Here is a 72089-nt window from a genome sequence, read left to right as displayed (position 1 = left end):
CTAGTTCTTAAGATGGGAGCTGAGATCATGGATTTGAGACCACTTTCACTTTCTGATGTATTTAGTGCTCTCAGTTTCTCTCTCCAAGTAGTCTTCTAGTGGCATTCCACAAATTCTGATATGTTGTGCTTTTATTTTCACCTACTTTAAGTAGTTTCTAATTTCTATTTTGATTGCTTCTCTTTTTGACCATGAAGAGTGGGTATTCAACTGGTGTAAAGTTTCAGTTATGCAAAATAAATAAGTTCTAGAGATCTGTTATACAGGGTTGTGCTTATAGTTAATAATACTGTATTGTGCACTTAAAAATTTGTTTAGAGGTGGGGCGCCTGGGTGGCTCCGTTGGTTAAGCATCTGACATCAATTCAGGTCATGATCTCACGATTCTTGAGTTCAAACCCCGCGTGGGATTCTGTGCTGACAACTCAGAGCCTGGAGCCTACTTCAGATCCTGTGTCTCGCTCTCTCTCTGCTCCTCCCCAGCTTGCTCTCTGTCTCTGTCTCTCTGTCTCTCTCTCTCTCTCTCAAAAATAAAGACAAACATTTTAAAAAATGGTTAAGAGGGTAGAGCTCATGTTAGTGTTCTTACCATGACATAATTAATTTAAAAGGAATATCTTCATAAGCTCTAAAAACTAAAATACAGCACTAAAATTAGATATAAAAATTGCAACACAAAAATGCATAGAAAAATAACTGAAAGGAAAAAAATGTCATAACATTCTTTTACCAGTGTTAACATGTTAACATTCTTGCTATATCAATCATGAAATAATGGGTGACATTCCTTTTGCTTTTTTATATTTTGAATTTTCTTTGAAATTTATAAACTTTATAAAATGAAAATTATATAGTATATCATATAATACATTTGAAAATAATTATAATTTGTCTCTTGTTTCTAATTAAAATACTGATTTTCTTTAGGACAAAACAATAATCTTTTAAAGAAATTTAAAACTTTTTATTCCTTTGTGTCAATTCACATTTCCATCTGTTGTCTTTTATTCCTTCTGCATGAAGCAGTTCCTCAACATTTCTTATAGTGTGAGTCTATCAGCAAAGAATTCGTGAGCCTACTGACAAAGACTTCTCTCAGGTTATTATTTGTTTCTTTATTTCTTTACCATCTTAAGTTCAGTAATGTTCAGTGTATTTACATTTTTGTGCAACAGATCTCCAGAACTATTTCATCTTGCAAAACTGAAACTTTGTTACTGATTGAATAGCAACTCCCCATTTCCTCGCCCTTGGCAATCACCATTTTATCTGCTTCTATGAGTTTGACTAGATACCTCATATAAGTGAAATCCTAATATATTTCTTTTTGTGACAGGCTTATTTCACTTAACATAATGTCCCCAAGGTTCAGTCATGCGATAAGATATGATGGATTGTTTTTGTTTTTAAAGATGAATAATATTCCATTGTATTTATCTGCCACATTTTAAAAACTCATTTATCCATAATAAGCATTCAGTTGTTTCTACCTCTTAGCTATTGTAAATAATGCTACAAAGAACATGGGTGTGTAATCTGAGTTCCTGATTTCAATTATTTAGACATATACCCAGAAATGGAATTGTTAGATCCTATAGTAGCTTTACTTTTAATTTTTTGAGAAACTTTCATATTGGTTACCATAGTAGTTGCACCATTTTGCATTCTACCAACAATATGAAAAGGTGCTAACTTCTCCAAATCTTCCCCAACACTTGTTATTTTCTCATCTTTAAAAAATACTTGTTCATTTTGAGAGAGAGAGAGAGAGTGTGCAGGGAAGGGGCAAAGAGAGAGGGAGAAAGAGAATCCCAAGCAGGCTCCATGTGTCAGCTCAGAGCCCCACGTGGGGCTAGATCTCACAGAATCAGATGCTTAACCAGCTGAGCTACCCAAGTGCCCCTTTCTCATTTTTATAATGACCATCCTAATGGACAGGACGTTATATCTCATTGTGGTTTTTGATTTGCGTTTCTGTAATGATTAGTAATATTGAATATCGTTTCATTCACTTGTCATTCATTTGTATATCTTCTTTGGACAGTGAGTTGGGAAGGGGCAACAGAGAGGGGATCAGAGGATCTGAAGCAGGCTCCACACTGATAGCAGAGAGCTCAATGCAGGGCTCAAACCCGTGAACTGAGAGATCATGACCTGAGCCGAAGTCGGAAGTTTAACCAACTGAGCCACCCAGGCGCCCCATCCTTTGCCCATTTTAAAATCAAGTTAGTTGATTTTTGTTATTGTTGTTGAGTTCTAGGAATTCTTTATATATTCTGGATACTAACTTCTTATCAGACATATGGTTTGCAAATATTTTCTTCCATTCCATAGGTTGCCTTTTTACTCTACTGATTATTTTCTTTGATGCACAAAAGTTTTTAAGTTTGATGTGTCTCATTTGTCCATTTTTGCCTTTAGTGTCTGTACTTCAGGTGTCATATCCAAGAAATTATTGCCAAATCCAAATCATGAAGCTTTTCCTCTATGTTTTCCTCTGGGAGGTTTGTAGTTTTAGGCATTACATTTAGGTTGTTAGTTAATTTTGACTTAGTTTTCATAAATGGTTTAAAGTAAGTGTTATACACTGACTTCATCCTCCTCAAATTCATATATTGAACTCATGGCCCCCAATGTGACTGTATTTGGAGATATGGGGCCTGCAAGGTGGTAATTGAAGTTACATGAGGTCATAAGGTGGGGCCCTAATCCAGTAGGACTGGTGTCTTTATGAAAAGAGATACCAGAGTGCACAAGCAGAGTACAGGGCATGGAAGGACACAGAGCAAAGACTGCCACTTACAAACCAATGAGAGAGGACTCAGGAGAAACCAAACCTGCCCACACCTTCATCTTGGACTTCTAGCCACCAGAACTATGAGAAAAACATTTCTATCATTTGAGCCACCCAGTCTGTGATATTTTCTTATGATAGCACTAGCAAACTAATACAGGAAAGGTTGAACTTCATTCTTACGTAGTGGATATCTAGCTTTCCCAATGCCATTTGTTGAAGAGACTTTTTAGTTGTTGTATATATGAAAACAATCTTTATTTTACTTTATTTGGTAAAAAGATATTTGCACTGGATGGATTAACTTAAATTCATAGATTTTTTTTCTTTCAGTGTTCTTTATTTTTATTTTTTTGTTTATTTATTTATTTTGAGAGACGGAGACAGAGACAGAGCATGAGTGAGGGAGGGGCAGAGAGAGAGGGAGACACAGAATCTGAAGCAGGCGCCAGGCTCTGAGCTGTCAGCACAGAGCCCTACACGGGGCTTGAACCCACGAACCAGGAGATTATGACCTGAGCTGAGGTTGGATGCTTACCTGACTGAGCCACCCAGGCGCCCCACTTTCAACATTCCTTAAATGTTGCTCCACTGCCTTCTTACTGCATTGTTCCACTGAGAAATCTGCTGTCATCTTTATCTTTGTTCCTCTGTTTTTAATATGCCTCCTCACAGCTGCTCTACGCGTCTGTTTTATCTTTTGCTTTGAGCAATTTGATCATGATGTTTCCTTGTGTAGCTTTCTTCATGTTTCTTTTACTTGGGGTTTAAGAAGCTTCTTTGATCTTTGGCTTTACAATTTTCATTAAATGTGGAAATTTTCACCCATTATTTCTTCAAACATTTTCATTCTGTCTCCCTCTTTCCTCATGTCTTTTAAGCACTTCAATTGTATATACACTGTGTCATTTGAAGTTGTCCCATAGCTCATTGATGCTCTTTTCATTTTTTAAAAAATTATTTCTTTCTGTGTATTTCGTTTTGGATAGTTTCTGTTGCTATGCTTTCAATTTCATTCATCTTTCCATTGGCAATATTAAATCCATGCATTTTCAATGGAGGGACTGTCTCTCCAAGAAGGCAAAATTTAGTTCTTGGGAGGTAAAAATGTCTTTTACAGCATATGTGTGATTATAAATGTCATGAGAGATGGAGGTTTTAGGGTGGGGGGATATCCAAAAAGTTGCTTGGGGGTGTTAATAAGAAAAGTTGAGAAAGTTGATATAATCTGCTAATAATACACAGGATATTTTTCATCTCGACATCAGACATTGTAGTTTTTTTTCCCTCTTAACATTACATTTATTTTTGTAATGTTTATTTATTTTTGAGAAAGAGAGAGACAGAGAGACAGAGCAGGGTTGGGGCAGAGAGACAAGGAGACACAGAATCTGAAGCAGGATCCAGGCTCTGAGCTGTCAGCACAGAGCCCGATGAGGGGCTCCAACTCATGAACTGTGAGATCATGACCTGAGCTGAATGGTGGCTTAACCGACTGAGTCACCCAGGCACCCCTCTCTTGAGATTACATTTAGATCCATTTCATATCTTCTATGTTTCTATTTAACTTTTTGAACAAATGGGATGCAATTATAATAGCTGTTTTAATATCCTCATTCATAATTCTAACACCTGTGTCGGTTTTGGGTGAGTTTTGGCTGATTGAGTTTTGTCCTCATTAAAGGTCATACTTTTCTGTTTCTTTCATATTTGATAATCTTTTATTAATGTTAGAAATTGTAATTTTACCTTGTTTTTGTATTTCTATAAATATTCTTAAGCCTTGTTCTAAATGCAGTTAATTTACTTGAAAGAGTTTAATACTTTTAGGTCTTGCTTTTAAGATTTCTTAAGTGATACCAGAGTAGCATTTAATTGAGGGCTAATTATTCCCAAATACTGAGGCAAGACTTTTGGGTTCTACCCACTGCCCCATGAATTATGATGTTTTTCAGGTTGGCTGCCCCTAGCCTTTTGTGAATCCTGGATACTGTTATCTCTGATCCCTTTGGAAGATTCTTTCCCCAGCCCCTCAGGTAGTTTCTTCACATGCATGCATACTTGTACTAATCAATATTCTGATGAGTAATCAAGAGGAACCCTCTGCAATTCTCCAGATCTCTCTCTCTCTCTCTCTCTCTCTTTTTCTCCCTCTTCCTCTCCTTCTCATTCTCTCTTCTGCATTATTCTGTCCTGCAAACTCTAACCACCTTGATCTCCCCAGACTTCGAGCTCCATTTCAGCTAAATAAGTTTTCTGGGATTATCCTGGGTTCTCCCTCCCTGTACCACAACCTGAAAAGTAAGGTACTAACCGTGGACAAGTATTGGGCTCACTTCGTGTCTTCCTTCCCTCACAGATCATCTTTCATTGCCTGGTATACCCAGGGTCTTGAAAACTGTTGTTTCATATATTTTTTTTCCTTTGGTTGTTTCACGTGAGAATATAAATCTAGTCTGTTATTCCATGTTATTCAGAAGTGGAAGTCCATAAGCCAGAATTAGCATAAACTTTTTTTCTTTTGCTTCCATATCCAATCCATCAGAAATTATTATTGGATGTACCATTAAAATGTATCCAGAATCTTACCATTGTTTACCATCTCTATAACTACCAAATAATGATGGGTACAAACCACCATGATCTCTCAAAGATTCTTTCAATAGTCTTATAATTGACCTCCCTTCTCCCACTTGCAATCTATTTATCTACTATCCTAAAATAACAAGTAAAAAATGTCCTATTACAATTTTAAGCCATATTATGTAACTCTTGTATTCAAATTCCTCCAGTGTCTTTTTATTTTTAAAAAAATTTAAGCTCTTTAAAATCCCCTATAATGTTCTAAGTGATATACTTCAATTAAAGCTCACCTCCTACTATTCTCAATTTTCTCCATCCACCCTGACACTACTATTTCTAGAATATGAGAAGTGTACAGGTACCATTGATCTTTGAATTTGATGTTCTCTTTACCCAGAAGAGTCTTTCCTCATATAGGCATAAAAATGTTTGCAGTGTGACAAACTTTGTGCTTAATACTCAAGATAAAATACCCTTATTTATCTATGCAGTCATTAAACAAACATTATGTAGTATAATTGTGAATAAAATGCACCTAGTAACTGTCTTCACAGAGTCTATAGACCATGTAGTAAGAGAGACAGTTAAACATTGATTCATCAGTTAATTCACCAAATATTTATTGAGCACCTACGCCTAACATTGTGTACTGAATTATGGGAAAATAACAGTGAAGAGAACATTTAAATAATCTGCCTTATAGAGCATACATTCTAGTGGAGGAAGAAAGAATAAATGAACAAGTACATGTATACCATACAGATATTCATGTTTTGGAGAAAAGATAAAACATGGTAGGAGAGTGGATAGTGCCAAAGTAAGGATCAGGGTAGGCTTAGCTCTTTTTTTATAAATCCAGTGAAGAACAATTTCCTAGTACAATAATATTTAGCAAAGATCTTGAAGAAAATATGGGAGTAAGCCATGTGTCTAAGTGAGCAAAAATGTATTCCAGGCAGAGGTAATAGCACATGCAAATGTCGTAGGAGTAGGCTTTGTGTATTTGAGGAAGAGTGAAGAGGACAGTAGGACCAATTCTACCTGTGAAAGATGACAACAACAAAATTCATAGGTGAGGTGTTTCTCCACTTAAATCCACATGAGCCTGGGTGGCTCAGTCAGTTGAGCATCAACTTCGGCCCAGGTCATGATCCCACGGTTCGTGGGTTCAAGCCCCACATCAGGCTCTGTGCTGATGGGTCAGAGCCTGGAGCCTGCTTCAGATTCTGTGTGTCTCTCTCTGTCTCTCTGTCTCCCAAAAATAAATAACCATTAAAAATTAGAGGAAAAAAATCCTTCAGCGGCACCTGGGTGGCTCAGTCATTTAAGAGTCCAACTCTGGATTTCAGCTCAGGTCCTGATCTCACTGTTTGTGAGATCGAGCCCTGTGTAGGACTCTGTGATGATAGCATGGAGCCTGCTTGGGATTCTCTCTCTCTCCCTTTCTCTCTGCCCCTCCCTCATGTGATCTCTCTCTCACACACAAAATAAATAAACATTTAAATCCCTTAGAAGGATGAGAAGTGAGGTTATTACACATGGAAGGAACTGAACAAAGGCTAAGAAATATGAAAGGCGATATTTGCAGAATGGAATGAATCCAGTATGACTGGAGCTTAAATTGGGAGTCCTGCTAGAGATAAATTTGGCAAGGTTAGCAGTGTCAAGAGATTGCAATGTCAAGATTGCTATAAAAAGTTTGTACCAGCGTGCCTGGGTGGCTCAGTCGGTTAAGCGGCCGACTTAGGCTCAGGTCATGATCTCACGGTCCGTGAGTTCTAGCCCCACATCGGGCTCTGTGCTAACCGCTCAGAGCCTGGAGCCTGTTTCAGATTCTGTGTCTCCCTCTCTCTCTGGCCCTCCCCTGTTCATGCTCTGTCTCTCCCTGTCTCAAAAATAAATACATGTTAAAAAAAAAATTAAAAAGTTTGTACCACAGCAGTGCTTGGGTGGCTTGGTCAGTTAAGCATCCAACTCTTGATTTTGGCTCAGGTCATGATCTCAAAATTGGTAAGATCAAGCCCCTTGTCGGGTGCTGTGCTGACAGCACAGAGCCTGCTTGGGATCTTCTCTCTCTCTGCCCCTCTCTCACTCTCTCTGTCTCTCAAAATAAATAAATAAACATTTTTTTAAGTTTATACTATATACTCTGGGCAATAGACAAGTTTTAATCAGGGAACTATACTTTATATGTATGAATGAAGAAATATTGGACAATAATGGCATGATTAATACCAGAATCTGACCAAGGGGATTTGATCTAGGTATTGTCATGGCTCCAAATTATCTTAAGAAGTTGCTGGGGACCATAAAATAAGAGAGAGAGAGACAAGAGAGTGTATGGAAAGCCCTAGAGTGAAGTCTTGGAAAGAAAAGATAGTTAAGCAGTACTTTTTTTTTTTTTTTAATGCTTGTTTATTTATTTTTTTTTTAATTTTTTTTCAACGTTTTTTATTTATTTTTGGGACAGAGAGAGACAGAGCATGAACGGGGGAGGGGCAGAGAGAGAGGGAGACACAGAATCGGAAACAGGCTCCAGGCTCCGAGCCATCAGCCCAGAGCCTGACGCGGGGCTCGAACTCACGGACCGCGAGATCGTGACCTGGCTGAAGTCGGACGCTTAACCGACTGCGCCACCCAGGCGCCCCAGTGCTTGTTTATTTTTGAGAGAGAGAGAGAGACAGAGAGAGAGCGTGAGCCGGGGAGGAGCAGAAAGAGAGGGAGACACAGAATCCAAAGCAGGCTCCAGGCTCTGAGCTGTCAGCACAGACACTGATGTGGGGCTCGAACTCATGGTCCATGAAATCATGACCTGAGCTGAAGTCAGATGCTTAACTGACTGAGACACCAGGCGCCCCAGTTAAGCAGTACTTTTTTAGGAAGGTTTTTTTTTTTCAATATAAAATGTTATATTCTTCAGTGTTTCTAAGAAATCTTCAGTGAAATATCTAGATTAGTCTTTAATGCACCTGGAGTTGGATTTGTGGTTTGTCCTGAGATATCATAATTTGCTGAGATAGGAGCTAAGATGACAAGACTCAAGAATCCAATTATATACTGGAAAATGTAATATTGTTAAAAGCTCTGGTATTGCTTGATCCTAGTATGTATTGGGCAGGTGGGTGCTTGTTATTGGAGAATTGCTCTGTTGGGCTATTATTACATACCCACATACCTTGTATTTTTGTATCCCTCTTTAGACTAGACCTTGAGAACACTTTACAGGTATGATACTGTGTTTTATACTAAGAAATATACATTTAATCTTCAACCCTGTTTCTGGCACAGAGTTCCTAAAACTTGGAATTTTCTTAAGTGATAAGAGAGATAAAAGTGTCTTTTGTTGTATTAATGAGGTGACTTTTGGAAAATACCTAAGGATGGGGGCTGGTTGCCAAGAAACCACCCACATGATTAAAGGGTTGGAACTTTCAATTTCACCCACCTGACCTCCAGGGAGTGGAGAGGATCTGGAGTTTGAATCAATCACCGAGGGCCAATGATTTAATCAACCAGGCCTATGTAATGAAGCCCCCAGTAGAAACGCAAAAGGAGGGGGTTTAGAGAGCTTCCAGGTTGGTGAACACATGGAGATTCAAGAAGACTGGCATGCCTGGAAAAGGCATGGAAGGCTCCATAACCTTTCCCCATGTTTTCCACTCTTTCATCTGGTGTGGACGTGGATGGTTGGGGGGGGTTGGAGCAGTCTTGAGAGACTGAGTCCTTAACCTGCAGAATCTCATGCTATCTTCCGGTAGATAGTGTCAGAATTTAGTTGAATTTCAGGACACCCAACTGTTGTTGGCAATTGGTGTGGTCACCCCCCCCTACACACACATTGGAATTGTGTTGGTGATCAGAAGTGGGCTTGGAGTCAGAATCTTTAGCAGGATTGCAAAGAGTAAAAATATAGTGTCTTACTCACCCATTCAAAAATATTTCTGAATGCCTACTATGAACCCCACAATGTTGGAAGCACGCCCTCATAGAACTTATCTTCTCACTGGGAAAGGCAGACTATAAACAAAAGTTTGTTTGTATTGAGTAGCAATCTTAAGAAAAATTTAAATCAGGCAAAGGAAATAAAAGCAGCCAAGGGGAGGGTTGCAATTTTTAATCGAATAGTAACAAAAGACCACACTAAGAAAGTGACATTTAAGTAGAGTTGAAAGACATGAGAAAGAAGGGGCGGGGGGAGAGAGGGAGAGAGCACCTTGGAAAGAGTGTTTCTGAAAGGACATAACTAAGGCTGAGATTTTCCTGACACATTTGATGACTAGCAAGGAGACCAGAGGAGCTGCACGGAACCCAGTATGAGATGGAAGAGAACAGGGTAGGCTAGGAAGCAGATCATGTAGGACCTTGAAAGCCAGAATAAAACTTTGGCTTTTACTCTGAGTGGTGTGGGAAGCTCTTGGAAGGCTTTGAACAAAAGGGTAATCTTCTATTTTGGTAAAACGGATCTGAGTTGAGAAGAGACTAAAGGGAATCAGAGTTGGAACCAGGGAGTCCAGCCAGGAAGTGATTATAAGAGGTTACAGTGGTTCAGACCAGAATGATAGCAGCACGGTGGTGAGAAGCAGTTTAATTCTAGATTGATTAGACGGTTGAACTAACAATATTTGCTGATGGACCCGATACTACTGATTCACATGTTCAATGTAGAGTTTTACCTGGAGAGACGTTAAAAGCCATCCTTAATATGAACTGCATGGCTGTGCTTAACATGAAGAGCTATGAGTGAATTCTAAGCTTAGAAACACATCTTTCCAGAAAAATGTAAAATTGAAATCACTCCTTCAAAAACGTGTTATGTATTCTTTTCTAATAGCTGAATAGATAGGGAGCCTGAGGTTTAACGCTATCAATCCTCATAGGCTTCCTTTAAAAGGCTTCAAATTTATCTCAGTAGTAAGGTATCACTTTACCTAAAGCATAATATGATAATTGAAATGCTGAATAAAATGTTTTTACTTTGGAGGTAAGGGTGATTTAAAAAGAGAAAAAGATTGCTCACGTGCTACTCACTTATTCCCTCTTTCTCTTAACACACCACACAAACCTTCAATTTTAAAGAATGCTTGCTCCTTCTGGTGAAAGTGTCCCTTGGTTTCTCATACCAGCCTTGACATAAAATCAGCTCCATATCTGGGAGGTCCACATTCCATGCAGCAGCCCTCCCTACGTCCTGGAGATGAAGGAGGGAATGAAGGGGCAGTGAAACCCTTTGACTTAAGCTACAGTTTGTTCTGAATTTCTTTCAACTGCTCCATTTTGGAAACTAAATATGCCTCAGCTAGGAGTGGGGACTGAGATTCCTGCCTATTTCCTTCCCGAACATGCACCTTATCTTTGTCTCCGTTTTGAGAAAATCAAATATCATTACGTTTCCAAAAATATTTATCTTGGAGCTTAGGGAGAATTCCTAGTTGGTGAGAAAGTGCTATTTCAAAGGAGGCAGGAAATAAATCTCTTGATGATACAGACATCCCGAGCAATTGCATTACTCCAGTTGCTAGAGGCAGAGTCGAACCTTCCGTGGCCTCCTTGTTTAGTTGAGGCCCTTCAGGAAAAGATCTTACTTGGCAGTATTCCAAGAGGAAGCTGATTAAAGTCCAATGGGAATTGCAATGCCCTAATTTCAATTACCGATCAAATCAACACTCAGTGACCATGACAGAAGACCTGGAAAAGAGCCGAATTAATATTTATTCCCATGAAATATATAAAGATGTCCTCACTCTGGAAAGAACATTTGAAACCTGGTGATCAATAAGTAAATATGAGAGTCAGCTTTTAGCTCAACTCCCTTTCCCCTACCCCATGGTTGCGGCTACCAGAGAACAAGTAATTCTCAGGTAACTGGGATTGAAAAGATTCAAACTCCACCCTCCAACTCCTGGTCTGAGGACGCCAAATGGGATTTCTTAGACTTAGAAATGTGTTGGGGTATTTATCTCTTTTCTTCTCCTTTGTCTACTCATATTGCAGTGAATTCCCCTAAATTTGCTATTGTGAGCAAGTCAGTGGCCTTCCCACCAACTAGAGATTTTGGAAGCAAAACCCACAGGCCATGGTTATCTCTAACTCTAGTAGCTACAACTTAAACCTGAGCGATATGAAGTGTAAGTATTAGAGCTCCAAGTGTTTAGTTATGGTTAATTTATAACTAAACACACTAGTATTTAGTGGAACAAAAAAGGTCATTAGTGTCTTACTAGGAAGCAATTAAATTAACAGCTCAAAGCCATTCATCAATCCCAAAACAGATGCTGAACTTTTCTGTAGGAAATCAGATTCTGTAATGCAGGAAAAGAACTAAACTCAAACACAGAAAAACACACCCACCCCTCTCAGCTTCTTTCACAACAAAAATCCACCTCTCTTTCATCTGCAGCCGGAGTCCCAGAGCTCTTTACATTTCAGAGCCAAACCCAGGAAAAAAACTGAGGAATTCAACCAGAAAACTCCCCAGGCTTACTGTGAAGTCATCCTCCTCTTTCCCCTACCACCCACCAGCAACATTCCCTCATCAACTGTGTGCTATTTTTCAGCAGTCAATGAGTAATAAGATTATTATCGTATAATAAAACAATATGTTCAAACTATATGAACTGTAATATTGATTAAGTAGCATACATCTCCCCCCCAAAATAACCTTTAAATTATATTTGATAGACATTCTTAAAGTATATAGTGAGTATAAACTATGTACTTGGAAGGAAGTGGGAATTCATACTAAGATTATTAGGAGCACCTGGGTGGCTTAGTCAGTTAAGCCTCTGACTCTTGATTTCGGCTCAAGTCATGATCTCACAGTTCATTAGGCTCTGCCCTGACCATGAGGGGCCTGCTTGGGATTCTCTCTCACTCTCTCCCTGCCCATCATACCCCCCACTCTCTTTCAAAAGTAAATAAACTTTAAAAAAAGTAAGAAACCCTGGTCCTGCCCTTGAGGAATATAATCTAGGGAATGCAATAGATGCATATCAACATGGCACATTGGAATGACCATGAACTTTGGAGCCAGAAAAACTAGATTCTGGTCTTGACATTGTCATTTAATAGTCAATTGACATTGGGAAATTAGTTTAACTTGCCTGAGCCTTAGTACCTTCCTATGTTAAATGAAAATAATGCTCAACTGATGGAGTTGTTGTAAAGATCAAATGGGGAGATGATGAATCAGCAAAAATTAAAGGGCATATTCACATTCAGATAATTTGAGAAATATTGAACAAAGGGATTCTTTATTAAAGCCAGAGCAATGTATTAGGAGGCCACAAGAGACAATGCGGTACCCGTGGCTGGTATTAGTAGGTGATGAGTGAGGAGGTGAGAACAGTTGCCAGAACACCCGCAGTACAGAAGGTAATATGGAGAGGGCAGTCTGATGGAAGTTAAGGTTCTCAGTGACTTCACAGTGAGACACAGTGGGAACTTACTTTCTCCAATCCCTGCCAGGGCTCCCCATCGACTTGAACCCAAGGTTTTTATTGAGGTGGCCCATATGGCTGTTTCTCCAAGTGCACAAAGCAGAGTGGAGAAGGCTGGCAAAAGAATCTAAAGGAGCAACAGATAATTCCCATTCCAAATGATTTATAAAATCCAGGGTACAAAATATGTAAGTTATCCTAATACTACTGACTGCTTGCTATATTTGTACTATGCTAAACAGTATGTATGCCTTTATCATTTAATCATCTAAGAAAGTTATTATGTTCAGACTGTATATGAAGGATCTGAGGCAAAGCGGTGTTAAATAACTTTAAAGAGGTAAATAAAATAGGAATTCACACCCACATCCGACTCGAGTTTACATCTGCTATGATGTAGTGTCTCCTACTCAGTAGATAAGTACTGATTAATTGATGCTGTTAAGATTTTTCATAGCATTTAATCTGTACTCTTAATGCAGCCACTGGCTTCTTTTGCAATATATCCCAAGTTCATCACCTTCAGAACTGGGCAGCCCCTCACTATCCTGAATAAGTACTTAAAGAGGCAATTAACTCAGACCATTCATACTGTGAATGCCCTTTTAAAAAGCAGTATGAGAAGATAAGACTCAAGTTATTGTTACAGGCATGCTATTACACCAAGACTCTTACATTCCCCACTCTGCTATTAACTCAATATGTCTGTGGACAAGCTATCCAGACCTTCAACTTGTTTCCTCACTAGAAAATGGGCAAATCTGGGGAAAGGGCAAGTTGGGGGAGGTGATCTTTAAGGTCCCCACTCTAAGATCCCACGTATTTATTATGTTTACAAGGTATGAAACATTCAGGATGTATCTAAATTTGTTTAATGATTGCTTATAGTGGGCTTCTTGTATCGAGGTGTTCAGAATAGAGTTCAATGTTGCTGAGATTATGGCTGATTCTTTTTTTTAAGTGTATCTTTTTACACAGTCAAGCCGATCCCAATATCTATGATACACATAATCAGAAATAAAGCAGAAATTAATATATAACCCAAAGATGAAAAGGCAGTTTGGGAAATGAGAAAAGTGCTCTTTTATTGAGTATTTACTATGCCAGACAATGTACTAAGTGCCATACAGATTGTGTGTAATTTAATAAAGAAATGATTAAATTAAGAGTTGGGGCGCCTGGGTGGCTCAGTTGCTTGGGCGTCCAACTTCAGCTCAGGTAATGATCTCACGGTTTGTGGGTTAGAGCCCCACATCAGGCTCTGTGATGACAGTTCAGAGCCTGGCACTTGCTTCAGATTCCATGTCTCCCTCTCTCTGCCCCTCCCCTGATTGTTCTCTGTTCTCAAAAATAAATAAATGTTAAAAAAAAATTTTTTTTAAAGAGAACATGACTCCCCATTGCTCTTACTAACTAGCTTTATGTTGGGAGACAATTCCCCATGGATCTCTAGCATTTCTTCATGTCTTATGAACAGGAGTATGAACTCCCTGTATCTTCTCACGTATGTTATACAGCATTGAATGATAGAGATAGTGACTCTTCTGAAACAAGGGTCAGCTTTGCTTACTGCTTATTATAAAAGATATAAATCTTTAAGCTCAGGGCTCCTCAGCTGTGACACAAACCCACTGTGTGTACATGTAACATCCACTTGGGCACCTTCCACTTCACTCCCGTGAGGCTGGTGGGCAGGTAGAGAGAACAAGGAGAAATGATGCAAATGTAATGTCCATGAAGTTTGCTAGGCCAAGAGAATAAAGTCCTTTGGTTCCAACCCAGGAATGCCATGCCTCTACCGGCATCCATGACAGTATGGAAGGCTAATTTGCTAGCTTGTCAGTAGGATAAAACCTCAAAACTTCCCAATTCTTTACCTGTGACCTTGAACTATTCATTTTTCCTCTTGGAGCTTCATTTTCATTATCTATAAAATGACCTCTCACATCTTATGCCCCCTGGTTCATTGCTTTTGAATTTGGGGGCATATTTCAAATGAATTTTTCTGAATTCCAATGTGTGCATAAGCACTCCATTAAAAGCAAACAAGTAGATAGAGTGTGTCTATAACTGAAGTGTATGTAGGATGACCGTTCAACAGGAATCAGGAACAGCAGATAGGTCCTGGGCACCCACTCTGTGCCAGGCACTATTCCAGGTGTGTGTGTGGCATGGGCTGGAGACAGAAAATAAACAAGCTAACCACCAACTTGTTAGCTTCATATGCACAAGCTTTATAGTAAAGTGAAATAGTAATAAAGTGAAGTAGTAATAAATATCAAGAAGAAAAAATAAACAGAGACAAGGGTGAAGTGGCAGGAGTTGCTACTTTTCATAGGATTGTCCATACCTCAAAGAACTCTTTGAGTGGAGATCTGATTGAAGTAGGGTTAGAGCCATGTGACTACCTGACTTGAGATCCTTCCAGTAAGGGAGGAGAGTGAGTGCTCACATCTGACATGGGAACGAGCTTCATGTTGATGTATCACCATCATCTTGAGGGTTCATGTTTCTTCTGAAATTCCTATACATTACCATCCACTGCACACAAACATCCCAAACCTCCTAGTATTTTAGATGTTTTTCCTCTGTGCCTACAGTAATATTCAGGGAAGAGGTTGATATAAAACCCCCTCTGCTTCCCTGATTCGTGCACCTTGTTTAATTTTTGGCACTTCCATTTATGGCAGATATTCAATTATTAGCCTTGATCTTCTGTCTTCTCTTTAGGATTGATCCAAATGATAGCTCTCTACAAATGATAGAAACTGAAAAATTGAAGGAAAAGTCTTGCTCTGAGTTTACTGTTTATAATAAACCTTAGAAACTGAGTTTTGTCTCAACTTCCAGAAGCCTAAGTGAGAATTGTTTTTTACCATTCAGCCATTTTGGCGACTTAAGGATGTAGTTTTGATAAGTTTGGAATCTATTTAAAGCTCATGGATCTAAATGTGTTTACTCTTGGAGAAAATAATAGTGGCTTTTAATGTGTAGTAGAACAATCTTTAGCATACCTAAAGAGCCAAGAGAGCCATTTGGAAATAAATATCTTACCTACATATAAAACATTTTTGATTGATTGAGGACAAATTATTAAACGATGTGCCAATTAATGACCTTCAAAAACATGTCGGTTAAAGAGTGAAGGGAGGAAAGTCCTTGTAAAGCATAAACAGTAGAGAAATCCCTACTTGGCTCACACCACATCTGGTCAGATTCACCTTTTCTTATGAAATGTTAGGGTTCTTTGTAATATAATAAATTAGATTTTGTGAATATTTAAACCAAGATAGGAAACACACTGGTATATGAAACTCATGTATCCCTTGTGGAGGGTAGATCAGAAGCTAAGCTACGAAAACTCAGCATTTCCATCCCGAAAAATGCCTGTGTGTTTAAGAAGCACATCATTCTGTTGAATGACTGGTTCAAAATAACTGAACCATCATCCCCCCTCAATTTTGTTTCCTATGAAATTGTGCATATTAAGCCTTGTTGGATTCAGCATTCTGAAGGAAGCAAGAACACAAACTCTGACAGACATTCATCACAATCTCAGTAATCTCGAAGAGAAGAAACAAAAGCATTTACAAAGCAGAAATGTTCTAAACTGAGGAGCTCTGCTAAGCACTTGGCCACTGGAATATCACCTAGGAATTCGGTTACTGCTCCCAGTCCAATAGTTCTGGAACAACTGCTGACAGCATCCACGGCATTCTTTTTGTCACTCCCTGAACTCCTAAGAAGCTCATTCCATATTTCCCACTATGAGAAACCAAAACACTTAATGATATTGAAAGCTCAGCGCTAAAAGTCCCAGTGTTAGGGGCTACAGTTCCCATCTGTATTTCTGTGGATTTACAAGCAAAGTTGAAAAGCAGTAGAGTGTAATGCTTAAGGGAGACTCTGGAGCCAGAGGGCTCCAATCCTGGTTCTTCTACTAGGGCAAGTTGTTGTTTTTCTTCTCTTTGCCTTCTTTTTCTCATCTAGAAAGTGGGGATAATAACTAAAACAACATCAAAGGTCGTTTTGAGAATTAAGTGAGTTAACATATGTAAAAGCTTAGATTAGTATCTTATATGTGGTGAGCTTTCTATGGATGCTATTCCTATCCATGATACGCTGAAAAATATCCTGCAAAGATATCAGGCCTTAGATCCTGCACACTTGAATATTACTTTATATGCAAATGATATGATTAAGTTAAGGATCTTGAGATGGAGAGAAGTCTCCTAAATTATCCAAATAGGCCCTAAATGCAATCACATGTATCCTTAAAGAGAGAGGCAGAGGGAGACTTCACATACACAGAAGAGGAAGAGGCAATGTGATCATGGAGGCAGAGATTGGAGCAAAGCAGCCGTAAGTCACAGAATGCCAGCAGCCACCAAAAGCTGGAAGAGACAGCAAATGGATTCTCCCCTAGAGCCCCCAAGGGGAGCACATTCTTAGGACATCTTACTCTCACCCCAGACCTAATTTCAGACCTCTGGCCTGAAGAGTTGTGACAGAACATACTTCTGTTGTTTTAAGCCACTGCTTGTGGTAATTTGTCAAAGAAACCATAGAAAACTAAGACCCTATCACAAATTTAATAGATGAAATTAATGGCCCAACTTTTCACCTCTCCCTGGATCCATGATCTTCACCATGTAACTTTGCAGTTTTTCCCACTAGAGACAGAATGCACTTCCTCAGCCCAGTGGTGTGACTTTTTTTGTCAATAAAATGTGGGTGGGGGTGACAGTATGTAGGCTCCAAGCCCAGGCATTCAGAGGCATCCCCGTTTCCACCTTCCTGCATTGCTATTCTGCTGGAACTGTGAAATGGATGTGTCTCAGATGGCCCAGTAGTAACAGACTACATGTGAAGTGAACCCAGAACCTACAGCCAAACTCAGGCAGGTTCAGACACACACCAGTGAAAATAAGTGATTTTGCAATTGTTTGATATGCAGCGACAACCGACTGCTGCAGCTATTATTGTGATGTTTGTGTGATATATTACAGGCGCAAAATTAACGGGTTTTTGTTAGTATCTGCTATTTCTCCGGACAGCGTAGTGGGTTAGAGTGGGATTACATCACTCAACCAGAAATTGTATGCGTAATCTAAGCCATCCATCCCACAAAGACAAAATAAAATGAATAAGAGCACATCTATTGCTACTTCTTGGAAAGAGGCGCAAATAGCTTAGCAACTGCTAACTCCATTTACCAAAGCCAACACTAGACACAACTGTGAAGGAGGCTCTGTGTGTTTTCTTGGTATTCCATTCACCACATTCCACCTCCACTAAAAACTAATTTTTCTCATGTTCCTTCCTAAGATAAAAGCACAATGAAATATCATGGCAAAGAACGATCACTTTAAATTTTTTGGCCTTGAAGATAGTAGCATAGTGGTTGTGATGCTTAACTTTATGTGTCAGCTTAGCTTGGCTGCAGCACCCGAGTTATTTCATCAAACACTAATCCCAGTGTTGCTGTGACAGTATTTTGTAAGTGTGTTTAACATCTACAATCAGTTGACTTTAAATTAAGGAGATTAGCCTCAATGAAATGTGTGGGCCTCATCTGAGCAGTTGAAGAGCACGACAAAAACTGAGGTTTCCCGGAGGAGAAGAAATTCTGCCTCAAGACTACAGCATCAATGCCTTCCAAGTTTCCAACCTGCCCGCTTGACCTACACATTTTATGCTTGCCAATTCCCAAAATCACATGAGCCAATTATGTAAGAGATACTTACTATATGTAAGAGATGTATTTCAAGGATATATATACATACATAAACACTTATAATATATATGTGTATATATGTGCATATACATATATATACATGTGTATACATATGTGTATGCACATATATAAACATAAATATACATATCTTTTTTTATTCTGTTTCTTTGGAGAACCCTGACATTACACCGTACAAATTATGCAGTGGTACAATTTGTGGAAATGGAAAGGGAGCTGCCCTGAGGAAGGAAGATGATTTCAGTTTTGAGCCAATGCAAAAAAAAAAAAAAAAAAAAAAGTCATACCCCCTCCAGGTCTCCACCACCACCACCCCCACTCCCTAACACTTCCAGGTCTCACAACTTCCTTTCTGTTCTTTCCCACTAGCAGACCTGAAGTTCCACTCACTGAAACAAAATGAGGGGTGGGCGTAAATGCTTTTAAGCTGAACCCTCTCTTGCTGTGGTCAGAATGTGTTTGGGATTGTAGAAACTTTGAAAATCTGGTAAAGCCAGGGGATAATATCCCAGAAAAAAAATGCATGTAATGACAGTTTCACAACCTGTTACTTCTAGAGTAACAGAGATGCTTCACTCAAGTCTATTAAAACCATGTCTTAGTTCTGCATTAACTGTAAAATATACTATCTAATTGCTAGGAAGTCCCATGATCTCTGCTTTGTAAGCAGTGCATAGACTCTCAGAGTCACAGTGGATCTTAAAGTTCCCCCTGTCCAGCTTCCTATCTCATTCCTGAACCCCTTCCATAACAGCATCAATCAGTGCCTATCCAGCATCGACTTACTGACTTTAGTAATAGGAAACTCATTCTCTTTCAACACGAGCCATTCTGCTCTCAGGTCAGTTCTGACTTAAATTTCCAAGATAACTTGCTCCAACTCCCACTCCTTTTCCAGTCCCACCCTGTGGTATAACAACAGAACATCTTGAATCATTCAGTTCACGCGGCCACTATTGCAGCATTTATTCTGCCAAGTCTTTCAGTCTTTCCATCATCAGCTTAGGATTGCCAATGTATTTAAGTTATATTCCACCTCTTTCATGCATTCTCAGTAACATTATTTTCTCCTTGAAGAATGTCGATATTTTGTACCTTTATGTACTTTATAACAAATACTTAGCCTGGGTGACAGAATAAACTTTTATTATTTACACACTACTTGATTAAGTTACTATAAGAAGCCAGAAAAAGTTTGCTGAGAGGCAAATGTGGGCATTAAGGAGAGACAGTGGGGGCAAGCAAGAGCTTGGTGTCACTTTAAACCTTATGCATATATGTTGGTGTTTTCTCAGTCGACATAAAGGCAAGCCATGGAATAGCTAGATGTACAGCTATTTGACCATACTAAAAATCACCCTAAAACTACACTTATTATTCAGATGAATCAAACTAAAGTCATATTCCTCTGGAAAGTAAGCTGCCATCTTCCTTCTCTCTTCAAGCTTCCAGAGATTTATTCATATTTGAATTGACTTATGAAATGTCGATAAGGCAAAAATATCTTGAAAACTATCCTTCTGTAATCTTCAACCAAGGCAGAGCCAAACATTCCCATAATTATGTAAAGTATGAAGCCCTTCTTGCATAGAGCACACAATAATCCCCCAAGCTCGTAAAGATGGTGTTCTATTTTATTTCTGACAGATTATTTCAGAATATTGAAGCAGATCTCTTTTAAAGGAACACAGAAATACTGGTGAATATACTCTTGCTAGAAATTCCTTTTTCAAATCAAACTCTAAATATCTTCAGACTCATGTGAACATTAGTATATAATGAAGCCTACCCTCACTGCAGTCTAACTAACCTGGGCTGCTTCACTAGAATGCTTCTGAACTCATTTTTTATTAGAATATACCAATAGGAGAATGGTTAAATAAATTGATATTCCCATATGATAGAATTGTGCAGCCATTAAAGGTGAAGCTTATAGATTCTGGTTTGAAAGGTACCAAGCTTTCTTTGTCTTATCTAAAATATCTTAAAATATTCACAAAAAGAGGGGGAGTCTAAAACCCAAAACACTCTAAATTAGAGCTTGATGGTACTATATTGACCAAATCTGGAATGAATTTACTAACTGTGAAGAAAACAGAACTAGCTTAAAAAGAATAATCATGGACTACTTATGCCCTGCTGCTCATTCACTTGCCTACCTGAAAGTAAGTAAAAAGACCCTTCATCTCCATTTCCACAGCGTATGTACAGACACGCAGACACACACACACACACACACACAAACACACACACACACACACACACACACTTACTTTGGGCTGAATAAGTAATTGAATGAAGCACATTTGCTGGGAATGATGACATAATCAGTTTGGTTTTTTTAAGTTTATTTATTTATTTTGAGAGAGAGAGAGACAGAGTGGGGAAGGGGTAGAGAGAGGGAGAGAGACAGAGATCCCAAGCAGGCCCTGCACTAACAGGGCACTGACTTGGGGCTCAGACCCACAAACCATGAGATCATGACCTGAGCCGAAAACAAGAGTTGGGTGCTTAACTGACTAAGCAGCTCAGGTGCCCCAGGTATATTCAGTTTTAAGTAAGTTGAGTTTCGCATGCCGAATTGAGATATCCAATAGCCAATTGCATGTATTAAATCCTTTCAGTCTAGCGATAGACTTGAGATTTTTCTGCATGTGAGAGGTAATTGAAATACCAGGAAAGAATGGATTTTCCCAGAGAGAGCAGAAAGGGATGAGAACCCAGAGCAAAAACACAAAGCAGAGATTGAGATTGAGAAAGGGTGGCCAGGAAGGCAGAAGAGTAGTCAAGTACTAGAAGCCAGAGGGAGAGGATGTTTAAAAGGGAGAAAACCATCCACAGACCAAGTGTTCTGAGAAGTCAAGTAAGATACAAACTATAAATATCCATTGGGTTTCTTGATGAGAAGAGGGTCGTTACTGGCATCAGACAGACTTTTTCAGTGGGTTTATGGGGACCGAAGCCATACAATAGTGGTTTAAGAAGTGAGTGGGAGGTGTTGAAGTATAAACACAGAGTAAGGACAACGCTTTCCAGAGGCTGCAATGAATAATGGAATGAATAATCTTTATACATCAATCTCTTTCACAGCCTAAAATGTCATTAGAATACCTTCTTAGAATTTCTAGGTCAAAGGATAGACATATTTTAAAAACTTATGATAGAGAATGCCAAATTGTCCCCCCTACTATTAACCTTCAAAACAGTTCCCAAGTTTATCCTTCAATCATTGATTTAAGCCAGTCCCTTCCCCTTGTTGCCTTTAATATCAAAACATCACCTGTGTACAACATTCAGAAAGGATGACTTTCAGGCACTGCAGGAGTATAAATCATTGAAATGTGAGGTACTTCATTCGTGCCTTCAGTATATGTGTATGGAGAGCCCAGTAGGCAGCAGAGGGTGAGAGGATATTAGGTAAACACAAAGAACGAGTGCTTTTAGTGGATAAGAGGAACATTTAATCCATAGTTACACCTATAACCATAATATTGCAATTGTGTTAAGTGTCAATAAGAAAAATACTATGACAGGGGAGCATAATCTTGTTTAGGGGGTCAGGAAATAGTCTGGGAAAATGAAGGATGGGTAGAAGTTGGCCAGGGTGTTGGATTATCTGTAGTCAATTCAACCTAGCCACCGCCTCTTCTATTGCAATTTCACTGCTTAGCAGAATGAGGAACTACATTTCCCAGAATCTTCTTCCTTTGGGGGACCCAGTTTAGAGTTAGACAATAAATGGAAGGCACAGAAGAACAGAAAGAGGAGAAAGTGGTGTTCTCCAGTGGCAGGTGCAAAGATTCATGGCCAGACTGCAGAGAGGAGGTTTGCAGAGGATTTGAGGTGAGCTCCTGCAAGTCATTTGCTTCCGTGCAATCTAGGCAGCTGTAAAGGTTAGTGGCAACCTGCTAGAAGTTAGTGCTACAGGCTGAACTCAGTGAGATTGAGCCTAAGCCCTCTCCGGGGCATGTAAACCCCTCATACCTTGTAGGAGAAGAAATGTTTCAGGTGGAAAGAATAACGTATTAAGAAGATCCTGAAGGGGGCGCCTGGGTGGCTCAGTCGGTTGGGCGTCCGACTTCAGCTCAGGTCACGATCTCGTGGTCCGTGAGTTCGAGCCCCGCGTCGGGCTCTGGGCTGATGGCTCAGAGCCTGGAGCCTGTTTCCGATTCTGTGTCTCCCTCTCTCTCTGCCCCTCCCCCGTTCATGCTCTGTCTCTCTCTGTCCCAAAAATAAATAAACGTTAAAAAAAAAAATTAAAAAAAAAAAAAAAAAGATCCTGAAGTGAGAAGACACTTGGCATCTTCTGCAAGAGCCACTGTGGCTGGAGTCCAATGAGTGAGATTGACGGGTGGGAGCAGTGGAGTCTGATTATTCAGGAAACGATGGGAAGAACCCTTAGCCCCCTATCTAGCAGGTATGGTAGTAACTTGAACAAATACAACTTTAAAAGATTTAGGATAGCTTTTCTTTAACCAGAAAATCCCATCAAGCAGAAAACCCCATTATCCAAACATTGGATTTGTAGCAGATACTTTACTCTTGAATTTTCATATTTGTCTTTTCATCATTTAGTAATTTTAATATTTTTAGTCACATTAAAGGATCCTAAAGACATTTAATAACTCCTTAAAGATATTTTGCTTCCTTCCTTCAGTTCATGCTTAGCCTTTCTCTTCCTGATCAATCCATTAACAAATATTTATTGAGCAGCTTCTTTGCACAAAGCATGAGATAGACACTGTGGGATTACAGCTCATAGAAGACGAGGGGAAAAAATCATTAAACAGTTGAAAACCAACATAAGAGAGTGTTCAGCTCATAGCTCTAGTCTAAAGAATGCCTCTTTCAATAATTCATATGCTCGTTTAATCTGTATGAATAAACGTAAGCAAGTGTAGGGTGATGGCCGCATGCTACGTCCTCAACCTGCAGTGTTCTGCTCCCCCTTTGTTTGTAGAACTCCTAAGCATTCTTCAAGATGCAATTCAACTGTCACCCCTGGGATCTTTCCTGACTTGCCCAGGCTGTCGCATCTCCTTCCTCTCTAGTCACAAAGCCACTTGTATTTACCTCTACTACAGTCCTCAGCACATGTTCTTACAACTTCATGTTTGCCCTATACACTTCTATCCAATGGCAGCAGAATAATATTCCTCATTATGACATCCCCACCTATAATGTTGCCTAAAACATGTTTGCATTAATGCATTCATTTGGTGGACAGATTCAGACTCACTTGGCAAGAATATTTTCCCCTTCGAAAACAATGTGCCTTTGGGGGTACTATGGACTTTCGTTTCCACAAAGGCTTATCTGATTTCTTTTCTCTTGAGGATTTTGGCATTTTCTGCTTCAATCAGATGTTTTGAATTATTTTGCTCTCTTCATGGGAGCTCAGTCCTTTTGCTTATTGACTGCCATCTTGTATTTCTGGCCCATGATTGACAGAGCAACTGGAATCTACGAGCAGAAAATCAATAATGCAAGGCCTTCAGACAGTCCACTGATGCTCTTGAAGAAACTGGTTTCCTGGTCTCAGTGGCAGTCACTGATCAGAAAATGTAAAACTAGCGAGCCATGAGTAGAAACAATGTAAAGTCAGCCGCACTGTTTCTTTGCATGAGAGGGTTTTTATATTGGTTTCCTGTGTTTAAATTCTGTGATGTTTCTCAGACCCTAGAGGGGGATGAAAAAACGGGTGGATGGAAAAGAAAGGGAGAGGGAAGAGAGCACTGAGGGAAAATTGTGAAGTGTGCAGATTTGTATTCATTTGTTTTCTCATTGCCACACTAACCTTCACCAGTCCTTAAGCTTTAGGGATCCTAAATGTAAATTTGTTCTTTAACATAACATTTTCCTTGTTCAAGTATAAGTGACACTCGAGTAGACATGAAAGATTCGAGACTTATTACTTGCAAGTTAGCATTTTACTGCTAATGTAGTCTGCCACCCTTTACCTCCTAGTTTTATGGTTGTCTAATTATAGCCTGCAGGCCTATGGTGGTCCTTTGCTACTTCAACTGGAATGTAGCTTCCAGTGAATTCTCCCCATTAGGACCTCCCACTGAGTTATTGATTATTAAGGTAATGCACTTTTAGTGTCCTGTCTTTAACATGGAAATGTAAAAATGAATGGCTTGCAATTGGAGGACTAAAAAATGAAGAAGAAAGAAACTTCCCTATGGAGAGTCCTGTATGCTTTTTAGGTTACTGTTAATTCAAAACATTGTCAGACAAAGCAGTTTACCTGTCAAGTGATTATACATAAAAGGCACTTTATTATTATGTATTTTAATCTCTAAAGGAAGACACTTTGACACAGAAAAATCTGGCTATTGATATTTAAGAAAGAAGAAAGAGGGAGGAAGTGAAGGGGGAGGGAGGGAGGAAGGAAGGAAAGAAGGAAGGATGCTTGTCAAATTCAATTTTTTTAAGGAAAGAAAGTACAAATATGGCCCCTTTCTAGGCAAAAAAAAAAAAAAAAAAAGGACAACCTTCATATTAACCATTCTGGTTATGGACATCTTGTCTAAGCTGTAGGAAACAAAAGAGAAAGGGAACTGAAGCCTCTTCATTATTTAGATGGAAAAACATGACTCTAGGTTATATCAAGACCATCCTTTATGAGGATCCTCCATGGGAGCCCACACACAGGATAAATACTGGCAAATGGCATGCAGGAAGTAGAATCTGTTAGATAAATTGTCTGTAGGTGAGGCTTCAGTGATAGAGGTTCCTCTTTCCTCCGTGCAGGGAAGACACCTGCATTTGTAGAGCAGCTCTTCGGTGCTGCTGCCCTCCATTAAAGCTACCAGAGCAGCAACGGCGGTGAGAAAGAACTGGTAGGTGAGTAATAAGGAAAAGAGGATGAATGGGTGGGTTCCCCCCGAAACTAAGCTTGAACGCCCAGACCAGCACCTTATTTTAGGTGAAAGCAGGAATCAGAAGCTGATAAATTCACTTGACTCTTGGAGAGGAAATGGAATCATCGATCACTTTTTTAACTGCAAAATCTATTGAAAATAGACCCAACAGTCGGTCTCAGAGGTGCTCATGATTAGTTTTTGAGAATTCAGGAATCCTGCTGTCTTCGCATGCCTGAAAAAGATAAAATGCTGTTTGCTTGTGAGTTACATAATGTATTATCTGAAAGCATGCTGAAAATACAAAATGCTATCCAAATGTTAGCTAGTATCTTTTCGTTGTTGTATTTTCTTTCTTGATGAAAGCAGTACCAGTTTGCAAATTTAAGTGAAAAAGCTAAATCTAACCCTCAGAGGCTGGCTGCTGTTCACGGAATGATTGGGTGGAGGCATTTGAATCCTAAATGGTCCAAAGAGGGCCAATTATCATTCGATGAGTATCCTAAGCATTAGTATTATTCATCAGACAGGTTCATCTGTAGATCTTAAAAAACTCTGCCAAATAAGTACCATTAACCTGGCCTCTCTGGATGGGATCTCAGGAGGAGATCTCAAGACATAAAGAGTTTAAGAGACTCAACTTCAGACGTAGAATAAGTTGGGGGTCAGGCATGTGAATCAAACTAAGCCACTGACCTACCAACTAGACTCTGCTTTGCCTCAGAAGCTGGGTACCCGAGAGACCCTTGAAAGCAAATAAGGTGCTAACAGCCATTAATTAACTTAAGGGTGGGTCCTAGTTTAAAGGGAAGGTGCTGGCTTTTTTATTAGCAGAAGGAATGTTTTTAATTAGATTTGATAATAACGCCCTCTGAGCCATATAAACCCGGAACCGTTCTTTCGCTATAAATTTAAAATTCCAGACTTGAGTTGCCAAGGAGAAAGGACAATAATACTACTCTCTTCCCTAAAGGGAAAGCCGAGGCTAAAGTAAAAGAGAATCCTGGAGAGGCTAATTTTGGAGTAGGAGTTGGGTAAGGACCTGGGGTTGGATGTAATTTGCTTAGAGGCTAGGGGGAGTCACAGCCCAAACCCTCCCCTCCCCCAACACTAAGGACCAGACCCACACTTCTGATGAGTTGCAAATGTTTTATAAAGCTTTCTTCTTTTTTTCTTTTAGGATAAGCTTCCTGTCTCATAAAAAAAAAAAAAAATCCCCACAAACTTTTAGTTCTCTTTTAAGCAAACTGTCTGTATGCTGTAATTAAGTTTCATTTTTTCACATTGACTCCACCGGATGGAGGGTGCCATAAATCATATGAACAAATGTTCAGCTAAAATCCTCTCTGTAAGCATCATAATTTAAGTGAATTCATTCTCAGTTCATCTCTTGGAGACATGATCTCATAGCATCTGTTCTGGACAAAGATAGCCATCTTTATTACCTGGGAAAACAGCAGTGAGTTTATCCCAGCTTACTTTGGATAGGCCCTTTCCTCATTCATTCATTCATTCATTCATTCAGTGTGTGTGCGTGTATGTGTGTGTGTGTGCGTGTGTGTGTCTGATTAAACAACAACAACAACAACAACAACAGTGTGGATCGGTTATTGCTTTCCTGAGAAATCACCCCTCTGTTCATGTGTCTGGACACTCACCTAATCAGTGATACATAATCAAATTGCTCTGCCCCTTCTCTGGGCCACACTTACCACTAGCAATGTAGAAAGTTTTGGCTGTTGTCTCCAGGGGGTTCTTCCTCGTGATCTCCTTGTTGTTAGGCAGAATTTCATGAGGGCAGGAGCAAGGTATATAACCTTGCGTGGTAGGAGAATCAGTCCATGATTTTGTTGTGCCCTGTTTTAATTAGTTTGTATTATGAGCACTATCTTAAGATGAAAAATATACTGCACATTGTTGCAGCTTGAGTTGTCAAAAACAGCAGGAGCTATTTGGCCTTAGTTTCAACCTACTTTAAATGCCACTAGAATCTGACCCCATGGAAACACAGCTACTTTTACCCACCAGTTGCCAAGGCTCACTTGGTATTGTTGGTCCACATATTGTTATTGTGATTCAGGTGTTCAGGTGTGAACTAAGACACCTTAACACACTCTGGTCTTACCACTGTCTATTACCTACCTCTTCACTCTTGTAGATGTTGAGTTTTTAGTTCATAACTTAGGCTGAGACAGGTCTCCTTTGATTTGAGTGTAAGGCTGTGACAGCAACATTTTTCCAAGTACAAAAATGGTATGTAGATCAATTTTTATCTGAGAGAACTCGTTAGGGGATCGAAATACTGAACCAGGATCATCAAAGACTTTGAGAAGCTAGAATGTTGGGCTTACTAACAAGATGGATTTCAACAGGGATAAATGTGAAGGCCTTCATTTATGCTCAATAGACCAGCTGCATAAATACAGAATGAAGGAGGGATGGCTTCAAGATAGTCATACATGTGTTTTTAAAAGATATAGGCTTTTTAGGTGACAGCAAGATCAACGTGGGTTAATCGTATAGGATGTGGCTGCAAAAACATCTTTTAACAATTTGAGAAGACAACTCTGGAAGTGGGGAATCCGGATCAAGGGAATGATGTGTCTGTGTGCCATACTGTTTATTCTTTAAGAAAGACATTACACAACTGGATTTCATCTGAGAAGTAAGCTGAATGGAAGGGAATTTGAAACTATTTCCTGTAAGTAGTAGCTGAAGAAACATGAAATATTACCCTGATGAGGAAAAGACTTGAAGGATCTATGATTGTTTTCCTCAAATATTTCAAAGTCTCCCTTTGGAAGAAGAACCATCTAGTTCGCTACTGACCAAGAAAGAGAATCATACTGAGTCTATAGGGTCCTTGCAGAAGCTCATTCCAGTGCTAGCTTTGGTAGCACATACACTAAAATTGGAACTATACAAAGAAGATTAGCATGGCCCCTGCACAAGGATGACACACAAATTCGTGAAGTATTCCATATTTAAAGAAGAAGAAGAAGAAGAAGAAGAAGAAGAAGAAGAAGAAGCTCATACCAAGGTTTTTATTTGTACTTAAGAAGTCAGTATGGAAATGTATGATCATTTGTTTCATTTAAAGATGATCTCTTCATTGATCAATTTGAGAAATACTTTAACTACATTATCTTGCTTTCTTCTGGTAGGGCAGGCATACAGAGTGAGGCATAAATGATCCAGAGTGCTACATGTGTAGGGAAGTTGTAAGAGACAGCTAGAGAAAAGGGTAAGGGTCCAAAGCAGAGTGTATGGAATGAAACACTTTCAGGCTGAGTTTTATTTTGTAGGTAATGCAGACAACTAAGGAGAGAGAGGAAGTGTATCACAATGGTCCAGAAGCAGAAAGGACTTTATGGGTCCATATGGGTGGAACATCAGCTTAGACACCTTAGGACTGATGTGGGAAATATTTCCAGGTTGACTCAACCAAGAATTCAGTCTAGGTATTTTTCAGTCTACAGCAAATCTGCTGTTAACTAGACGCATGGCAAGGGACTGGAAAAGCAGTCCACAAAAAGAGATAGCTAGGTCTCCACAGCCCCCACCTATTTAATTTACTAAAACTTCTGGGGCATGGATTGAAATATCTGCTTTCAACTTATTTGGGTGCCATGTAGCCATAGAATGAGCCAATGACGATGGAACTGACACTATTTGCAAAACTCTGGCTCTCCCTTGACCTTGGGCACACATGTAAAATATATTTACTTAGCACATTTCCCCCCTCTTTAAGGTGAGAACAATCCACATGTCTACCACTAGTTCCTCAGCACAAGTATAAAAAGATAGAGATAATAGGTAGGTTAAGGTATGGCAGCCCTTTTGTTCTTTTATGCTTTCCAGACTTGATGAATAAGGAGGACCCTCTCATCCATCCATGTTTTTTTAATAACCAGTGCTCTGTTTCTTATGCTGTGCTTCACCCTAAAGCTGCTCTGGGTGGTGATGGTGGTGGTGAAAATTTAAGACATTTATAACAGATACTTACACAACATAGGTTATTATGACTACAATTGCTACTATTTTTATGATTCCTGATCCTATGGTAATCCAGGGGGTAGTTAATAACTCCCTTGGTGAAAACTGTTTACCCATAAACACTTTCATGAAGGCTGAGTAGCAATTAAGGTAATGGTTCTGGTGTAGGTAAAGGTAAATGACCTCGTTAAGGCCCCGGCCTAAATGGTACCCTGGTGACCTGAGAATGCTAGTAAGCAGCAGTTTAGTCACATTGAGTACTTTATTCACCACATCTCAAGCCCTCTATCATTATTGTTTGCTTACCATCCTTCACAGTGTGACACGGAATGCTGGGTTTGGGTTGAGAGAGTGTGTGCACGTCGATGTGCCCAGAGAATTTGAACTGTTGGCCAGAAACAGTACATCTTGAACTGCAAGTTCACTTACTTGGGTGACAGTCATCTCCTATGTTCTCAGGAATCGACAGCATTAATCTTGGCTTAACCACATTCAAATCCTATAATCGTTTATCCACTGATTCGTTTCAGCCAATGTCATAAATCCATCTAAATCCTTTACCTATGGAGAGAAAGAGCAAACCCTGAAAAGAATTATTCACGGACTAGCCTGCTGGTGCTATCATAAAATGCTGCTTAATTATTTCTAACACTACAACATTTAATGGATCTCCATTATGGGACTCCTAATCCTTTACTCTCTGTGTGTGGTGGGCTCTTTGAAGAGAACATGGCATCCTCTAAGATGCCCAAAGTAGTTATCATTTAGTGCCAACAAAGTGGCCACTGCTACATAGGACCACGCCTGTATTGCCTTCTTTTCAGTGAAGAACTACCGTGCTGTTCACACAGATATTTCTACAAATGTCCAAAGGCCAGGACATATTAAACAATAGGATCTTAAACAATAGAACATGGTTCACCAGAAATTAGTAATTAAGCAAACCATAGTCTATGCGATGATTCAAGCCACATAATTATCTAACCCTCTGAGTTGAAAACATGAGCAAATTTTTATGCCACCTCTGCCATCTCTAGGACCAGAGTATAGGTTATAGTTTTCAACATTCCACAAAAGGGAGAATTTAGCCTGCAGAGGCAGATGGATCAGAAGGGGCTCTGAGTTGTCTTCATCGGTCACAGGGAGGAGACAGCAGTTCTGTCCATAGGTTCTAGCAGGTGTAAAAACAATGACATGGATACACTGTGTGTGTGTGTGTGTGTGTGTGTGTGTGTGTGTGTGTTCACACATAAATGTATGGTGCTCACGTGCATTTCATCAGGCTTCCCAGAGGAAAGTCCAGTGGGTGGTGGAGCTGGCTGAGTATAGCCATGACTCTTATTAAAATCACGGTAATGGGGGGGCGCCTGGGTGGCTCAGTCGGTTAAGCGTCCGACTTCAGCTCAGGTCACGATCTCGCGGCTGACTTCAGCTCAGGTCACGATCTCGAGGTCCATGAGTTCGAGCTCCACGTCGGGCTCTGGGCTGATGGCTCTGAGCCTGGAGCCTGCTTCCGATTCTGTGTCTCCCTCTCTCTCTGCCCTCCCCCATTCATGCTCTGTCTCTCTCTGTCTCAAAAATAAATAAACAAAAAAAAATTTATAAAATCATGGCAATGGGGGCACCTGGGTGGCTCACTTGGCTGGATATCCAACTCTTGATTTTGGCTCAGGTCATGATTGCACGGTTCATGAGTTCGAGCTCCACGTTGGGCTCTTCACTGACAGTGCAGAGCCTGCTTGAGATTCTCTCCCTCTCTCTGCCCCTCCCCCAATCTCGTGTGCTCTTGCTCAAAATAAATAAACTTTTTTTTAAAAAGTCATGGTAATGGTCTGGCTGTCAGGGGCTGCAGCGTATGTTCATGAGCAGCCCACCCATTCTCTCAGTCTTTCACAAAAAACAATGCATTGCTTACAATTCATACACAGCATTTTCTCTGTCATACTCGACACTGTGACAAATTGTTTCATTTTTTCTTATGACCTAGGACCTAGAGGCTTCGGCTAATTCAGGAAACAATCTGGTGACCAAAAAGAATTTTCTCAGGAACCCCACCAGGAAAACTTTGCAATGCTATAATTCTTCAAAGAGTCAGCAACTTAAATGAGAAAAGCATACATTTTCAATTAAGATTCAGATTTTGTGTAATATCACTCTTTAAACATCAAAATAGAAATGGCTAACCAAAGCCATGTCAAAATCATAAGAAACAGGAAAGAAGCAACACAGATTCCAGAAGCCAGCGTGTCTGTTCCAGATGGCATACTTTGAGTCTGAAAATTCATTAACAGATCGGCAGTGTTGTTTTTTGCGTTTTGTTTCATTTTTAATATTCCGCACAGGTGGCTTGGTTTGTCTGTCCACAATGGGATTACAACCACTGAGTCAGGAAAGAACTCAGCCTTGAATGCATCACCCATGCCACCTGCCTGGCAGCTTCCAGAACTAAAGAGCAGCAGGTCAGGGGTTCAGGGAAATTTGAGATTTGCAGGGACCATGGCAAGAGGGAAACAGTTCCTATTCCTTCCTATAGCCCTGAGTGCTGCCAGCTGGATTAGGTACTCCCAGCATGGAGGAGGCCCAACCAGTCTCTCCTATTTTCCATGACACAGTTGTTCCCTTAATCCTCCTTTTGGAGTACCTAATCCTCAGTTAACCACTAGTTAAGGACATCACTACCTCCTGGAATGGGGAGGAGACCAAAGCACAGAACACTTGATACATTTCAAGGCAGCCAGGGACTGATCTGAGAAAGCTACCTCTCTAGCAGAAAAAAAGTCCACATACACAAAAGGATGGCCAAATAAGCAAACATTTCTATTGTGTGCCTATATAATTATGCATATATACTCTGTTTGGAAAACTTAGAAAGCAGGAAGACATTTTTACTTTGGGAGTCAAGAAAGAAAAAATGCTCAGCAGTGCAGGCTGGCCAGTATAAATTCTGCTGTTGAGGAAAGTGTTAGCAAAGGTGTTTCCTGAATGGCTCGCTTCACAGGACCCAGTGCACTCAGGTAACAGCTGATGCCCTGACATCAAGTGCGGGAGCCAGAACATGGCAGGAAGCAGATGGTGTCATATTTCCTGGGTCTCACTGTCCAGTTGAGTTCAGCACCTGCCAAGTACAAAATGAAACGTCTCTCCTTTCACAGAGCACCACACACATGGCAAGCTGGGATGGCGGCTGTGGAGGCAATGGCAAGTTCAGGAGAAAGCGGAAGCCTCCGAAGCACAGGTGCATTCTGATCGAAGACAGGGAGGGCACAGGGCGGTACTGGCAGCAGGAGGTCACTCTCTCTTTTCATCCACTTAACAGACAGAGCAGAGTGGTTTGCAAGTCAAATGCTGAGAGAGGCAATGGAAATTCAGTCACAGCAAAAAAAGGTAAACAGCCGGGCGAACTCTTGAGTGGCCAGATGGACAGTCAGGTCACAGGTCATCAAATCAGTCACACGGTGCCACATAAAGCAGCAGGCTGGCACTAACAGGGAAGACCCACCTGGCAGGCTGGCAGACAGGCATGCAGGGCACGGCTCAGCTACCTGAGATGATGCTGGGAGAGAGAGAGGCGAGGACAGGGGGCTCCTCTCCAGACCCTATTGCCCCTAGCCTGCATCAGCATCATGCCTTGGGGTTAAGTAAATGTCTTCCAAGAGAAAATATGTGCCCCTCCTGAGTTATATCACCAACATCAACCGAGCAGCAACTTCTATATAGAGAGAGAGCTGCTTTAAAAAAAAAAAAAATTTAATGCTCTTTTATCTTAGAGAGAGAGAGACAGAGCATGAGTGAGAGAGGGGCAGAGAGAGAGGGAGACACAGAATCTGAAGCAGGCTCCAGGCTCTGAGCCATCAGCACAGAGCCTGGTGCGGGCTCTAACTCACAAACAAGGAGATGATGGCCTGAGCCAAAGTCAAACATTTGACCCACTGAGCCACCACCCAAGTGCCCCTAGAGAGAGCTTCTATGTATATATAATAGCATAGATAGATAGATAGATAGATATACACACACATATATATATATATATATATATATATATATATATATATATATATATAATGGGTGTCCTTGCTCATTGGCATGCTATGCACAGATAATTAGTTAGCCATCCCAGCCATGAGCAAGGATCCTGGGGGCCTATTCTGAGAAGCATATGTGTTGATGAGTAGAGAAAATGGGAGAAATAAAGCTAACAGTGCTGCAGGCAGGAAAGTGGAATGGAAGCTTTAAAGAGTCATCAGAAATCTTGGGGATTAACCTCACCTGGGGGATGGGGCTGGGGTCAATATGGCAGAGAGGAAAACACCAGAACTTCAGAGTCGGTTGGAATCAGCTTTACAATTTTGCCAGATTTGTAGCCTTGGGCAAGAGACCACCTTTCTGAGACTGGGTGTTCCTATTTATAAAATGAGAAGAAGGGTCTCTACCAAGAGGAGTTGTGAGTATGTCCTGGACTTCTGGTCCAGAAACTGCTCAGAGAATGACAACAATGATTTCTTAAAATTTAGTTTAAGGCGAGTCCTAACCTGAAGAAACCAGAACTCGCTAGTTCAGGACACTTTCTGTTGCAAATGCTACAAAGGACAACTGAAGTCACTTAAGCAGAAGGAGAGAATGCATTGATTCTTTTACAACTGAGTCTAGAGGCACAGTTGACTTTGGGCAAAGGCTCCTCCTAATATCACCAAGGCTGTCCCCGTTCTTTCATTTCTTGGTTCTCCTTCTTTTTTGGTGTCAACGTCCTGTCTCCAAACTGTTGGCTTCTTTCATAAGACTGAGAATCCCTGGCTTTCACTGTCCTTTCCACCTAGTACATAGGCCATTTCAGACCAGTGCATCTTCGCCCTGCAGACCACCTGGATGCTCAGAAACCAGGAGCAGGTCTGGGAATGTTCTGGCCCTGCAAGTTGGTGGTCTTTCTCTACCCAACCTTCCCTAATTATTTAGCTACATTGTGGACTGCTGATTCTGAAGCCTTGCCCCATACCTGTGGCATGTAGCCTATGCCCTGACACCTTGCCTGGATCCTATCAACCTCACCCTGCACCATGCTTCAGAAGAGCTGCCATGCCTCTGCAGACATGACTCTGCAAGCTTTCCATTGCAGAACGCAGCATCTCTGGTCCTCTTGCCTTCTGCCTCTTTTTCCCTACATGTTCTTCTCTTCTGCCCAAAGATCCCTAGATGCTGGGGATCTAGAATCTGTGCTCTCATTTCCCTTTCTGTGCTCCATACTTCCTTTGCCAAATATTCACTACTGGATCATCTTTTCTCCCATAGTATGGTCATTATGTCAGTGGGTACCAGCAGCCTCATGTGCCAAAAGTCTTAAAAACTTTAGCATCCGAGACATCTGGGGCTGTCCTCTATGGTGGGAGCTTGAGACTACCATGGTACTTGCATGCAAAGGAGCATCCATTCATAAATTAAAAAAAAAAATTAAAGAAAACATTACCCCTCTCTTTAGTGGCCCTCCTCCTCCATGAGCCCCTGGGGTATTGAAGGACATACCAAAGCAATATTTAGACCTATAGAATAAAAGGAGGCCAGCTGACAAGGACCAGTAACTCTAGTTTGCTATATTTCCCCCTGTTATATTTCTCTGGGCAGACCAGAGGCATAAGAGGAATTAATGTTTAACAAGTTGAATAACTAATTGTCTGCTAATGAGTCCCCCCTTAGGGTCTTACTGAAGTGGGTGTCATGTGTAAATGCAGTGTTTTGTGTAAGCTTGAAGGCTTTTAATGACACATCATAAATATTCTTTGAAAAATTAAAAGATGCTGTAGCACCGATCTCTTTTTGGCTTCTTGAAGACTCTTTGGTCTCTAGGTTCCCAAGGCTTGCAGCGTCTTCCTGAATGATAGTTAGACCCAGGACCTCTGACTCTCCATAGACTCTACATTCTGTTCAGGAAGTGAACACCCACTTTAGCTACACACAGGAGGTGATAGAAGGAACCCTGAATTGTAATAAAGAACACCTACGTCTTAGTTTCTATTCTGCCATCAACAGTTGGGAGAACTTAAGGCAAACTGTATACTTCCCCTGATGCACAGATTTCTCATTGACATGTTTAGAAAATCGGAACAAATCATGGTCCTAATCAGCTAATTTTGTAGTTGTGCAAATGGGCAAGTGTACCACATTAGAGTACAATAGAAGTTTAAACAACATGCTGTGTCAACCCAAGATGTAGCTCATAACAAAAATGATAATGAGCTATTGGGACAAAAGACCACGTCTTTGTTATGTCTATTCCCAATACACATGACCTGCCATATAGCATGTGCTTATAAAGTATGAATTGGATGGATGGATGGATGGATCCATGGATCCATGGATCCATGGATGGATATATGGATGTATGTATGGATAGATTCATGAATGGAGAATTTGAGAAATGGTAGAGAGATAGATGGATGGATATGGATAGATAAGAATATGAAGGCTGGGTGGATAGGTGTGAATAAATGTACACCTATCCAGATAATTGAGTACAAGTAAGTAATATGCTAGCCAGAGAGGATAAGGCCTTCTTTGTCTCAGGGATCTTGTGTAACCTACATAGGTCTTGGAGGCACTTCTGAAGTTCCTGCTAAACTCAGCAGAAGTGAATTGTGTGTATAAATAGCAAAATTTTGCCCATATTAAATTGAGTGGTATAACAAACCTTACATTGAAAGACTTCATATAAATATTTCTATGTCAAGCATAAGAGACTGTTAAAAACTGAGAACAAACTGAGGGTTGATGGGGGGTGGGAGGGAGGGCAGGGTGGGTGATGGGTATTGAGGAGGGCACCTTTTAGGATGAGCACTGGGTGTTGTATGGAAACCAATTTGACAGTAAATTTCATATATTAAAAAATAAAAAAATAAAAATAAAAAATAAATAAATAAATATTTCTGTGTCATATTAAATCTAGGAACAGGTTCTTATTTATTCTTCTGCCTCATGAGCACAGTCCTCTCTAAACTTTCTGAAGGCATGAGATTAGTACATTCAAAGTCATCTTGTCAAATATAATGTGACTTTGGAGTTCACTTACATAGCCTGTCTTTATACAATTCATTTTTACATAAAGACTAATTTATCAGGTAGGCCCTGAAAAGCATACTGGACTTTGATTCGAGGTACCTAATCCATACCTCATTCATTTATTCCCTCATTTACTAACTCTTTCAACAAATAAGAATCAAGTTCCTATTGCCACGGGGCACTGTGTTAGAGAGCGCTGGGGGAGAGGAGAATACAACGATGGGCACGGCACACTCAGCCTGAATCCAGGGCTCTTCCTTTGTTGTTAATTCACAGTGCACTTTTATCTCCCCATCTTTTCTATCCTGGCTTTTCACAGAGAGATGGAACGTAGAGAGGAATGTGATTAGCCACCTCAATTCTCTTCCCTTACTTCTGAGAGGCATTTCCCTCACCTGTGCTTTTTAAAGACACTAATGCATACACAGCTAGGCTTTTTCCAGATCTGTTCCAGTCCCCATTACCTCTCCTCCCCTCCCATAGTTAGGGGAGTCCATGTACCTTAATTATGTAGCCCCCCTGGCAGACACTAGCTCAGCACCATGCTGAGCAAGTTAATGTTCCCGGGCATTGCTACCCTCCCACTTCTTGCCCAACGACTTTTCTTCCAGGTGAACTGAATGGATTGGCTCTTAATGTGCAGTTTCCCAGAAATCTCACACCAGTGCGGGTCCCTATCGTGTCACACTGTAGTGACGGTAGTAACTAGCTTGAAACATAAGTTTTATGGATCCCGAGCCTAATGATGAGCTAGGCTATACAATCCTTTGGAACTTACCGGAGACTTGGCTGTAGCAAAAACAGAGCAGAAGTTAAGAATATCTTAATATCCAAAAGCTCAGAGGATTTCTTCTAAAGCTGTGTTGTTTACCGCTTAATACCACTGGTGATTCAAAATCAATGTAATATAAGCATTCACTAGAAACATACCAAATGCCCAATGGGACATGAGTCAGGTCTGTGACACCTTCACTAATAAGGGATGACAGTAAACCAGCAATACAGCCGGCTTCAGGATTTTGAGAGACTCTAGCCCTGAATGTGTATGGCATTCCCTGCTTGGAGAGCATGCTGCCTTATTAGCGTGGGAGAACCAAAGGACAATAAAGATCATTCCAAGGCATTCTTCCAGATGAGTAACCTAGAGTAACACTGCTCAACTGAGAATTAAAATGGAGAGTTTTTAAGGTCTTCTAGTGATGTTTCACCCAGGATTCTAATCACTGGTATCTGCTGACAAGACTAGCCTTAGGAATAGGGAAAAGTGGTCATCCTCCATGTGGGGTCCAAAGTGTCTACTCATTTGATTGTTACTTTCTCTGTCCTTCCTCCTCTCTTTAAATTAGCACAAACACGTATTCAAAACCCAACACATTGGGACTCAGTGGGTCTTTAAGACATCAGCCATCCCCTCAGCCTAAATGCTTTTTTTGCAGAATTTCTGTAGCTGGTTCCTCTCTTCAAATCTTACTTCCTCAGGGAGGCCTTCCCAGGATGCTCTCTGGAAAGAGTAGCCTCTGTCACTCTCACTCTGTCTCACTTGTCTTTGTACCATGTGGCCTACTTGAAGCTGGTTGTTTATTATCTGTCTCCCCAGTTAGGAGGTAAATTTCAAGAAGGCAGGTACTTGTTCTAAATTGTTCAGCACTATCTCCAGAGACCAGACAGTGACTGGCACACAGTGGGTGTTCGATAACTATTAGTTGAATGAATTACTAGGTTTTATTTTTATTATGAATTAGCCCATTGGTTCCCTCTCCTCTGAAAAAGAAAAGGAAAGTAGGAGTCAGGAGAAGAAAAATGTTAAGACCCGCTCTGCCATTAACTAGCTACATGATTCTGACAAAGTGGATGAAATTTTCTTGGCCTCAGTTTTCTCCTCTAAAATAAAATCCAGTGTTGGGGGAGAAATCTGTCTTTCCCACTCATCAGGCTTCCGAGAGGAGCGTTTTCTTCTCTAATGCTTCTGGTCTCCTGCACCACTCCTCACAGTCGTGGAGTGACATGAGTAATAGATGAGTTACGCAGAGAAAGCAGGCATGGCCGGCTCACCCCTTCCCCCTCACTGTGTTTAGGAAATGACTCGCCCTTGGAAAGCACATCTTCTCATCGGCTCTGCACCATGCAGTACCCTTTGGGATTAAGTCTCTGCCCCTCTTGGGGGAGACGGAAGGTTGTAGTGGTCCAATGTTGTCTGTGACTAAAGGCAGAGTTCTTTGAATTCTGGGCTATGTTTAGTAGTAAGCCTATTGTGCCTCATGTCTATACTGCATTCTTCAGCTCAATGCTTAATTAGAAATAAAATGATATTTTTATCTTCATCTACCTTTTATTTATCTCAACTAGCCCAGAACTCTGGTGGGGAAAAGAAAGGTATTAGATATTGACCCACTTACAAAACAAAATAAAAGGATATAGCTAAAGTCTCTTCCACGGTGCTGACTATGGATAAATGTGTACATTTTTCTATGAAATATGTAGATTAATAAAGTATGGATATGTGTTTCTCAATATGGACATATATATGAGTGTCCTCTTTCTTCCAAGAAGTATAAGGCATACAGTATAAAATATATACTTATAAGCATGAAGTATACATATACAAGTATATATAGAAGTGTATATATATATGTGATATGTACATATGTATCTATATCACATAGACATACTCCAGAGAGAGGAGGGAAGGTGGTATAACTTATGTGTGTATGTGTGCATTTCTCTCCCTGTGTAAATAGGGAAGAATGGATATGAAATTTGGGAGTTAGTTTTTAGAACAGTAGGGATTGATCTATAAAAGCAAAAACTGGCTAGCATGGGTGGTCATACAAAAATAACTCAGTAATCCAAATATGTTGTAAGAGATGGGCAGGATAAAATTTCAAATGAACTCAATATTCAAACTCCACTCTTACTCCCCCCACTACCCCTAGATAGCTCTCTTAATTCCAGCCAGATGATTCTGAGGCATAATGAAGAGAATAGAACAACAGGTGGGTCATCAGAAGAACTGTAATGATGGCTATGGTGGGGATAGTCCTGGAGAGGGGTTGGGGGTGGGGAAGTGACGGCGAGAAAGCAGAGAGGCTGTGTCAATGCATCAGACAAAGACAGCCATTGTCCCTGAATTTGATGTTGGATCCATCTTGATCCACTTGCAAAAGGTCCAAAGAAATGCTCTCAAAGAGAATAAAATGAAAGGCATATTCCTTTCTGAGTTGCACATTTTTACAAACCTTAACATTTTTGCATTTTAGATACGTCTTACAATTGATGGTGCATCCTAATTGAATCAGTAGCATTCTTTCTTTCTCGTTGCTGTATTACATAATGGTACATCTTAGAACTGATGGAGTCTTAGGTTGGGTTCTTTCTCAGTTTTTTGTAATCCATTATAGGGAAATGAACCAGAAATGTGGTTTCGAGTAAAGTGTGCCTTGCTCAGCAAAGGTAGATTGCTACACATGTTCTGCATGTTCTGAGGCAGGAACAACCTCACCCCAGTGAAATCTGGGAACATGCACCAAGGGCCCATAGTCCTTCTTTTCAGGACCCATTTTAAAAAATGAGAAACCCACTAAAAGTTTGTGTATGGAGATATATTTTAGGCTTCATTTATACTAAATAAAAAGACCCCAAATATTTAAAAATATAAGGTTTTTATTATTAAAAATAAAAGCATGCACAGTGGAATATTATACAGTCATTACAAGTGAAATTTTGAGGGACACCTGGCTGGCTCAGTCGGTAGAGCATGCAACTCTTGATCTCGGGGTCATGAGTTCAAGCCCCATGGTGGGTGCAGAGATTACTTAAGGAAAAACGTGCAAATTTTAGCTGATACTTATTGATGTGGAAAATGCTAATAAGATAAAATTAAGTATAAAATAGGATACAAAACTTCATATTTAGAATTTTCTAATTTTGTAAAATATTTTACATGTGTAGAGAAAATATATTATAAAATGCAGCGAAATGCTAACAACTCTTGTCTCTCTTGCTGGTGAATATTCAGTCTATTTTACTTCTATATATCTTCTTTCATTTTCCAAAACCTTTCCGATGAGCGTGGATTACTTTTATGGCTAGAAGCAACTCTTCTCCCTTCTAAAAGCAGTTTGTTTTGTCCCCAAGTTGCTTTTTCTCCTAATAAGTCAAAATGGACCTGCGTTTGGCCACAAACTAGATACTCCTGAAAGTTATAGCCAGTGTCTCAGAACAGGGAACCAGGGGCCGTAAAAAAAATGCCCTTTATGCTAGATAACAAATCATGTTGGTCAAAGCAGGTTTCTCCGGTTTCCTGGGCATCCAAATCCAGAAATAAATTGCTGACTACTCACTTTCTGAGGAGACCCCATTCCTTACCCAGATATGGCATCTCGATTTCTCATAAAGGAAGATAATCACCAGTACCAGAACTGGGGCTTACAAAACGCTCATTTATTACCTCTCTATTTGCCCTGGGCCCAGAGGAAACTTCATGGTCTCTACCCTTTGAATAGCAGGTAGGGAGAAGAGGGCAGAGTGCAAAGAACGGGAAATGTGGAGTGTGCTACAGAATTTCACCCAAGGGGGATTAATAAAGTTTCATATAGACATCCCAGAAGGCAAAAGTTCTTGTCTGTGGATAGGAAGATGAAGAGATTCTGAGTCAAAACAAACAAACAAACAAAAAACAGGTAACGAGACATTGGAAAAGACTTCATGCAAAACAAGTAGGTAATATAGCATTCCCTGAATTCACCTATGGAACTTAAGTATGTAGAAAATATGAGAACTTTTCTCAGTACAGCTGTGAGGAGCCAAACAAGAGAAGCCAAAGCGAAGTCATCATGGTGAGAAGGTCCACCACCAACCTGCTTTAATTCATAGGTCATGCTTCTGAAAAGGTGCTTTAGAAAATTAAGCAGAACATGTTGTGAATTCCTCTTTAGTTCAAAGCTTCAACCATTCTCCAACCCTGCCTCTTTCATAAATGTTTCCCAGAGACAGCTTGTGTTCCTTCTCCTCTGCTGTAATTGCTAGTGACTGAGCTGGACTCAGAAAATGTAAGTCAAGGTACCTAAGTGTAGGGCCCACACATCTGCATCTCTTAAAACCCCTGAGGTATTCCAATGTGCTGCCACTGTACCAGAATGCTCACCTAGATTATCCATGACTAAGAAATAAGCAAGAGGGGGCGCCTGGGTGGCGCAGTCGGTTAAGCGTCCGACTTCAGCCAGGTCACGATCTCGCGGTCCGTGAGTTCGAGCCCCGCGTCGGGCTCTGGGCCGATGGCTCGGAGCCTGGAGCCTGTTTCCAATTCTGTGTGTCTCCCTCTCTCTCTGCCCCTTCCCCGTTCATGCTCTGTCTCTCTCTGTCCCAAAAATAAATTAAAAACGTTGAAAAAAAAAAAAAAAAGAAAGAAATAAGCAAGAGGAAGAATGAAACACTTGACACAGACAAAGGTAAACATAATTTTACTGTTCACATACGAGTTTAGTTTTTTATGAAAAAAAATTAAAATTTTAGGGCCAAATTATATGCTACTTTTATACACTCCTTTCCATTTATTTTTTTAAGTTTATGTATTTATTTTGAAAGAGAGAGAGAGAAAGGGGAAGAGGCAGACAGAGAAGGAGAGAATCCCAAGCAGGCTCTGCACTGCCAGCCCAGAGCCCTACACAGGGCTCCATCTCACCAACTGTGAGACCATAACCTGATCTGAAATCAAGAGTCGGTGGCTTAACCCACTGAGCCACCCAGGTGCCCCACATCTTTCCATTTAAAGCTCAACATAATATTGTGAAGAAAGCAGAGTAGACTTCTTTCCTTCCTTCCTTCCTTCCTTCCTTTCTTTTCTTTCTCTTCTTTTCTTTCTTTCTTTCTTTCTTTCTTTCTTTCTTCCTTTCTTTTTCCTTCCTTCCTTTCTTTCTTTCCTTCTTCCTTCTCCTTCCTTCCTTCCTTTCTCTTTCTTTCTTTCTTTCTTTCTTTGTTTCTTTGAGGCTCAGAGCTGCTTAATGACTTGCCCAAGGTTTTGTGGCTGGAAGGCACGAAATGTTCCTAGGCTCTGATGCCCACCTTTTTCACTCATGCGTGAACCATGGAAAATACTCTTTTCGTGGCCCCATTCACCAGCCAGTGAAGCCAAGTTCCTCCTTAATTATTGGCCCTCTTTCCATGACTCTGTCAGTAACCCAGCCAATGGTCAACAGGTTTTTTTTAGCATTTACTATCAAGTTTCAATACAAACGAGCAATGATATGTTGAGAAAGTGAGAATCAATGCCACTGATTAAGAAAATGTCCTCAAATTTGCCTTCCAGACACTCAGCTTTAAAAGATGAAGGGAAAAAAAATCTGTATCTGACTTGATTGCTTATGAAGAAAATTCCTGTAAGTGCGAACACTCCTTTGAAACTGTCAACATAATAATAATGTTAATATTGACTATACTTTTAGTCTGCTGAGCATATAAATTCCCTTAATCCTCATAGCAATTCTCTATGAGATAAATACTCTTCATAAACCCATTTACAAGTAAGGAAGTAATGGCATAAAAGAGGTTAGGTAACTTACCCTAAATCACATTAATTACTAATATTTGTCACAGACCTGAGGAGCGGGCTAAAAAGCTGTGCTACCCTCCATCGCTTTCCCAAAATTATCTTACTAACAGCGCTTATCAAACCTTTCCAAACTCCCAGCAAAAGGAAGAGTCCAATTCCTATCAGAATTCAAGTGTGTGATTTTTTTTTTATTTTTCATAACTTTGAAAATTGCTGAAAGTCATGCCCCTCCTTGTTTGCTAGTTGTGCTGTTCAAGAGCCTTCTCCGATCTCACTCGAGACTTCAATGATACTCACATCCTTGAAGGCCCTGTTCCTGTACTGTGGTTCCATTTCCCGACTACCGGTTCTCACGTTGCACTGTAATTATTGGTGCATTTTCCCCCAACTACTCCGTAAATTTCTTCAGGGAGGGATCGTGCGTTTTCATTTTATTCACTCTAATGCCTCTCTTTGTGCCCTACTCAGATCGGGAAGATGCAAATTTCACTAACTATAGAACCTAGATAACCATGTGCTATGTTTAGGGTTTTTAAATTAATTCTATAATCCAATTCCATTAATGAGAAGGCAGTCTGATGTAGTAAAAGATGCTTATATAGTGATTAAATAAATTTGGGTTGGAGAACTTGATAACTAACCAGGAGCAACTGACAAGAAAACAATTAAGGATTATACAAAAATATGCTATTAATCATTTCAGAGTTTTGGTAATTCTCTAACCAGGAAACAAAATCATGGGCTCTTCAATTAGTCAACTTCTTAAGTATTTCCTTCCAATGTAATTCTAGTTTAGCTTTTTATTCCTCAGCTTGCGCTTCAAAAAAAAAAATGGGAATGTATAAAATTTCTATTTTTTTCTTTCTAACATTTTTATTCCAGATAACATACAATGTTATATTAGTTTCAGGTGTACAATATAGTGATTCAACTCCATACATTAGTCAGTACTCATCATGATAAATGCACTCAATCCCCTTCACCTATCTCACCACTTCCCCTCTGGTAGCTATTCTATAGTTAAGTCGGTTTGTTGGTTTGTCTCTTTTTCCCTTTGTTCACTTGTTTCTTTCCGTAAATTCCACGTATGAGTGAAATCATATGGTATTTGTCTTTCTCTGATTTATTTCACTTAGCGTCACACCCTCCAGATCCATCCATGTTGTTGCAAATGGCAAGATCTGAATCTTTTTATGACTGAGTAATACTCTATTGTATGTAGGTACCACATCTTCTTTATTCATTCATCTGTTGGTGGACATTTAGGCTTCTTCCATAATTGGACTATTTTAAATAGTGCTGCAGTAAACAGGGGTGTGTGTATCTTTTCAAATTAGTGTTTTTTTATTTGGGGGTAATACCCAGTGGTGGAGTTACTGGATCATATGGCAGGTCAGTTGCTTTTTGAATTAAGAACGAAGGACGTACCTTTATAGTCAATAACCCAAATAAAAGAATATGCATCATGGAGAGGAAGGAGGAGAGAAGAAAAAGAGGGGGGCAAAAGGAATTGAGGAGGAACTAGAAAATAGGAAAAGAAAAAGCAATGGGGCTGGATTATGGAGAAGTCAGCACCAGAGTGAAGGAGAGAGCAAAAAGAAAAAGTTCAACATTTCCTGTGTTTTCCAGTTTTCTGAGGTTTTCAGTCCCCAAGCACAGGAGTCTGAAACTCACTTGTAACTATCTGCAGATGACTCCTCTCCCTATCTGGCACTCTTTCTCTCTCTGTCTCTGTCTCTCTCTATGTCAACCAGGACACCTCTTTAGTAGAGCACTTTCTTATGCAACAGAAGCCCGAGTTTTACTGTAAGAACTTTTTAAAAGATCGCTGTGTAACTCTGTTTTCTTATAAGAAAGAAAATATAACCACAAGCCCTTGTATTTTAGAAAATGTTTTCAGCCAAAGACTAGTTCTGGTATCTTAGATAGACATCTACACCTCTGAACTAAATGAAGGGAACAAGAATGTGAATGTCTGTGTATGTTGCAGTGAGTTTGGTTGGATAGCCAAGGCCAGCTATGTAATTTGTGGGGCCATGGACAAAATGAAAATGCAGGGCCCCTTGTTCAAAATTAGTAAAAATTTCAAGTTGGTGACAGTGGAGCACTCAAGCATGGGATCTTTCTGAGGATGATGTCCCGTGCAGCTGCACAGGTGACATGCCCATGGAGCCGATCTGCAGAGAGCTTTGTCCGGTGGGGGCAGCTGGCAGTCACAGCAGGAAAAATGCACAGGTAGCCAGAACGTTGTTCTGGTAATGAATGACTATCTCAAGGTGTAGACAAGTCATAAGCTGCTGGTGGTGACTGAGTTTGAATGTTATTAGAAATAGAAGAGCATAGCCATGCAAGAGGAAGAAAAGAAAGACAGATTAACAATGTGACTTTACATTTTGCCAGCCAGCTTTCATCCAGGAGACCTACCTGGAAACCACAGAGTGTCAATTCTTACTTAGTAGTATCTCTTTCTTCAAATAAAAACTGATACTAGCCATAGAACTTCCCTAAATAGTAGGTATGCTGCATGAATGTTGGTATGAAAGAGCCTTAGAGCTTTGAAAGCCAAATAAAATACTATGGATATCAAAAGATGTCTTTGACTTTTAATTAAGCATGATTCTTTCTAGTTTAGCCTGTTAATTGATTGAGCAAAGGAAGCAATATGCGTTATAATGTCTGCCTAATCTCCCTTAGAGGGACATTGTGAGGATCACTTACAATAAGACATGCACTGAGACCTTATACACTATAACCACTACTACAAGTAGAGGCAGTGCTGTTCAGCAGAGAAAGTTCTGGAGCCAGAATGCAAAGACTTGCACATACCAACAACTCCGTAACTTACCACCGATGACCTTGAAGCAACTCTGAGCCCCTCTGAGCCTCAGTTTCCTCTCCTGTAAGACAGAAATAGCAACTTTCTATTTAACTCAAAGTGGCATAATGTGCAAACATTATCCTGTACCGTGCTTTTATTAAACTCTAAAGTGTTGCACAGATTTAAGCCATGTTTATAACTTGGCATTGTCAAGGTCACCTCTGATGCCAAAGAATTAAAGCCCAGAGCCATAAAACTCCAATCTCTCAGAGATTAACAACAGAAGATGAAATTGTATTTCAACCCTATGTAAGAAAGATCTATGCCCATGATTACAGAGGTAAATGGCAACATAAATAAAGCATTTCCTTGAGTGTTTTTGTTTATCCCCCTGTGTTTGATCCTTATGGTCATCTACACTTTATCAGCAGTAGTACACACAGAAGGCAAAGTAAACTGTATGTGGGAAAGGTGGCCAACCAGTATTTTTCTCATGGTGCCTCACATAAGCTAGACCTTGTCAAGCAGAATAAGCAAATGTTTTCTGCTTCCTGCCAAATAAACTGGGCTTCAATCCCCAGAAATGTTTTTATACACATTATTTACCCTCAAGGAAATTTTAAGTCCTCTGTCCAGCTTCCCACATTTCCACCCTCCCTCCCGCTTCACTACATCACTCATCAACCCTCCCTTGGTGCCCACCCTCAGCCACAGCAAGAAGCAGCAATGAAATAAGCTAGAAACAAAATGGGCCACTGTAAAGGACTGGAGTTTAATGGGAAAAGCAAAGAAACTGCAAATCAATAGGAGTAATGTGATAAGATGCGTACGGAACTGATTCCTGTTTTCCAGGCAGGGCGCACAATAGAGGTAGGTTGGGGTTATCTTTTACAGAACCAAACTAAAATGGAGTCATGTATGTCAGGGGAACAATGGAGATGGTCAACACAGGAGCATAAAGGAAACATAACCTAACCTTGCAGGAATTTATAACTCTTCTCAGATATCAGCAGAGAACACTAGTCAAACCCTAAGTGCCAAATCTATTCATGCCATCTCTGGACTTCCTTGTTCCCCTGTTTAGCTGCCCTGAACCAAATAAGAAAGAAGCCCACTGGGAAACCAATCAGCTGAAAACCCAAATAACTTCTGCATTTATTCCCCGCCCCCCAAAAATCTCTTAGTCTGGAAACAACCCAGCTCATTGTTCCTATAGCTCTGAGTTTCCTGGCTTGCAGGTTGAAGCCTTGCACTAAACACATCTTTCTGCTTTGTTTTATTCAGTATGCAAAGTTTGGTTTTCGACACTTTATCTCGGCTTCCAGCTTTACATTTTTTTTTTTAATGTTTATTTATTTTTGAGAGAGAGAGACGGACAGAGTGCAAGTGGAAGAGGGCAGAGAGAGAGGGAGACACAGAATCCAAAGTAGACTCCAGACTCTGAGCTGTCAGCACAGAGCTGACAATGTGGGGCTCGAACCCACAAACCATGAGATCGTGACCTGAGCCAAAGTCAGATGCTTAACCGACTGAGCCACCCAGGCACCCCTGCTTTCAGCTTTAGATAAGAGAGCAGAAAATTATTAACAGCCACCCAATTCCTGGGGTAAGTCACCAAACCAGAATTTGGTGACAGATCTTTGCTATAAATTCATGTTTACATTTTTTTCCCAAAGTGTCATCTGCGAGTGTGTATTCCTTAACAACATGGTTGACTTTGTAGATTTGAACCTTTGCTATCACCTTTCGGAGAAGTAAGACCAAGGGTCCCTAACAGGATGCTGGTACCAGCCGAAAAGATCACGTCAAGTGTAAGTTCTAGAGGCCTTTTAAGTAACAAAATGATATCTAGTAGCAGAATTCTTCAGAATTCCAGGTGCACTGGCTGTGCTGGTCTCATCCTAGAGAAGGTGGAGTTGAAGTTCCATAGTCACTGAAGTTGGAGCTCTGAACTCCCTTTAAAAGTGAACAGTCTGTCATTTGACAGCTACCAGAAAAAAAGTGCACTTCTATACTTGAAAATCTACAATCAGAAGGAAAGACCTGGCTTGGCAGCAGTCGAATCTCTGCTTAGTACTACTTCCTCTGCAAAGTCCGTCACTGTTAACCTCTCCCTCCTGTACCTTATTCACGGGCCTATCGCTGTGTGTTCACCTCATATGATGTTCATAGGTGAGTGGATCTCTGCTACAGATTCTTCAAGGGTGAGGACTGGGTCTTGTTCATTATTGTCTCTCCAGTGCCATGCTTGATGCACAGTATGTCTAAAAAATTTTCACCGAAAGAAAGCTGGGGTAGCTAGCAAACCCCATCAAAGGAAGTATAGATACCAAATTCTAGGTCATGTGCTATCTCTATGTCAGTTCTGGAACCTTGGAGAATTGTGTTCCGTCTCTGATACCATATTCTATAGCATTGGGAAACTAGAGTTTGTTCAGGGTTGGCAGTCCAGATGGGCGGTGGGGAGGGAAAATGTCTGACAGAATCTGGAAACCATGTCAAATGAGGAACAAATGAAAGAACCGGGAATGATTAACTTGGCAAAAAGGAGGCGAAGGAAAGATGTGGTTACTCTCCTCAGATATTTGGAAAGCTGTCAAGTGGAGAAGGTAGGTCGATTTGTTCCGTGTTACCCTAGAAGGCAAATGAAGGTTAGTGATTATGAAGTACAGAGAGGTCGATTTTTTTAGCTCACCAAAAGCAAGAACATCCAAACAAACAAAACAAAACAAAACAACACTCACTAACAATGGCAGAAAAAGAGTAAACAAACTGTCTTTGAAGTGACAAGAAGAAAATGGCGTATCAGCCTGCAAGGATCCCTTCCAACATAGGGTTTCTAACTCTCTACAGAGTAAGTGCAAGTACCCCCTGGAATCACGGGCACGGAACCCTGCTAGGGAATAAGTGATGTCACCTTCTTTGCTCGGCACCGGCTATAATAGGTAGGAGAGCACAGGAGACAGCGTGGAGCTCCCGAAGATGGAGGCAGAAGGGAGAGGCGTATGTCTCCAAAGGCAAGGGCAGTCTGATGGTTCTGAAGACGAATTCTCATGGTACTGCTTTGACTACTGCTTCTCCGAGTCATCAGAAGCAGCTATCTGGAGTGAGAGTAATTTAAAACAAAACAAAAATATTTGGAATTTGGCAGAAAGGCACATCTTTTTGAAAGTTAATACTCAAAAGAGCTGCAATCACGCATCTGTTTTCTTGTTTGGTTTACAATTGAGGGAATGGGAACAGAGGACTCCATGAAATTGAATGACACTTCACATTGATAAGCATTTCTGAAACAATATGGTAGCAATTTGAAGAACACATTATGCTCTCAAGCTGCATAAAGAAAGAGCAAAGAATATACTCTTTAATGCTTAATTTTAATAATGATCTTACTTGTTACAGATGCCGCATTTTACAATGAAAGCCTGTGTTTCAGTCCAGTAATATGATGAGGCACAGCTTGTAAAAATGAGAATTGAGTTTAACTATGTTCTTGTGTTCTATTTTCCATTTATCATGTGAATCGCTTCCAAATAAGATTGTCTTACTTCATTAATTTGCATAATTACTGAAATACAGCATGGGATCCCAAATAACAAACTCCTGATAATATCATTTCAGATTTACTGTGACAGTATTTTGAAAATGACAAAAATTGATACACAATTACATTAGGAGTAAAAGTATATAAGCTAATTATGTTGCTTTTGAGTCTTCAAAATATATAAAGAGGTTATTTGGGACAGAACAATACATTTCTGTGCTCAGATGCTGAACAGCTTGAAAACCAAAACACAACTGGCAAGTGCTGTACCGTTTTAGGGTAACAATAAGTCTGCTTTTGACAGGGTAGAAGCCAGGCGGAGTTCTGTTTTTGTTTTTGTTTTTGTTTAATGAAATCAAGACCATTGACGAAGGATGAGAAAAGTCCTCAATGAAGACTTAAAAATACCTGTTCAGATGTATTTTGATTTTGGCAATAGCACCCTATCAAATCAGCCTGACAGCCTCTGGTCCCACTAAGAAAATCCTGACACCTTGTCTGAGTTCAGACTTTCAGCAAGTGCAAACATTTCACTCAACTCCACCTTCAGCGCTATGGGCGAGATAGAAAATGTGGATACGGATAAAAAGCCGCAAGCTATTAGCTCTATCAGACATTGTTCAGAGAGCCAAGTAGTAAACGCTCCTCTCTGGAATGGAGGCTGCTGAAAGACAACAAGGCTCATTGACAAAATAAATCCCATGGCCTGTCTTGGGCGAGCTGATAAACAGGGGCCCCGACTGATTAAGTGTCGTTCCGAACATCACAGAAACGACTGCAGAACAATAGCAGAGACAAAAACGACACCTCTTCCTCCTGCCTCCCGCCTCCCCTTATTAATCATTTTAAACCGAAAGCTTGCAAACGGCAGTCCCCAGTCCCGCCTAAGATACTGCCCGTTTCCCTAAGACGACATTCTGGAAGCTGCAGAGCAATGTGTTACCATTCCGCCACCCTTTCCTTTCGGTCATGACCGGAGTAAATCTGTGACTTTTGTGAGACAGGAACATGATGGCTGAGGGATGGAACATAAAATACAAGTGTTTGTATTTTATGTAGAATCTAGGTAGCATCTTACTTTTTCTAATGACTCACCAAGGGACGTTGACTGCCTGAAGAAGAGAGATCTCACTGTTGTGCGGTGGCAGTCTGACTAGGTAATCACCCAGATGCTGTGACGGCCCGGGTTGCTCTGCGGTTCCTCTGCCCGGTCACCTGGCTGAGGAGGAGGGCATGCCTTCCCGAACCCTTCATCTTCGCCGAGCTCCAGCAGCTTTTAGGCCTGGGCCAGATGCCTCCGGCCTGTGGCGTGAAGGGGCAGGCTCGCCGGGTTCTGTGTACCTCTAGGCCACACTCCACATTTTAGTTCATATTAAAAAATAAATCTGGAGCCGTTTAACATTCCCAAGCTGGTTGTGTGCATGCGTGTGCGCACATGTGTGTGTTTATGTGTGTGTGCGCAACATGCAACACTTGAAAGCAGGGTTTCAGCTGGCCCAGAACCTGCCATTTCCATCCAGCTGTTGGCCTGGTGCCTCACAGCACACTTACAGCCCATTTTAATAGCTCTTGTAAAATATGCCCTGTTATTTTACCCAGGCGACAAGATTCTCAACAGCTGGAGGGAACATCTCTTGACCCAACAACAGACAAATAAGATTCTTCATGTGGTTGAGGCCAGGGTGTGTGAAACAACACAACGCTGAGATCTCACCGCATCCACGGGGGTTTCCGGCCTCTGCTTCAGAGCTCCGGTGAGGGCAGCACGTGATGTCCCAGGATAGTCTGTTCCACTTCTGGACAATGGCTCCGATTGTTAGAAAGTTCTTTCCCGTTGGAATGCATCTTGCGGTAACCTGTACCTAGGGACACTGGCACTTAAGGCTCGTGTACAGAACGTTACATTCATCTGATTGAATTTTGTTTTTATTATTGCAACCACAAAGAGTTGTAGATCCTACTTACATCTTTACCATCCCTCCCAACTTTGATTCAGCCACCGATATAACTCTCTCTCCAATATCATGATATATATCACTAACAAAAGTAGGTGAAGAGAAAAGAGAAAAAGATCAGTGCTTGTTACTTTAAGTGTGTCTTCGGGTAAACACTGATCTATTAATCACCAGCTTTAGGGTAAAGTTTTCCATAGGTCATGAAGGCAGCTATTACTATACCTATGCAGATGCTGCTCAGGTGTGGCTGTCCCATGAAACTTGAACTCACTTCAGGGCTAAAATTAGCTACCTTTGTATGTTGAGTGTCTAATACAGTGCCTGGCTCAAAGAATATCTTTCATAAATGACTGGGAACCAACAAATAATTTCTTGGGGACCCTTTGCTGATTTCCAGTGATTACTGTTTCTTTATTTATTGAGGCCTAAAATCCACTACCTTAACCACCCATTTTCTACCATATTTACCTCCATTTGCTTGTTCTTATTATACATGGTGTCTTAGCCTTGTGTTGATTTTCTGAAGATACCGAGATGTAATTTATCAAGGCAAACTCATTTAGAACAGCTAGTTCTGCTGACTTTAAAAAACACTTTGGAAGCCTATTTTGTGTTAGGCTCTGTACAGACACTAAGGATTTAAAAACGAATGTGACATAGTTCCTGTCTCCAAGAAAGATATAGTCCAGGGAGGGGAAATAGCAGGGTTCAAAACAATGTATATGGGACATCATGGAGAGGCCAATGGAAGCCCAAGGGAGGGGCACTTAACCTGGTCCATGGTGACACCCAAATACTGTTGGAGGAGATAATACCTGGGCCTAAGCTTGAGGAGGCAACAGAAATTAATTACACAAAAGTGCAAAAGGAGTGTATTTTGAGGGGAAAAACAGAATAAGCAAAAAGCACAGAGGTGTGAAACTATATAAGATACACAGAGGCTAGAGTATTCTAGAGTGAAACTCAGTTTGAAGCACAAGAACTTCACAAGATGATGCTGGAGAGTCAGAGCCTTGGTCACAGAAGGCCTTGCTGGCCAGGGTGAACAGTGTGGGTTTTCAGAGATCAACAGGGAGATGTTAGAAGCAGAACCATGTGTGTTTTATGATGAGGAATTTATTATGGAAATTAGGCCAAAAGACAATTATAGGAGTTGCTGGGAAGTGGGCGTCCAGTAGGAAGTGGGAGGATCAGAGAGGATCAACCACCAAGCACATTCAGCCACCAAAGTGGGATCCCAAGGCTTGTGGGATTACCTAAGGAAGCTGGGCTTCTCTTCAGCGAGCCACACACCAAATGAATGGTGGTGGTCCTGAGGCTGCTGTTAGTCAAAGGGCCACTAATTGGGAAGAAAAGCTGGAGGTGGGAGGTAAGAGAGCAAGTACTGCCTGGAACCTTTAATTCTGTCACCGCATCTAGTCATGAAGACCTTCAGAGAGTAACGTTTGTTGTTTCACTTCTGCCTTCCGAGTTCACAGTCTTACACAAATTCTTCTTCTTTTTTTTTTTTTAAAGCTTATTCATTTATTTTGAGACAGAGAGAGCAGGGGAGGGGCAGAGAGAGAGGGGGAGAGAGATCTGTATAGATCATGCGGGGCTTGACCTCACGAACCATGAGACCATGACATGAGTCAAAGTCAAGGGTCAGATGCTTAACCAACTGAGACACGCAGGCGCTCCACAAATTCCTCTTTTGCCCACTATAACTTGTTACATACAGAAAAGGAAATTCTAGAAGACATAGTTTAATTGAACAGTATAAACTACCACAGTTAAGAAAAGGGAACAGAAACAACACATGGCCAAGAACATTCCAAAAGAAGGAAAGACACTGCTGGTGCAACACTACTCATCACCACTGGCCATTCACTCCCACACAACGCAATTTTTGACACCAAAAGTGCCATGAAAAACCTCTGAGGACCCTCGCATCTTTGTACCACTTGCTCAAGATTCAAAGTAGTAGAGTATCTGATGGGTCAGGCTGTGGTCAAACACCTATGCTAGTTGCCAGAGATGAGGAAAAGAAATATCTGCCCCACTTTGGCATCCATAGATTGAGACAGGGAGGGCCCTTTGTTCCATCTCTTTGGGGATTTTCTCTTAAAGTAGTAAAGTTGTTTGGATGCTGCAGAAAAACAACAAGACAAATAACCACACCCCACAGTCAGATTAACTGTTAGGAGAAAAACATTCCCATAGGTGCAATGAGAATAGATTTTGGCTAAGTGCTCTCTCTCAATTAGTGTTAGAGTAGGTTGCAGTAATATATCTAATTGTCTATGTCTATAACTAATATATATATCACATTTCAACAGCATAGAACAACATAGCCAACAAGAAGATGATTTCTTCTTCATTTAATAGTCCAGGGTGAGAGTTTGGGATAGCAGTGAAGCTCGGGGACCCAAGCTCTGTCTTCGACACATAGCTTGTAAGGTCATGATGGATATTGAAGTCCCAGGAAGCCAAAAGAGGGAGAATAAAGGAGTAGTCATGTATAGAGATTTTATAAACCAGTCAAAATGGTGGCACGTCACTTCTGCTCGCATTTCATTGGAGAGATCTTGATTGCATGGCCTCACTTACCAATAAAGGAATCTGGGAAAATGGCCTGGCTGTGTGCCCAAAAGAAGGGAGAATAGATATTAGTGGTCAGTTATTGGTTTTTGCCATAAATTCTGCCCAAGCCACTCAGGATTCAAATCCAGCTGAGTAGGTTCATCTAGTCATAGTTTACCAAATTTTACTATAATAAAACATATAATAAACATTATAGGTTTTAAGGCCATTTGTTCTCTGTAGCAACGACTCAATTCTGCCCATGTAATACAAAAGCAGCCATAGAAGATTTAAAAAAAAAAAAGTGTGGGGGTGGCTGTGTTATAATAAAACTTTATTTACAAAAATAGGCAGCAGGAAGTTTGTGGCCTACAGGCCAGAGTTTGTTGACCCCTGATATAATCAATTCTACTGTAAGCATTGTTCTCCTTGAGAGAGATAGATGCAAAACTAAAGCTGATGAGTTTTTCATTTGCTTTGTCAACCAGCAATATTTTGTCTCTGTCCCAGTCTCTTCCCCCATCCCTTACTTCACCTTCTGCATTTACTCATTTCTCATCAAAGTTTTTTTTGGTCTCCATCTGGGTTAGTTCACCATTCCTTTTTGTCACTACCACTTATTCTCCATGGACCATGGTCCTGTTCATTTGAATGGTGAAATAGGCCTTTATACATAACAACTCGTTCATATTTGCCTTTCTTTTGCCTCTTTAACTAAGCAAGATATCACTTGCCTCCTTCCCTTCAGTTGCAAAGATTTATCCAGTGTCCTCTTCTTGTCATGGTCCATAACACCTTCCATGTGGCCTTTGTTGCCTACCATAGTCATTTCCATGGCTCTAATCTATGAACAAGAAGCCATGTATTTGGTACAAAGGTTGCAATGAGCTTAGTTGGGAGGCAGTTCTCCATGGTTCTCTCCTTTTTCTTTATATCTCAGGAACAGAGGTATTGATGACCTTTCGTTTAGACTATTTTTTCAAGGATGATGTTATACTGACAATGTCTCCCTTGACTGCAAAGGTTGGGTAGGTTTGTTCCCAATGTATCAATGTAGCCTATTATAAAGCATTTGGATTTCTTAAGTTCAATGTTCTGTAACACAACACACTCGTCGTTCCATAGGAAACAGCTTGGGAACCCGTACAATGCTAATACTACTGCTTTTGCTGTAAGCGACCAACTATTCTTTGTCTCTGACTCAGGGATCTCATGTCTTCTGCTGGCATCAATGAAACTGTGGCAGGCCAACTTGGTGGCTTGTAAATAGGGTGGAATCTCAGCTCCTTCACTATTCTTGACAGACTACATGTTTCTAAGAATGGAGATATATGGTAAATAAACTGGACTCTAAATTAATGTATGGTAGAGCAGAGCAGAGCTATGCCAGGTTACCTTTAAAAAGGTGGCCAGGGGCGCCTGGGTCCAACTTTGGTTCAGGTCATGATCTCGTGGTCTGTGAGTTTGAGCTCTGCATCGGGTTCTGTGCTGACAGCTCAGAGCCTGGAGCTTACTTCGGATTCTGTGTGTCCCCCTCTCTCTGCCCCTCCCCTTTTCACATTCTGTGTCTCTCTGTCTCTCACAAAAAATTAAATAAACATTAAAAATAAATAAAAATAGGGGCGCCTGGGTGGCTCAGTCGGTTAAGCGGCCGACTTCAGCTCAGGTCACGATCTCGCAGTTTGTGAGTTCGAGCCCCGCGTCGGGCTCTGGGCTGATGGCTCAGAGCCTGGAGACTGCTTCCGATTCTGTGTCTCCCTCTCTCTCTGCCCCTCCCCCGTTCATGCTCTGTCTCTCTCTGTCCCAAAAATAAATAAACGTTAAAAAAAATTTTAAAAAAATAAAATAAAATAAATAAATAAATAAATAAAAATAAAAAGGGAGGCTAGTTTCAAGCCATGACTCCACCCCTTTCTAAACTTCCATGAATGTAAAGTGGTAAGGGTAATATCAGATAACTTTGAATTTTCTCTGTTTAAAGAAATATGTAAATCATTTCCAAATGTCAGTGCTATAACTATTATTAGTGATAATTTACTCACAATGTACCTTTCAACCATGTCACAGTTCTAAGGCCAAGAAGAATTGACATAGAATATATTTGGTCTAGTATAGGCAGCTTTGAACAGGCACTGCATCAATAGAGAGAGAATTCTATATGCTGCAAAAGCAATAGGATGTAGAAAAGATGAGGCAAATTGCCCCCTGCCATTCTGCTTTACTGTCAATAAATATTGAGCTCTATCTGTGTGAAAAACCACTGTGTTTGGCACCAGGATAGGAGGTGGGGCTAGAGAAGACCTTATTAAGGAATTCGTGATTAGAGAACCAAAAATCACATCATTTTAAGAAGTGGAATAACCCAAAGTCATATTGGTTTGACATGAATGAAGTGTTTGCAGGAGGCCCTGGGGGAATGTGGGGAGAGATTTTGATATGACATAAAGGTATGTGAGAGCTACCTGGGGTTAAAGGGCAAAGGTTCTAGAGGAGCCGAGTTTTGGAGCAGTATTCTGGAATGTTGGAAAGACATACATCTTAAAAGGAAAGTAGATGGCATTTGGGGCAGTATCATTCCTCATCAGTAGCACAAAGGCGAAAATGAGAGTCAAGCAGTAGCATAGTCAGGGAGAACCATGACTAACTGGAACATAAGGTGACCTGCGCCCAAGTCTTGTTCTGTTAGTAACTAGCCATCTGAGTCAGCCACTCGTAGCCTGTCTTTATCTGAAAATAAGGGAGTGAGTAAATTAGATGGTCTTTCTAAAGAAACTCTTTAATTCTATAATTGGCTTTGGGGGAAGCAAGAAGCATGTTAACGTGACAGACCTGAGTGTTAATGCTGAGTTGTAATGAAAATTAGATTTGAAAGATGGGCTGAGCAATTGGCAGTCAGTGAAGACGCTTGTATCGGATGTCAGGATCAATAGGGAGTCACCGCTGGTCCTTGAACAAAAATGACAAGATTAAAATATCGGTGGAATGCAATCAAAGAATATTGCCCAAGAGGCTTTCAAAATAACTACGGTCAATCCTAGACTGTTTTTTCAAGCGTCTTATAGAAGTTACATTTCCATCTACCCAAATAAGGGCAGTGGTAATTACACTATCAATTAAATAGTTTATCCTGCACCTGTTGAAAAATTGGAAGTATTAGTTGCCTGCACAGTCCAAAGAAGTGTTTGTGATGCAAAATTATTAAAATATGAAATAGATGAATCCTACATATTATTTAAGGTGCTTCCTAATCTAGGGTACTTAAAGCTGGTTGCTATATGTTTCTGAATGGTAACTGATTGGCATTGCTCTGATTATGGTTCGCAAGCCAGAATTTAACCCTATTTTTAAAAGTCCATGTGCCTATCGCCATATCAAGAAACAAATACATTTTCTTATTCTGTTCCATTGTCTCATCTTCGACATTGCATCTTACCACAGTCAATTACCTCCATGAGGACACCAGAACATCTGTAGATGCTCTCATTTTCCTAATCAATCATGGACCAGTTTAGGAGTCTGAATGTTCATTGCAGTGTGGAGAGTCCCTTGGTAGCTTATCTCATGCCTTGAATAAAAGCAAAAAGGGCCAGTTGGCACCCTGAATCTAACAGCATCTATTCCTAGAAAGGCTGGAACTTCTTGGAAATGCAGAGCAGGTCAGGCTGGCCTCAGTCATCTGAGGCTGTCATGCAAACCCCCCTAGCCTCTGGAAGATTCTTTGGAAGTAAAGACAATATACAGATTCCTAAAATTCTTTCGTGGAGGGGCACCTGGCTGGCTCAGTGGTTGAGCGTCCAACTTCGGCTCGGGTCATGATCTCACAGTTCATGAGTTCAAGCCCCACGTCGGGCTCTGTGCTGACAGCTCAGAGCCTGGAGCCTGCTTCAGATCCTGTATCTCCCTCTCTCTCTGCCGCTCCCCCACTCACGCTCTGTATCTCTCTCTCTCTCAAAAATAAATAAACATTTAAAAAAATTCTATAAATAAATAAATAAGTAAATAAAATTCATTTGCGGGTACACAAACTAGAATACAGCTTTAAAGCTAGAATAAACAAACATTTACCAAGTGCTTCTAAAAGACCAGTTTCTTTCATAATATTATTTATTTTTATTGAGATATAATTGACATATAACATTAATTGTAGGTCACCATCACCACACATAGTTACACATTTTTTTTCTTGTTATGAGAACATTTAAGGTCTACTCTCTTAGCAACTTTCAAATATATAATACAGTACTATTAACTATAATAGTCATGTTGAACATTATGCCCTCAGGATTTATTAATTTTGTAACTGGAAAGTTTGTGCTTTTGACCACCTTCACACATTTTGCCCACTGTCCAACCCTTGCCTCTGTCAAGCACCAATCTATTCTCTGTATCTGAGCTGTGTTTTTTGTTTTGTTTTAGGGAGGGATGTGTTTTTCTTCTTTTGTTTTTGTTTTTATTTAGATTCAACACATAAGTGAGACCATACAGTATTTGTCTTTCTCTGTCTGACAGATTTCACTTAGCATAATGCCCTCAAGGTCCATCCATGTTGTTGCAAATAGCAAGATTTTCTTTTTTTTTTTTTTTTTGGTTGAATAATATTCCCTGTGATATATATTCTCTCTCTCTCTCTCTCTTGTTTTAAATATTTCTTTTAGAGAGAGAGAGAGAGCATGAGCAGGGTAGGGGCAGAGAAAGAGGGAGAGACAGAAAGAATCTCAAGCAGTTTCCCTGCTGCCAGCACAGAGCCCAATGAGGGGCTTGAACTCATGAACCATGAGATCATGACCTGAGCTGAAATTGAGTCAGGAACTTAACCAACTGAGCCACCCAGGAACCCCATATTACATTTCTTTATCCATTCACCTGAAGACAGACACTTAGGCTGCTTCCATATTCACAATAGTATCTTAACTGTCACATCAAACCTCATTTCCAGGATGCCTGGGTGGCTCCGTTGGTTGAGCGCCTGACTCTTGATTTCGGCTCATGTCATGATCCCAGTGTCATGGGATCAAGCCCTGAGTCTGGCTTCGTGTTGAGCATGGAGCCTGCTTAAGATTCTGTCTCTCCCTCTGCCTCTGCCCCTCTCCCTCACCCTTGTACTCTCTCTCTCTCAAAAATAAAAAACAAAAACAAAAAACAAATAAAAAAATTAAAACAAAAAAACCTCATTTCCTACAGATGATGAAGATCAAGATATGCTTTGCAAGATGTGGGAAAACTATCTGAGCTATAGTATTAAGTCAAGGATATAGGAAGAAGAAGTAAAAAAGAAGGTTTAAAGGAGGATTTAAAGGGGTGCAGGTGGGTGAGGATTGCTCTAGTAGAAAAGATGTTTTGTAAGGCTTCTTTCAAAGAAATCTTCTCCGGCCTGTCAAAGCTTATATTCAAACTATTTACTTAAAAGAAAATACATAGCTCTGGTTCCAGAGTGACTGTGTGTTTTCCCCCCATGAATTTAGAGCCCAGATTAGTGTCATTTGTGGATTAAAAGTAGCTTCAGTGCTGCTCAGATCTGGTGGGATTTTGTGGGCCAGAGATCGAAACTGTAGGATTTACCCCTACTTTGTGAAATCAGTATGGCTATTCAGATTTCTCTGCAGCATAAACTGCATTAATAAATTAGAGAGGGAGGAGGAGATGGTGATATTGTCAAAGAAAGGAAGCAGAATGAGGAACAAGTTTCATCATCAATACTTTCCCTCTAGAAAGAAATTCAGATTTTTCTTCAATTCTCTGAACCTTTGATTAGCCTCCAAAATGAGCCATTTAAAAAGCCGGGGCTAATGTTAGCATTCTCCTCAAGATAACATTCCGAATAATTCTGAATATTTTCCACCTACATGATGTATCTACTTTTTGCCAATCTAAAAATGGTATGAAATAAGAAGTGGGTGGGTTTATTGTCATTTTTTTCCTCCATGAGCTTTTCTGGTCAAGTCTTACTCCTGACCTTCTGGCCTCCACAGCTTTTCTTTAGAGAGCAATACGTTTTTAGAAGAATGTCCTTCTAAAATCATCCCATTGGTAAAACTTAGAATCACAACCGGAGGCAGAATGGCTTTCTGGATTGGAAAACGGGCTGGTTCCCAGGGAGTGTTACAGATGAGAGCCCACATGGAAAAGTCTCAAGAGAAAATGAGAGGTGAGGAAGTGGAGACATTGAAGCCAGACCACCATTCTGAGGAGTTTTTCCATAAAGGGAACAGGAGTTAAGGGGTCAGAACCAGAAAGGGTTATGACATTAGGGGAGGTTGATTAGTTTCCAGGATCAGAGATCTATGCCCATGGGGATCACAGAGCTACCGAGGGGCTGTGTTCATTTTAAGCTACAGCCTTTTGGTCCCAAACACACTCTTCTATACTTCACTTTTTCAAATTTGGGTCTGAGACTCTGCAAGCCATATATTTTTTCATTTCTGATTGCCCTTTGTTAAGTTCTGCCCTTAGGGGACTCAAGAGGGAGTCTGGAGGACTGGAGAAGGAGAAAGGTCCACACCCCCTCCCCTCTCTAACTGTTCCCATCAGCACCTTCCAGCAATGCACCCTGGCAGTAGCTGCTCCCGGTAGCAGCAATTATTTCCAATACCTGTGTGTTTTTCCCCCCTCTGCTCCTAAAATCAGTGTCGTTGCATCCCCTTACGGATATCGGGACCCTGCAGATGATACCCTCTCCTCTGTGGTCTGAGTCTGCACCTTGCAGGGCACCAGCCCCAGCAGCAGCTGAGTCGTCCCCTTCTCAGGAGTCTCTGTGGAGGCCCCTCCCTCAAGCTTCTGACTTCAAAAGCTCCCAGGCCTTTCCTTTTTTTGTCCCCAGCCCAAGGAACTGCAGCTCCTTCTGGAAGCTTGGTGTTTCTGCGGTGTTCCTTTTTTAGGCTTTTCCATCTTCCAATAATATTTAATAGCGTCCCTAAAGTAAATTATCTCTGTCAGAATAGCTTGGTGGTTTGTGTGTTCTTGCCTGAACGCCGCCACAGAGTCAGAGTCGGGTTTGCAAATCAGGACTGACCCAGGTCAAAGCCCACAAACCTCCCTGCTATACTATGCTCCCTTTCCTGTAAAAAGGTCCACATTTTATTATTTTTAAAAATGGTTTAACAAAATGTAAACGAGGACTTCCTCTCCATAGAGCTAGAGTCTTTCTGATACATGTCCTAACAATGTTCCAGCCCTTTCCCTCGCCTCTGTACTTCTCTATCCTCATCCTTACCCCCACTTGACCTTCCTTCATGTCCCAAATCTTCTGTGGTAATGTCATTTCCTCCTAGTGCTTGCTTTTCTGGGTCACACTTCCATATGGGAAGCCATTGCTCTTTGTAATTCAGGGCCCTGATTCTGAACCCCGTGTTTGTTCTACGACTGGTCTGTGAGTAGAGTGTTGATGTTCTAACCACAGGGTAGGGTAACCCATGCCCTGGCCTGAAATTCACAGTCTTGCAAAGAGCACTAAATTGAGTGTTATAATCCACTCTCTGCTTACAAGGGGGCTCAATCTTATGTAAAATTAACAACATCTCTCTGGCCTCAGTTTCCTCAACTGCAAAGTCAGAAAGTCACAGGAGATGATCTCCGAGACTCTTAAAACATCAACATGTTTCACAGCCGAAACCCTTAGATATATGAGGCTTCCAGAACTTGCCCCGTCTTTTAGCTGTCTTCTTGATCCTGGACTTTGCAGCTAATGGACTGTTACTTGATTTCCTAAAATAATATAAAATTCTATTGAATTGGTAACAGTCCTTTGATTTACCCTAAAGCTTTCACCAGCCCATAGAAACCTTGCAGTGTAATCTTTTCCATTCCCACCTTGGCTCCTTCCTGAAAAGTCTTTAAATTGTGTCTTTAGCTCACTGAACTCTAATTACTTTCTTCCTTTCCTTCATCACTGCTTAACCTCCTTCATCCTTGGTTTCTCTTTTTAACTCATCCAGCATCCTCCTCTAAAGAGCCACTTTTTTCCTCCCTCAATTTCTTACCTGTAACCACACGCATTACAAAAGTTTCCTCAACATCTTAGGGAATGTGGTTGTTAACCCCCATCTCGCTGCTGGGCCTTCCTTTCGGGAAAGGATGCCTGACAAGGGCTTCTGCAAATGCACGTGAGGCCACTGCAAAGTGTCTGTACCAAACACCTGAGAAGTGAAATCAGATCCCAACTCCCTCACTTATCAGGTGGCTGTAAGGACTTCGAAAGCGACTTAATGTCCTCGGCCTAGAGTGTTCTTATCTAGATACAGTAATATCTACCACAGACACTTATCCAACCGTTTGTGAGATAATGGTATACGAAAGGCTATTTAGTAAGCCCTCAGTGATACTAGTTAAAAATCTTTATCCTCTCCTTAACCCATCATTTTGTACTTGCTCTTGCATGCCATGTAATTTCTGACCCGCAGTTCCTTGTAAATGATGTTTCCTTCTATTCCACCGTCCTTTGTGCCATCTCTCCCTCCTCCATTTTCTCTCCTCCCCTTCCTCCTAGTTTTCCACCCAATACTTATTCAATTCTATTCTTTAAGAAGCAACTCATGGGGCGCCTGGGTGGCTCAATCGGTTAAGCGTCCGACTTCGGCTCAGGTCACGATCTCACGGTCCGTGAGTTCGAGCCCCGCGTCGGGCTCTGGGCTGATGGCTCAGAGCCTGGAGCCTGCTTCCGATTCTGTGTCTCCCTCTCTCTCTGCCCCTCCCCCGTTCATGCTCTGTCTCTCTCTGTCTCAAAAATAAATAAACATTAAAAAAAAATTTTTTTTTAAAAAAAGAAGCAACTCAGCATGTCTCTGGAAATGGATTCCCTGTGTTCTCCAACCCACTACCCAGACTAAATGGCCCTTCCTCCATGCTCCCACAGCCCTTTGGGGATGCCCATCCTTTCTGTGTGTCTGTTGGTTTACTCCTTAGTCTTCTGCATGCAACTCACTTCTTTGTGGACAGAGACTGCTTTATCTTTATGTCCTCAAAATCTAGCGGAGGATATAGTAGGCTCTCAAAACATGCTACAGGAAGAAAATAATAGTTCTTCAGAGTTCACAGTTTCGGCCTCAGTACTTGCCTTCCTTCTTTAAGCAATAATTTTTTGCCACTCAGGACTCAAACTGTGGGGCCTTTGTAGGTACAAAAAAAAAAAAAAAAAATCACATTCAGCCAGAAGAGAAACAGCAAGGAAGAATATGTATCACTGCATCTCATTAAGTAGAAAATATCCTAAGGGGAATATAGGAGAGAAAGAACTGCATTATAAAGGCATGGAGTAGACCCCCAAAGAAGCTTTTGTTATTATTGTTATTGTAATTAATGGAAAGGAATTTGGCAGGATCCCCCAATTTTAAGGGACAAGGGAAAGCCACGGGACCAATAGTGGTAGTGGATCAGCACCTTCATTTCCATCATGCTGTTCAGCCAGCCAGTAAAAGTACATCAAATATACATAGGCACTGTGGGGACAGGAAACCAACTTGTGGTCAGTGAATTCTAAAGGAAAACCCGGAAGCGGGATAAAAAGGGCCGTGGATCAATCTCAAAATCAAGAGAAGGAGCAGTACATCCTTCTTCCCCTTTCTATAGGAGATGGAACAGTCGCAAATCTCTGAATTTTCAGTTATTCTTCTTCTGCGATTAAAAACCCATGACTTTATTCAAAAGGCATTTTCAACTATGTTGCCCACACCCAGATGTACCAGGTACTCTCAGGATCACAGTGTAACTTGAGGCCTCCGTGCTGGGCAGGGGCTAGGACTTTGCTGCAGGTGAGATACAGAAACAAAACAAGGTACAAGAGCCTGAGCTGATTCCCACATATCACAAAGCCGTTCCATGTGGTCAGCAGACCTGTCGGATGCCCTAAGAAGTTCTGCAGCATGTGAAAGTGATCCTGTGTCCCTGGTGAAGGATGCCAAGTCTAGCCTAGTAAAATCAAGGTGCATAAAATAGACCCAGTGAAAGGAAAATGTCATTAAAACCTACTTGAGGGTATAGACTGAAATGCTTCAATCTCAACAGCCCAGAAGTTGACTTTGGGCAAGTCTCACCCTAGCCCCTGCGACCTCCTCTCATAGCACCTCACGTTCCAACCACCATGAACATCTCACTGTTCTCTGAATACACTTGACCCAACCAGGATCCTGTTTCCCTTGCCTGGTTTGTCTTTTCCTACTTCCTTCTTCTAGCTCAAACATCAGTCTCTGCTGACTCCCTCAGGATCCCATGGAATTCTCAGCACAGTTGCAGTGTTTACCGTATTTATTGAAATTATATGTTTAGAGCTTGCCTCCTCCACTAGGCACAGAGATCCTAGAACAGTGATTGTATTGTTTCATTTCTGTACCCGGCATTTAGCACTATACACAAAACACAGGTTCTCATGAAATGTTTCCTGGATAAATAAATTTCCTTTAATTATGCCTCCGTTCCTTCAAATGCAAAATGTAGAGGTGAGACTACCCTGCCCCCAGGGCTTCTCCCTTGCCTGACCTGCCAATGGTTCTACAAAGCTGCCTCAAAAGTCACAGAGATAAAGAACCTAGGTTTTATGGACCAAAACAGACCCAAATACTTACTGAGTACAAGCTGTTTAACTTATAAAAGTAGACCATGATTTGCCTGTGCTCCACAGAGTTCTGCTTCCTGTGACATTCCCATGAGAGAATTTTCCCTGTAAATTCCTAGCTTCCCTCAGAACCACATCTCTCTCACACAATATTCTAAATAAAGGACTATCTTGCATCTGGCTGCCATCCATCAGCTAGCTCCTTGGAAAATAGCAGAGACACGAGAGTTATATTATGTCTTTGGCCATTAAAAGGTTCAAGACCCCTGTGCCAGGCCAGCATCATGGTATCACAGTCCTATGGATGGGGAGTATGCTGAGAATGAGCAGGCAGAAGGTCAGAAGACTTTGGAGTCCAACAGGTAGATCACATTTAGTTCCACCACTAGCTTCCAGTGTGGCTTTGATCAAATTGTCCAATCTTTCTAAGCCTTACCAGTAAAATGCACATAATAAGTATGCCGCTCTCATTAGGTTGTGAGGAGTGCGTGAAATAACGTAAGCCAAGTTCTTAGTCCAGCATGGAGATTCTTAGTGCATTGTGGACATTCAGGGGTATCTATATTTTAACATATTATCTTCTAGCCCAATCCCCTTGGCTTAAATATTAGGAATCTGAAAAGCACAAAGTCATAGAAATTTGCCCACACTCACACAACTTATTAATGGCACAGCTGGACCTAGATTTCCACACCAGGCATTTTGCTGGTTCCTAACGGTGCCAGGAAAGTCCTACACAGGCTAATGTTTCCATCATCAAGTCAGCCCCAAGAGTCGTTATTTTTGTGTTAGATTTTTGAAGCACATTGTCCAATGGTGTACAGGAAGGCCAGACTGGTGTACACCAGTTGTCCAATGGTGTACAGGTAGACTGTACATTGTCCAATGGTGTACAGGTAGACTGTATGCCATCTATCTTCTGGTCCCTCCTGGGGAATCAGCACAGCTTAAAGGGAATTGCACAGTGATTTCTACTTCCTTGTCTCCCGTCAGACAGGCTCATGACCTTGTGTAAGTCACTTAAATTCTCTGAACCTCAACCTCAGCCTTGAATGCGAAATGAAGATGATGATGTCTGTCTGCTCTCACCATCCACAAAGATTTGCCATTTGTGATGAGCAGATAATGGCCCAAAAGGTACCAAGTCCCGATCCTGGGAATCAGTAAATATTATCTTATTTGGAGGAAGTATCTGTGCAGATGTGATTAAAGGAAGGATCTTGAGATGGGAAGATTATCCCAGATTATCCAAGGTGGGGGGAGGGCACCCAAATTCAATCACATGTATCCTGGTAGGAGTAACACAGAGAGACATTAGACGTACAGGGAAGAGTGGATGATAGAAAGATGAGGACAGAGGGATTTGAGGATGCTGGCCTCAGACTAGAGGGATGCTGTCATTAGAAGTGCTGGCGGTCACCAGAAGCTGGAAGAGGCAAGGAACAGGTTCTTCCCTACAGTCTTCGGAGGGAGTGTGACCCCACTGACACCTTGGTGTTAGCCCATGACTGGGCCCAACCAGAAAGCTCAGCCTTGTCTATGTCCCAAAGGGAAGAGGACCGGGGAATATGGAGCTGCACTAACGACTGCCACGGTGAAGTTGACTACAGGTAGAGGACATGCAGTCAACACAAGTAGGAAGCTCGTAGGCATGGACTCATGAGGTGAGCTTTGAGAATGTGGCTCTGGGGGGTTGGGAAAGCACAGTAAGACAGCAGAACAAATTCTTACTTGGACAGGGTGATAGTTATTTATTCGCAAGGTGACCTTACATTCTGGTTTGCCAGGGCAGTCCGTTTACACCTGTGTTCCCTGAAAGATTGTTAATAGCACCTCCTTTAACTCTCCAAAGTTTAGATGAAAAATATTATGGCAACCACTACTTATCTAGCATGGGTATAATTGAAGCCCTGATATCTTTGAATGACCCTAATACATGAATGTGAACAAGAATCATCCGAGGAACTTGCTCAAAGGACAGATGCTTGGGCCACATCCCCCCAGAGATTTTACTTCAGTAGCTGGAATGGGGCCCCTGGAGTTGGCACTCACAGTGATTCTGGATACAGTTGGCACACAGATTATACTTTCAGGAATTTTGCTAAATCTTCCTTCACATTCAGGCAAAGCTAATGGGTGCCTCTATAAATGGAACATTTTCCAAGGGATGTAGATCACACAAACACATGGTCTGTTATTGTCCAATTTCCATTTTATTAATTATTTGAAATAGTAAAAGATTTTGGTTGCATTCCCAGATCTATTACTTTTGAGTATTTACTTTTTTTAATAAAATTTACTTAGGCACTCAGGCCAAGTAATGCCTCATGGCTTAATTCTCAGACTTAACAAAGACCAGGAAGTACAGGATCTGGGGGATATGGGATAAGGGAGTTTCTGGATGCAGTCAAGAGACCTTAGAAGCTCCCCAAACTCAAATTAAAAAAAAACAAAAAACAAAAAACCTCTCCTCTTACAGTAAGAGATTCCTTTGAGCCAATGCCCCTGTGTGAAAAACAGGCAAAAGAATTTTTGTGTCTGAAGCCTCATTCACACCTCCATGTGGATTTATCAGCTGTTTAGCCACCCTTAAAGAATGGAAGCGTGGATCCGAGCAGGCCAGAGTGGCAGACACTTGGACAGCCTAAAGAGCAGTTCTTGAAAGCAATCAAGGCTTCCTCGGACTTTCAGGATACTAATGGAAACAGGAAGGGAGGCAAGAAGAGGACACATACATCAAAGAATAGAAACAAGAAGAAATTCTCCCACTTCACCATTGTGCCTAGGAACTAGCTGCTTGTATGGATGCTCTCTGCGTGGGTATCAGTGGCAGAAGGGGTCATTCCTCCTTGAGCTAAGCCTAGAGGCACACAGATGAATAAAAAGCAATCACTATACACACAGATGTTTATGGCAGCACTATCCACATCAGCCAAAAGGTGGAAACACCCCAGATGTCTGTCAGCAGACAAATGGATAAACAAAATGTGACATGGCTGTACAAAGGGATATTATTTAGCCATAAAAAAGAAATGAAGTACTGATACATGCTCCAGCCTGGATGACCTTGAGAACATTATGCTCTGTGAGAGACTGGTCACAAAAGATCTCGTGACATATGACGCCATCCGTATGAATTCCAGAACAGGGTAATCTATAGAGACAGAAAATAAATTACCGCTCACTTAAAGCCAGAGGAAAGTGGGAATAAAGAGGTGATAGTTGAAGAATAAGGGGTTTCTTCTTGAGGTAATGAAAATGTTCTAACAGTGACTAGTAATTGTTACACATTTTTGTGACTATAATAAAAAACACTGAATCGTACACTTGGAATGTGTGAATTGACAACAGGTACTGGTGAGGATGTGGAGAAAAGAGGATCCCTTGTGCACTGTTGGTGGGAATGCAGACTGGTGCAGCCCCTGTGGAAAGCAGTACGACAGTTCCTCAAAAAGTTAAAAATAGAACCATCCTACAATCTAGCAATAACATTACTAGGTATTCACCCAAATACTACAAAAATGCTAATTCAAAGGGATGCATGCACCGCTGTGTTTATTGATTATTTACAATGACCAAGTTATGGAAGCAGCCCTAGTGTCCATCAATAGATGAATGGATAAAGAAGATGTGGTATATACATATATACAATGGGATATTACTCAGCCATTAAAAAGAATGAAATCTTGGGGTGCTTGGGTGGCTCAGTCAGTTAAGCGCCTGACTTCGGCTCAGGTCATGATCTCGCGGTTTGTGAGTTCGAGCCCCGCGTGGGGCTCTGTGCTAACAGCTCGGAGCCTGGAGCCTGCTTCGGATTCTGTGTCTCCCTCTCTCTCTGCCCCTCCCCTGTTCATGCTCTGTCTCTCTGTCCCTCAATAATAAATAAACGTTAAAAAAAAAATAAAAATAAATGTTTAAAAAAAAAAAGAATGAAATCCTGCCCTTTGCAACAACATGGATGGAGCTAGAGAGTATAATGCTAAGCGAAATAAGTCACAGAAACACAAATACCACACGATTTCACTCATGTGTGGAATTTAAAGAACAAAATAAGCCAATGAGAAAAGAGAGAGAGAGAGAGAAACCAAGAGACAGACTCTTAACTATAGAGAACAAACTGGTGGTTACCAGAGGAGAGGTGGCGGGGGGATGGATTATATAGGTGAGGGGGGTTGACAGCTCACTTATGATGAGCACTGAGTGATATATGGATTGTTAAATCCCTATATGGTACTCCTGAAACTAATATAACACTGTATGTTAACTACGCTGGAATTAAAATAAAAATCCTAATAAAAATTAATTAACTAATTAAATGTGTGGATTGTATGGCATGTGAATGAAATCTTAATAAAGTTATTTTTAAAAATAAATAAACCCAACAGTCACTCTCTTCAGGGAACTCCCGCAGCCTCCCCTGTCCCAGGAAGTGAGTCACAGTCATCTCAGTGCAGCTCCGCGGCTTTCCCAATCAAATCCTTGAAATCCTTGATCATCCCTGGAAGAGAGGAGAAAGGCAGAGAGGGTGCAGGGTTGGGGGTTGGAGAAGTGATTCCTCACCCATCGCTGCCACCGCAGCTTTTCTATTTTTATAATTCTTAGCCAGCTAGAACTATCAAAGGGATCATCCGAATGTATTCTTCGTGAATGCTGAGGGCCCACACGTGTATCTGTCATCAGTATAAAAGAGTAGCATCAGAAAGTCGGCTTCTTATGACTTCTGAATGTCATTGCACCGACACAGACAGTCAGGTGAGTTTGTGGATCCGTTATTTCCCAGGGACAATGCAGCTCATTCCTTAGAAAATACTAGAAAGTGAAGAGGATTGATTTGCTGGTACTTCAAACCTAACATGTCCCGAAATGAATGCATCACCTTCTCCTGCAAATCAGTTCCTCATCCTATTATCTCTATCTGCACCACCTCAGTTAGTGCCCGAGTCAGAAACCAGGCATCACCCTGGAGTCTATCCCCTCTCTCACTATCCTCAGCCAATTACTATGTCCCGTCAACTACCAAAGCTGCCCATTTCGGGCCGTTGTCTTTACTTTTGTCTGTCCTCCAGGTGAGGCCACCATCATATCTCACCTGGATTGCTGCAAAGCCTCCCAAGTGGTTCTACCTCTTTTCATCCATTCTCGCCCCAGCAACCAGATGTCCCTTCTAAAGGACAAACTGGACGACCTCACCCTCCCCTTTAGTTGTTCTCAGAGTCAGTCCAGTCATCTGAACATGATGTACAAGGCTCTTCTTGATTTCTCCAGCCTCATCTCATCACTTCCCATTCCAGGGCCAGCCCTTTGTATTTCCCCTCGCCCTCCTTCCCGCCTTCCTGACCGTTCCATGCTCTCACTAACCTCTAGACCTCACCAGAGGCTACTCACTTTGGCACGTGCATGCCTCCCCCGCCTGACCCTTCTACCCCACTCTCTTGTCTGACCAACTCCAAATTTCCTTCTCTCAGTTGTGTCACTGTCTCCTACAAGTTTTCTCAGAAGCCCCTCTTCACCCCCGCCCCAGGCTACATTTGATGACTGTTATATGCTTCTGAAAGTGCCAGAAGACTCACTACACAATACAATTATTGATTGTTCACAGGGCTGTCCTCATCTGTAATACGTGACCCAAGGCAAGGAAGCAATTGGTCGTATGCCTCATCGTTTGCTCACAGCCTAGCAGGAACCTAGCACTAAAGTAGGCACTCCATAAACACATGGTGTCATCAAGAGTCCCGATGAAGGTGAGCTGGTGCCTGGCTGTACAAAACTATGAAATGCAGAGGGTCTGTTATCGTTGGCTATGTTCATAATCACCACTTACATGCTGACTTAATAATAGAAATAAAGTATTCTGTGTAGGGAGAACAAGTCTATTTTGTTTATTTTTTTATTGAGGTCTCATTGACATATAACATTATATTAGTTTCAGGGGCACAGCATAATGATTCAACATTTGTATGTATTGCAAAATGGTCACCACAATACATCTAGTTAACATTCATCAGCATACAGTCACAGAATTTTTTTTACTTGTGATGAGAACTTTTAAAACTCAGTCTCTTACCAACTTGCAGATATGCGACACAGTCTTATTAACTATAGTCTCCATGTTGCACATTACACCCCTATGACTTAGTTATTTTATAACGAAGTTTGCACTTTTTTTTGCTCCCTACACCTATTTGGTCTACTCCCCAATCCCCACCTCTGGCAACCACCAGTCTATTCTCTGTATCTATGAACTTGTTTGTTTGTTTTAGATTTCACATGTAAGTAAGATAATACAGTATCTGTCTTCCTCTGACTTCACTTAGCACAATGCCTTCAACATCCATCCATGTTGTCACAAATGGAAAGATTTCACTCTTGTTTATTCTCTTAATTTTTAATTATACATATATGATTATAAACCTTACACAAAAATGCTTGTTCTGAATGTACTCAGTTTAATTTCAATTTTGCAACAAAAGCATGTAAAAATTTTGTCCTGGTAATTTAATCATCACGACTATGTGGCAAACTTCAAGGAAGAAAAAATCCTCCATTGACATATTTTATGTGATATTTTAAAATGCAAGACTGACACCAAGGAGCAGTGCATTAACATTTTTTTGGTGGACAATAAGAGATCGTTCACAGACACAATACTGAGTTACTTATTACTGTATTGAGTTTCCAAGCACATTGCTCCTTGGTGATTCCTGGCTCTTAATGTATTGACTTTTTGCTTGAGCCAGAACTTACAGAATTCCACTTCACCTAACACCATACCAAGTTACCCCTATTTTATATAATTCTACATTCTATATTTCCAATGAGGACACAGTTCGGGCAGTGTGCACCTCCTTGGCAGATGCTGTCTCCTAGACAGTGTATTCTTCACAAAGAATAAAAGCTTATGGTGACATCCAGTAAGTATAAAATCTATACTAAATGACTGATAGAGCACATTTTCTGAAAACTGATCTAGTTTGCCTTTCACCCCTTCTTTGGACATTAGGCTAGCGGGCAGAAGGCAGAGGGGAAAAAGCCAGCCTATGAGTTAGACAGATGTGTGGGTTCAAATTCTGACTGTGATCCTTGTTAGCTGTTTGAACTTGCACAGATTATGCTCTGAGTCTCAGTTTCCTTGTCTCCAAAATGACTATAACAATATTTACCAAATATGGTTCTATGATGACTTCAACACTTAGTCTTAGTGAACGTATCCAGCAAGAGTGGGAGTCTCGTGGTATTTATAAAAAGTTACATATATGTACCCCTAACCACCCAAATATGAGGAGATTGAATGGATATGCAACATGCATAGAACTTAAAAGGTACTGAATAGCTTTTCTGCCTTTCCCTCTCTTTCTCCACCTCCCAACTTCTACAGCGTTGGAGCGAACAAGTCAAGTTTCTTAACTCAATGGATGTGACCCGGTGCCTAATGTGTTAAATAGCAGCTTAGAGTGCTGTCCCACATCTGATAAATTGCAGGTGAGAAGAGAAACATTCAGATAAGGTTTGGTTCAATTTCAGGGAAAGTGGACACAAATAGATCTTGTAAACAGCTGCCGTATTCAAAGGAAAATTTACAAAGTCAGGAAAATAAACCTTGGGAAACCACTCTGATGTATTAAATGTCTATAAGCCACAATTATTGA

The 72089-nt window shown here is 40.9% G+C and overlaps 2 long non-coding RNA genes and 1 other non-coding gene across 7 annotated transcripts; 1 reads left to right on the top strand and 2 right to left on the bottom strand.

The window, feature by feature from the left end:
* Positions 1 to 24813: 24813 nt before the first annotated feature.
* Positions 24814 to 57831, bottom strand: LOC131504485 (uncharacterized). 5 transcript variants are annotated; one of them, XR_009258015.1, is made up of 9 exons: positions 57347 to 57831; positions 56730 to 56846; positions 55296 to 55472; positions 54631 to 54744; positions 50327 to 53952; positions 49792 to 49935; positions 48757 to 48940; positions 29860 to 29991; positions 24814 to 25669 (listed from the first exon to the last, which is right to left on the bottom strand). It is a non-coding gene; the product is annotated as an uncharacterized LOC131504485 (long non-coding RNA). The 5 variants fall into 5 exon arrangements; XR_009258014.1 differs by having other exon boundaries at positions 49792 to 53952; positions 57334 to 57831; XR_009258012.1 differs by having other exon boundaries at positions 49792 to 53952.
* On the top strand, positions 28316 to 28422 carry LOC131505762 (U6 spliceosomal RNA). The gene has a single exon (XR_009258538.1). It is a non-coding gene; the product is annotated as a U6 spliceosomal RNA (small nuclear RNA).
* A 6432-nt stretch (positions 57832 to 64263) lies between the features above and the next one.
* LOC131504486 (uncharacterized) lies at positions 64264 to 66867 on the bottom strand. Its single transcript, XR_009258017.1, has 2 exons — positions 65338 to 66867; positions 64264 to 65277 (listed from the first exon to the last, which is right to left on the bottom strand). It is a non-coding gene; the product is annotated as an uncharacterized LOC131504486 (long non-coding RNA).
* Positions 66868 to 72089: the final 5222 nt, after the last annotated feature.

This window comes from Neofelis nebulosa, chromosome 2 (genome assembly GCF_028018385.1).
Source record: "Neofelis nebulosa isolate mNeoNeb1 chromosome 2, mNeoNeb1.pri, whole genome shotgun sequence".
Lineage (NCBI taxonomy): Eukaryota > Metazoa > Chordata > Mammalia > Carnivora > Felidae > Neofelis > Neofelis nebulosa.
The sequence above is the reverse complement of the archived record's forward strand: the minus strand, read 5'-3'. Positions and strand labels throughout refer to the sequence as shown.